The sequence below is a fragment of the Periplaneta americana genome, chromosome 15, assembly GCF_040183065.1.
Source record: "Periplaneta americana isolate PAMFEO1 chromosome 15, P.americana_PAMFEO1_priV1, whole genome shotgun sequence".
NCBI lineage: Eukaryota > Metazoa > Arthropoda > Insecta > Blattodea > Blattidae > Periplaneta > Periplaneta americana.
Genome location: NC_091131.1, coordinates 67,171,312 through 67,243,400, shown reverse-complemented (window position 1 = coordinate 67,243,400; position 72,089 = coordinate 67,171,312). Strand labels below are relative to the sequence as shown.

At 36.2% G+C, this 72,089-nt stretch overlaps 3 protein-coding genes across 8 annotated transcripts; 1 reads left to right on the top strand and 2 right to left on the bottom strand.

Annotated features, from left to right (window-relative positions):
* Positions 1-28,831: 28,831 nt before the first annotated feature.
* LOC138715077 (uncharacterized) lies at positions 28,832-34,488 on the bottom strand. The gene is made up of 4 exons (XM_069847572.1): positions 34,349-34,488; positions 33,966-34,183; positions 30,034-30,185; positions 28,832-29,954 (listed from the first exon to the last, which is right to left on the bottom strand). The coding sequence occupies exons 2-4, from the start codon at positions 34,181-34,183 to the stop codon at positions 28,900-28,902; spliced, it is 1,425 nt and encodes a 474-aa protein (XP_069703673.1). The 5' UTR covers positions 34,349-34,488; the 3' UTR covers positions 28,832-28,899.
* A 16-nt stretch (positions 34,489-34,504) lies between these two features.
* Positions 34,505-61,434, top strand: LOC138715080 (methionine aminopeptidase 1D, mitochondrial). 3 transcript variants are annotated; one of them, XM_069847580.1, is made up of 6 exons: positions 34,505-34,762; positions 45,862-46,063; positions 46,140-46,331; positions 54,775-54,925; positions 59,516-59,626; positions 60,127-61,143. In XM_069847580.1, exons 1-6 carry the CDS (start codon positions 34,665-34,667, stop codon positions 60,150-60,152), a joined length of 780 nt encoding a protein of 259 aa, XP_069703681.1. In that variant the 5' UTR covers positions 34,505-34,664; the 3' UTR covers positions 60,153-61,143. The 3 variants fall into 3 exon arrangements, with proteins under 3 accessions (XP_069703681.1, XP_069703679.1, XP_069703680.1); XM_069847578.1 differs by having other exon boundaries at positions 34,508-34,762; positions 61,125-61,434; XM_069847579.1 differs by lacking the exon at positions 34,505-34,762 and adding an exon at positions 34,974-35,988 and having other exon boundaries at positions 61,125-61,434.
* A 3,901-nt stretch (positions 61,435-65,335) lies between these two features.
* LOC138715078 (F-box/LRR-repeat protein 20) lies at positions 65,336-71,638 on the bottom strand. 4 transcript variants are annotated; one of them, XM_069847576.1, is made up of 7 exons: positions 71,301-71,637; positions 70,769-71,202; positions 70,569-70,664; positions 70,280-70,347; positions 69,977-70,106; positions 68,445-69,413; positions 65,336-66,480 (listed from the first exon to the last, which is right to left on the bottom strand). In XM_069847576.1, exons 3-7 carry the CDS (start codon positions 70,587-70,589, stop codon positions 66,373-66,375), a joined length of 1,296 nt encoding a protein of 431 aa, XP_069703677.1. In that variant the 5' UTR covers positions 70,590-70,664; positions 70,769-71,202; positions 71,301-71,637; the 3' UTR covers positions 65,336-66,372. The 4 variants fall into 4 exon arrangements, with proteins under 4 accessions (XP_069703677.1, XP_069703678.1, XP_069703675.1 ...); XM_069847577.1 differs by having other exon boundaries at positions 71,035-71,202; XM_069847574.1 differs by lacking the exon at positions 70,769-71,202 and having other exon boundaries at positions 71,301-71,638.
* Between the last annotated feature and the right edge of the window lie 451 nt (positions 71,639-72,089).

The window sequence follows — 72,089 nt, the reverse complement described above, 5'->3', positions numbered from 1 at the left end:
CCTTATGCAAAATATTCACTTCTTGAATAAATCCAGACTGTGTCGATAAATTTCTGATGTGTTGGTGTAGATACGTGTGGCAGACGTATTAAGTTCTCAAGAAATAAAAGAGCCTTTTTAAATTTAATATAAAAAGCAATCTTTCTGTAATAACTTGCATGACAGTCTTTGACAATTTTTACTGTTATTAATAATGACAGAAAGTGATTGACTATTCTTGTAGACATTAAATATTTTATAAGCTGCATTTTTATAGTCTTACTTGTGGTTTGTAGTCCGGCAGAAAAGTTGTTCAAGGGAGAGTTGTAGGATCTCGCCTGCTGTGTATCAATAAAGTCGCTCAGCTGAATTTCTTTGCAAATACCTATTTTCTGTTCCCACCAGAAGTTCAGTAGTTCTGTTGAAGACTCACAATACCTGCTGTTTGTCACAACCATTTGTAGTTTGTAGATGTATATAACTGTGTTGATTTCCAAAGCTTGTTTATTTTTCTTTGTAATTAGTTATAAAAGTGTTTTCTTTTCACTTCGTATTTACAAGATTAAAGTTCGCTCAGTTTAGGCTAATTGGAACATATTTAGTAGATAATAATTTGTTATGTTACATATATTAAAGATATGTTTCTGCACTTTTTCGTAGACCTTTATACTCATTGCCCTAACTGTATTTGCATCCTTATATCTTGTTATATGTCGATAGTTTCCTTTGTTTGTAATTTTTTATGTTTTTTTGCATAGTTTACATTTTTAACTTGTTTCCTGGAGTTATTTAAGATTATATTAGAAAAAGTTGACCACAAATAATTCAGAACATTAACGTTATGGTGACAGTGGCCAGGTTCAAACCAAACACCATTGAAACAGGTGAAACACCATTAAGTCGCAAAACATTGTCAATTTGCTAGCCACAAATTTGTTAACTGAATGGAACTTAAGAATACTGCGTAGGAACTTACGTCTTTATTGCATTATTGATTTTATTATTTTCGATGCAAGGAATATCTTTTTTATTTATTTATTTACCTTCGTACTATCAATAAAAACATGTTTTTTTTGTAATTATTTTAAGTGGCAGCCTTTGTATGTAAGTAGCCTACTTACGCCGTATTCTGAACTATAGCTAATTGATTGCAATAAAGCACTATTTTCGAACCCGTAATAATTTACATCAATACTCTGAATCTTGATCTTACCTTTGTGCATGAAGTAATATTGAAAAAATACGCGTTACGTATAACGAAAGCAATGAGCAAACACAATATCACTCTAAAATCTCCCGCCTCCACTCTGCGTTGCCAAACCTACCCATGCCCCGGCTTGTAACTAAAGAAGGCTCTGGCTATTCACTGACTACTAAGGCCGGGTGCAAACAGAATCAGACGCGACGCGACGCGGCGCGGCGCGACGCTACGTTTTGCTTTACAACGCCTCGCGACAGCTTAAAACTGTCTGCTCGCGACAACTGATTTGTTGGCTGTGTGGGTTTTGAAAACTGGCCTAGGCTAGAAAATGGCGTCAATAATAGAGGACTATCTATATGAAAAATTCTATTGTAGTTGCTTATTATTTCCTAAGGACGCAAGCTCCTAAAAATCTATACGATTGAAAGAGTCTTAAAATTAAAACGTCATTTTTTATGTTATGACCAGACATCGGATTCTAGGGCAAAAATAATTATTAATATTTGTGTTTCATGGTAATTGAAAGGTATTCAAAGAGTTTTATAGTGCCCTAAAATGCCCTAAAACGGTTATTAGAGCCTAATTTGTTAATATTCGCCTAAAAATGCCTAACTCACTGTAAAGTTTCGCATTTTACTCTTACTTTTTATAATTTATACATGCATTCACTGCGAAATTTAAGGCATTTAAAAAGTGGAAAGTTTGCTTCACACCGGCCATGAAACCATTGATAAAGGAAACAAAATGTTTTGAATCTCACGACACTCGCAATAGATTTCACCGAATTTAACATGTTTGGAGGCATAAATGCCGACAAAGAATCAACCTTAGTTTTGAAGCAGGCAACAATCATAACATGTGCTGCTACCGATTCAGAGATATACTATACTATAAAAATGACTGTTTTCGGTCTGAAACCGATTAGCCCTTCAGAGTGTCATAAAATCACAATTTTTGGAGAAAGAGTGTTTTTGAAATATTTATGAAAAGTCGTAAAACTGCGAATTAGTAGGGTAAACCGTTACAAAATATTTAAAAGAATGGCCCTCCTAGTGTTAACACTACCAGGAAATGCAACAATAAGTGGAACTTTGTATTTTTGTCCAATTGAATCTCAATAACAACGGTTCATTTGAATGCTCGTTAACAGTTGCTCTTTCCCTCACCTTATTTGTGTTGAGAAGTTTTGAGCGGTAGGACGTTTTCCTGTGAAGTTTAACGCGATAATGCCGAAAAATATAAGTGCAAAATCTACATTGATCCGGCAATGGCTAACAGAATATTCAGAATTCACTTATGATGGAAAAATAATATTCTGCAAGATTTGTAGCAAACAGGTATGTAACAATAGTTGAAATATATAAATTCTATTAATTTTAATGAGTAGGCCTATAATATTTATACATTGACTGATCTATCCTGAGGTATAATTCTTTTTAAGACCACTACACTTTAACCTTTTAAATTCCGATAGTTAAAGTATTTGCAGGTCATTAAAATTTTGATTGTTCGAACCCACTAACTTTGTGATAGAAATACGGCAATACAACAATTAGGATTTTATTTTAATTCAGTTTACTTTACATTTTTAGATTTCGCAAGAAAAGAAGTGCCACCTAAAGCAGCATGTGCAAGGAGCGGCTCATAAGGCTAAAGCTCAGCAGAAAAATCAACTGCAGCAAACTTTACTAACACAGCCTACTTCATCCAATCTCAGCAGCAATTTCTATGCTGATTTAACCAGAGCGTTTGTTGCTGCTAACATTCCCTGGAATGTATTGAAAATCCGGTTTTAAGACAGTTTTTACAAAAATACTGCAAACAAAATATCCCATCTGAGTCGACCCTAAGAAAAAATTACTTAGACAGAATATACAATGAAACTTTAGCTTCCATTCGGGAGGATATAGGTGATTCTTACATATGGGTCTCTGTGGATGAAACCTCAGATCCTATGAATAGGTATATAGCAAATATGGTAGTAGGAAAACTTAGTCCTGATGGACCTTCGATTCCACACCTCGTATGTGTTAAGGAATTTTCGAAAGTGAATAGCCAAGCCATTGCTTATTTTGTAAATAAAGGCCTACAGTCTTTATACTCAGGTAATATAGACGATTCTAAAGTTCTGTTGTTTTGTACTGATGCTGCCTCATACATGGTTGCTGCAGCTCCACTTCTTAAAACATTTTATCCTAACCTCACGCATGTAACCTGTATAGCACATGGCCTTCACAGGGTTTCTGAAACAATCCGGAATGAATTTCCTCTTGTCAATTCGTTTATTTCTAACACAAAAAAATGTTTTTGTAAAGCCCCATCCAGGATTTCAATATTCAGAGAGAACTTTCCAGATATCCCAGTCCCACCTCAGCCGATTGTTACACGTTGGGGAACCTGGATTCAGTCAGTGGTGTATTATTCTAAGTATTTTAAAGAAGTGGTCACAGTTATTGATAAATTACCTGAAACTGATAGTGCAGCGTGTGTGAAAGCAGTGAAAGATTGTCTGAATGACTCACGAGTGAAAAACGATATTGCCTACATAACATCAAACTTTTCTTTCATACCTGCAAGCATTGAACAATTAGAACGTGAAAAACAATCTCTTTGTAGCCAAATAGCAATAGTAAAGGAAGCTCAAGTGAACATACATTCTGCTTTGGGCGAAACTGGGAAAAAAAGTTAAAAATAAGTGGGACAACGTATTAAATAAGAACGTAGGATTTTCATTGTTGGAAAAAGTATCAAGAGTGATATCGGGAAAGTGTAAATGTTCCAGTAAGTATTGATGTTTCTATTGTACCTAATTTAAAATTTGCGCCTCTCACATCAGTTTCGGTTGAAAGAAGTTTTTCTGCTTTCAAAATGATTCTCAGTGACAAAAGGCAAAGGTTAACTGTCGAGAATTTAGAAAAAATTCTGGTGGTGTACTGTGCAGATAATTATTATAAAGTCTGAGCATGGAACTGAATTTCAATAACTTAAAATAAGTAATCTTGATATCAATAATCGGTTCGATTCCCGGTCGGGGCAAGTTACCTGGTTGAGGTTTTTTCCGGGGTTTTCCCTCAACCCAATGCGAGCAAATGCTGGGTAACTTTAGGTGCTGGACCCCGGATTCATTTCACTGGCATTATCACCTTCATCTCATTCAGACGCTAAATAACCAAGATGTTGATACAGCGTCGTAAAATAATCCAATAAAATAAAAAATAAAATGATATCAATAATTATTATTTCATTAGTTTCAATATATTAAATTTGAGCAGCTCTGTTTATAAATATAATATAGTATTCTTTTTTAATGTTTAAACATACTTTTTTGTGCGTATTTTAGTGTATAACTAAAAATTTCAGTGAAAGAAATAAGTATGATATCTTGATGTGCCTAAAATGCCTATTTTCATTAAAATAGAGCCTAATTTTACAAATTTTGAGCTTATTTTAGGCGCCTAAAACTGCAATTTTTAGTGCCTAAAAATCCGATGTCTAGTTATGACTACTTCACGACTCACAATAAAGAAAAATAATATATTAAATCAATAATGAGTGATAGTTTAGAGCAGAGAATTAGGCTTACAACAAATTACACTGGTCGTCAGTCATTTTGCGCCAGACATAAAACTAACAAATTCTTAACAATTTAGACCTCCTGAATTAAAAAATAACAAGCAAAATGTTCCATCACTTCGGGTTTTCGAGATGCACAATATAATTAAATTTTTATGCATTTAATTTAAAATCACCGTATTTCGTGTGTAACTATTTTGTTTTACAAATGTGAAGACCCATTATGTGAAAACAAATTTAGTATATATAGGGCACCATGATAGAAGTACTTGTAGAAAGGGAAATTATTTTATTGCCCTTCTACGAGTCTATTTGGAGGGAGTGAAACAGGTTCGCGGTATAAATTCACTTGAGTTTACCTGATTTTACTTGAGATGTGCATTTCTTACGCAGTGAGCTTAATTACATTACTGTAGTTTACATCTTGCAATATATCACCATGTCAAATCCACTTCTAGAAGCGGAAATTGTTTTATTGTCCTTTTCGGTTCCATTTGGAGGGGGAAGAAACAGGTTCGCCGTATGAAAACGCTTCAGTTTACCAGGATATTTCTGTGGTGTTAGTATTCTGTGTAGGACGTGTAGGCTATTTCTTTAAAGTGTGCTTTAATGATAATATTCAAAGTATGAATGGTTTATATGTGCAGATTTGAAGGTTGTAGCAATGCTTTTTGGAATGCAATTAGGCTACACAAAATTTTGCTGCTTTCTGTACGAATTGGACAGTCGCGCTCCATATATTTTATTTTTATTTTATTTTATTGGGTTATTTTACGACGCTTTTTCACCATCTAGGTTATTTAGCGTCCGAATGAAATGAAGGTGATAATGCCGGTGAAATGAGCCCGGGGTCCAGCACCGAAAGTTACCCAGCATATTCTCGTATTGGGTTGAGGGAAAACCCGGGAAAAAACCTCAACCAGGTAACTTTCCCCAACCGGGATTCGAACCGGGCCACCTGGTTTCGCAGTCAGACGCGCTGACCGTTACTCCACAGGTGTGGACTCGCGCTCGAGATATGCATTATAAAATAAAACGACAATCACTAGAGCCAGGGAAGAAAAATGTTATACATCAACCCCTTGTACCTCAAAGCGAAGTAATTTTACCCCTTTTACACAATAAGTTAGGGTTAATGAAGAATTTTGTTAAAGGGATAAATTATAAAACTGAAGCATTAAAAAATATCCAGGAAAAATTTCCTGCTATTAATAATCCGTGGCGCTACACCCCGTGAAGAGCCCAGACCGACCAGCCGGCTGCTGGCCTCACGTCCACATGCCAAAACAGAGGTGGACGATCATCTAACTACAATGGAGGTATTGTGTGGTTAGCACGATGATCCCCCCCAGTCCTTATATCTGGCTTTCGCAACCGGCTTTCGCTACCTATCGTAGCTCCCCAAGTGCATCACGATGCTAGGTGGGCACCGGTCCCATACATTGGCCGAAATTTCATGAGAAAATTTCTTCCCCCATGAGGACTCGGACCAGCGCGCATTCCTCAACATTTCCTGCTATTAGTGGTTCAAAAATAAAAGAGGGAGTTCTCAATGGACCACAAATTAGAGAAATAATGGACAATCACTTCGAATCTTTGCTGGAAGGAAAAGAGACAGCCGTCTGGATTGCATTCAAGGAGGTTGAATTAATTTTCTGGATAACTGTAGAAGTGAGAACTATGAAGAACTAGTGAAAAATTTACTGTTGGCGTATTAAACTAGGGGTTGTAAAATTTCCCTGAAAATTCACTTCCTTCACTCACATCTTGACTTTTTTTTCCCGAGAATTGTGCGATTTCAGTGATGAGCATGATGAGCGCTTCCATCAAGAAATTTCAACTATGGAAAAAAGATACCAAGGACAGTGGAGTACCAATATGCTAGCAGACTATTGTTGGACTTTAGCTCATGATGTACCTGATGCCCAGTGTAAAAGAAAATGGAGGAAAAGAAAGCTGTAATCTTCTGAACAGTGAATATTTAGCCTTATTGTCATTATATAAAACAATATTTTGAATAGATATAAATTCCAAAATTTCTCAAAAACCGTAACCAACAACTGTTTTTATTGTCATATTCGTATTCAGGAGGCTCAAATTATGTAGAAAACATATATCACATGTTTAGCGCAAAAAAAAAGTTAACATTTGTTACGCAGTGTTATTATTATAAATTATGATTCACCTGGTGCTTTCATCTCATTTGCAATTTTTCACATATTTTCAGAAACCACATTATTCTCGTGATATTGTTTCAAAGATTGTACAGAATATATCTTTCCTGTACTAAATCAACTAATTTACCCGCATCGAGCTCCATTATGAATAATGTGCACTACACAACAATAGTATTTTTGTAGATAATGAAAGCGTGCAATCATAGCCACTACTAACGCATGCGCAGTACACTGCCGCTATCAGACTGTCTCCTCGCGACGAACTTCTAGCAGTCATTCGAAGCTGTCTCTTCGTGTCGCCTTGTGTCTCCTCGCGACCGTCGCGCCGCGTCTGATTCTGTGTGCACCGCACCATAAGAAATCAATGGGAGACAAGTACCACGAGACAAAATGTCGCGTCGCGCCGCGTCTGATTCTGTGTGCACCCGGCCTAATAGTTTAAATAAATTCAATACTAACTACTACTTTGCGCTGTATTTTACAGAATGTTTACTTTAACCCTCATGACCCATTTTTGACTTACACCACTTCTGCTCCGAAAATAAAATTAGGCCTACATTTTCTGAGTTAATTGAAGTTACAATTTTTTTCAACAAAGTTGTGTATTCATTTGTTCTCACCTACGTCATAATAACAGTAAGTGCATGTAAATTACGTATTATATAGGTAAAAAAAGGTAAGGGTATCCCCGTAACATGCCATGAAGGCACTTGGGGGGCATGGAGGTAGAGCCCCATGCTTTCCATGACCTCGGCACTAGAATGAGGTCGTATGGTCGGCACCACGCTCTGACCGCCTTTTACCCCCGGGAAAGACCCGGTACTCAATTTTATAGGAGGCTGAGTGAACCTCGGGGCCGTTCTGAAAGTTTGGCAACAAGAAAAAATCCCGTCAGCGCCTGGGATCGAACCCCGGACCTTCCAATCCGTAGCCAGCTGCTCTACCAACTGAGCTACCCGGCCGCCATTATATAGGTAGGGTAAGTTAAAATTAAGCTTATTTGTGAAAACTGGAAATGTAATGTAAAATGCGGTAAACTTTCCATAACAATTTTAAACCATAATATCAGCACTAATAGCGACTCAAAATAATAATAAAAAACATGAAAAAATAATGAACTTCATAAATCAATGTCTGTCAAATTAAGGTTTAAATCTTCCCCTTTTTTATTTTTAAGTTTACCTCAGCGGCCGAGTTTACCCCAATTTGCGGTATGGAAAATAGTTAATTTCTTAGGAAATAGGGAGAGGAGTTCACCACGCGATGTACCCTACGAGATATGCCCTACAATTTTGACTCTTCTCACAGGAAATATAGAGTTCCAATGGTTTATAAATATATTTAGGAATGAATTGAATTAACCGTCCACGTACAAACAATTATATTATTTCAAACCATGATACGTGATCAGGGCCATGATTCAGTTGTAAGGAGCAGAAAGAATTACGTTTATTCCCAGCTTCTGAAACTTGTAGATTAACTGCGTGTGAAATTCTTCCAGGATTCTAAGGTAGAATTAGTAAGAACCATATACACTTATTGTATAGTATAAAAATATAAAATAAATTACGCAAAACCCGTTTTCTGATGTGTTATCATATATCGTGTGCACACTTTTAACTTGCCTGCCGCTAGAGGGCTACTGTCGCGCCAGCTGTCAAATGTTGGCATATTTTATACGTATGAGTTGCGTGACTGTATCTATTAGACTGTGGTATTACAAACTCTTTGGCTGGATCCCAGTTTGGAAGTTGGAGATGCTGGCGCGGTACGATTTGTAAACATAAAATATGGGAGCTGTATGTGAAGCTGTACGAAGAAGACGTTTGCTAGCTTTGAACGCTGAGGAGACGGATCAAATTAAAAAGAGTAGAATGTGTAGCCGAAAATGGTTACTGCGTAGAAATACGGGCCAAGATGTCTCAACAATGCTGTTTGTATAGCATATAAACATTTTTCTTCTCTGTACGCCTCAATTAAAGTTCTGACTTGATCTTTGGTCCAACCGTAGGAATTCATAGTCAAAATTTTCGACTTGCTCTCTTAAGGGGAGAGGATGGTATTTTTCAAAACTTTTTTCCTATTTGGTGTAAATTATTAATTTTCTGTATGTAGAGAGCTCATAGCTGTGGCAACTCAACCAAATAAAAATATTTGAAAAAAAAAAAATTATTTGGGGGCCCAAATTTGAAAAAAATATACCCAATGCAGGATTGTACTAAAACCGATATATCTAAACCGTTTTTAAAGATAGATTCAAACAGTTTTTGCAATGTATTTGCAAAAGTATGTTCTACAAACTGTCTGTAACAGAATTTTGATATTAGTCCCTACGTTGGTAAAATAAACAATTAAAATTTAATAACAATTTTCTGATTTCCTTTCTTGCAAACAAACGGACGTATTTTTAAAATGAAATCAATGAACAAAATTCTGTTACAGAGAAAAGTTTCCTAATAGTCTAAAGAATGTGTGTTCTAAATTTCATGCGTGTATCTTTAATAGCTCAGAAATTACATCCATATTTGTCTGGCAATGTAGCAAAAAAAAATGAAGTTACTGGAAACCAATAAAAGCGGGCGTGTGATTTAAAAATCCATAGCGCAGGAAGTTTAAAAATGACGTCTCAACATCCGATAAAGGCACAAATACCCACAAAATGTTATGCAATGTATTCCACACATATCAAAGGGTATTTTAAAGAAAAAACAATTTTTTGAAAATTGAATTTACCGGAAACAACAATAAAAGTGGGCGAATGATTTAAAAATCCATAATGCAGGAAGTTTAAAAATGGCGATCCACACAATATATCACAGAGTATTTTAAAGAATTTTTTTTTTTTTTTGAAAATTTAGTAATTTTTCATCAAAAGTACCATCCTCTCCCCTTAAAATAGTAGCTTCTGCAACCTTCCCGAGGTATATCCACACTGTTGTTTTCTCGCTCCCAAGGTCCCAGAACAGTCTAGATAACACTCATGATAAATAAGAAACTAACCATAAGTGGAAAACAACTAAAATTCTACATTAACAATAGTAAATGTTGCAACAAAGCAATTAAACAAGAAGTTTAAAACAACTAAAGTTCTATATTTGATTATTCTGTCCTTAAAAACTAAGAAATACATTTAAAAAAAAAGATTTAGTTGGAGAACAACTATTTTGGTAACACTGAACCAGCACAGAAGCACGCAGGAAAAATAGCAAGGAACCTACCCTCGAAATCCAGCAAGCTAGCCATCCACGGAGCCACCAGAGCGCATTAGTTCCGGTGAGTGACCACGCAGACGACCCATCCGCGTAGCCACCTTGGAATCCATCACAGAAACACGCACCGTCTGAACCGGGCTTTAATTAGCATTTTTTTTTTCATGCATAAATATGTAACAACGCCCGGCATAAACAAAATAGATGGTTCACTGGTAATGTACTTATACTAAATACGGATAAAACCACTACAATTCAGTCTCAGACCCAGTGAAAAACAAATAGCAATACAATATTAAAATTGTATTTCGACACCGGCATCCTTTATTTCTGCTCCTTCTGTCCTTACATGCTTATAGAAGAGGACGATTAGCTGTAGCAGAGCCTTCTGGCTGTAGCTTATAAAAAGTAGCCCTATTTCGAAGACAAACGATTAATCAAATAAATGGTTCACTAGTAATAAAGTTAAACTAAATACGGATAAAACCGCTACAATTCCGTTTCAAACCCAGTAATAGCAATCAAATATTAAAATTGTATTTCGATACTCGCATCCAAAACTCTGGGGTAGGTCGTATTGTTGTTAGTATTTTGACTGGAAGGACATGAAAGAACATAATTGAGCACCCACGTGTAATAATGGGGTAAGTATGAATATATTTCGTAACTACCTACACCATTATTGTACGTGGGTGCTCAATTATACACTAATAATTATCTGTGGTGCCACAGCCCTTGAAAGGCTCAGACAGACCAGTCGGCTGTTGGCCTCACGTTCACATTTCGATAACAATTATATCTACTGTAACAAAAAAAAACTGAAAGCGTGTTTGATCATGTTTTGCCCACGTTACAAGCTTGGAGGTAAAGGTTGTTCACTACAGTTAGGGCCTACTTTCATTTATAGGACTTCTTGTCATACTACATGACAATTTTGCTTAGGTTATTCTTTTAAGCATTCCTTCTAGGAATAGCTCAAGTGTTTTAAATTTACGTACATAAGTTTAGATTAAGTTCCTAGCACGTATTTGACGAAATACTAGGTTTTTCCACTTCAGTTTAACTGATTTATGCAAACGAAATTTTGACAGCGGACGATTCTAATGCCACTTATCGCCACACCCACTTTGTTTTGGGCGCATAAGTTCATGGCGGACGGTCGTTCAATTTTCTTCAAACATGGCGGCGCAATGACCACTCTATATCTTTCTCTTTCTAACTCGTTGGTTGCTAGCCTTTCGTACTGACCTAGATCATATATATATATATATATATATATATATATATATATATATATATATATATCAACGAGTTAGATACTATAGAGAGGCTAAAGACCTCTGATAAGCGCTCCCTGCGGAGGCCAACAGTACTATGGATCGTTCCCTAAAAAACATGGCGTCTATAGTACCGCCAGCCTCCGCAAGGAGTGCTTATCAAAGGCACACTGTAACGAGTTGGTACATGTATTATATTTTTCAGATACATCAATATTTAATTTAAACATTTCGCTATAGGTTTTGTAAAAAGCTGATTTATAAATGAAAAAGTAATAATTAAGACTTTAAAATTTCCAAAAATGTCTCATTCCCTCGGATTTAAATTAAATGTACCGTAAATCATAATATTTGTTGCTGGATAATTAAACCCTCTCAATACAGGTACCATTGCCGCAGAGAATTATAAGATAAGACGGACTGAGCATAAGAGAAATATCTGTATTAATAAGTTTGTACCATGAAGAGTTTAGTATTTATTGTGTTTATAGGGCCTACTCCAACTTTATTTTTATTAATGCGTTAGGGCTCTTTTTGTTACCAAAGAGGAAAGATAGCACTTGCATCACACACAATTTGTCATTATTGTTCAAAATAATGTAAGAACAGTTTTATTCTGCAAAAGCCTCTGCTTAGTTGCGAGACACGTGTGAGATCAATGCTTGTTTCAAATTATATTAGACTACACGATGTCTCCATCACGCGACAATATTTGTTTCAAACTATATTAGACTACATGATGTCTCCATCACGCGAAAAGAAGTGTACCTAGCTGTGGCTCCTGTTGTTTCTGATAACAATGTTAATCGTAAGTATCTTATCGTTTCAATAAATGTGGTGAGTTATGATCATGAGTAACTTTCTATTAGTGCCATTCTTTAATTATTATGTTGCATGCTAAGAGATTATTTGTAGCTTTAATAATTTCAGTTTTCAAAAGTTCTCTGTGTTAATTCCAATTTCAAATGAATTTTTCTCAATAACTTAATTACTGGATATTTTTTTTAATTTTCGCCACTACCTTTCCTATATTTTACTCCTATTAGTTACATACGTCGTCTCTCTTGAAATCACCTGGTGAGCACTGAATTACATGATTTCATATTAGGTTAGACTAGCTGTAAGGTAATTAAATTTGTGACGAAGTCAAAAAATGAATTATTTTTCTTCTGCCGATTAAATTCATCCGTCTTTAGGTGCTTTGCTTTGTTTGCATCGAGTATAGCTTGTCATTTAATATCTGGGCTATATTTAGTGAAACTAATAAAACATAGGCCCACAGCTGTTATAAAACGTAAAGTTTTGTGTGTATTTTACTTTTTATTTATTAACATAGTCTTAATATGTAACTCAATTCACAATAATACTAACTTCATCACAGTCATTTCCTACAACATCCGAGCCACGCCCCTTTGTTTTGACTAACCGAAACATGGCGGACCAATGTTCAATTGTCTTCAACTTTCTGAGATCTCTGTCCTCTCTATAGTATCTAACTCGTTATATATATATATATATATATATATATATATATATATATATATATATATATATATATATATATATATATGATCTAGGGTACTGAATAAAAATCTTTCCTTATTTACTCTCTGGCGTTACGTTCGCCATCTGTGAAGAAAGAGTGCAATGCTTAATGCATCAAGTCTAGTACCGGTATATACAGTCACGAAGCTTGAGTTGTTGAGGGTACTAAGGAACAATAGACTATTCGTGCGGTTTTTTTTTAAAGCGCTTCATGCCTTTGCTCCTAGATCATATATAAAACAGATTGACCAAGCTTATATTAAATTCAGACGCAACTGGAAAATAACGGACACTATGCGTCGCTAGTGTCGAGAAATGAGCTTGCAATAACAAACACTAGATGGCAGAGTACCTGAACAGTACATAGAGTAATACGACTGTGGGATGACTTTTTTACGTCATGCCACCTCCAAATTTCTTTCTCATTGTAATGTGAGGTTATGTTACAATAAGACTTTGATGTGTCGCTAAATTGTAGTATACAGAAGCTTGTTTTACCCAAATTCATCAACACACATAGATGACATTTTGGTACATGGCTGATATAATGTTGTTTGCGTTCAATATATAATCTGTCATCATTTGATGTACGAAATCTAATTGTTTTTAATTTTCAGTATACAATACCTCCCTAGCAACAATTATCACAAAATACTAAAAAGATCAGATTTGTCTGCGTTTGTTGAATGCACATCATGATGCTCACGAAAAGGCACTAATTTATTTTGTGTGAACAAGATTACAATTTTTGAATATGAAGGAAAAGCAGGTATCCCTCTTCTGAAATTTATCCGAAAGGGGAAGAATTACAACTCCCTCCCCCCAAACTTGTTTCCTCTTTTTCTAGGCCTATATGTTTTCATTTTACAGGTGTATTATATGATGCGATATGGAAGCAGATAAATAATAACTGTACGTTTCTCGTCCACATTAAATTCAACGTGTTCATAACGTAGACCTGATATATTGCTTCATGTAGGCTACACAGCTGGCAGTGTTCTTTTTACGAATAAGCGGTCGTACTAATCATTTTCTTTTCATCTGAATATTGCTAGAATATGCGTTTGTGTTTTTATTTGCTCTTTATGTTGTTAAATAACTACTGAACATCGTCTTTGGTTAACAAATTGTTCTAGTATTCGTTTTATATCAGTCTTACGGTATTGAATTATGTCCATAACGTGGGCGAGATATTATCAGGCTGGAAAATTCGCTCTGAATGCATTTTTTTACACAATTTTCTAATTTTCAGCAGATTTACGATACCCTGTGCGGTTTCTCTGCCAATGCAGAGTTAATTGCAATATACGGTAATTCTATTATTTTCCTGACACTTTTATATCCGTTCTCAAACGTACTGATTTAGATTCTTTACCCTACTGTAGGTATTTTGCTCTCTACAAATCATCGTTAGTCAAATGAAATAGACTATAATAGTTGTTTGCAACGAATTAGTAGACAACCTCAATCCCTCCTGACCGCCTGCCTTACGAATTTCTTTCTCACTTTAATTAAATTTACTTTATACTGGTCCTTAAATTACTGAAACTAGTGCTGAGGTAGTTACGGTGATTTCTGAAGTGAAAATCGTTCAATTTATAAGGGTGAAATCAAAAATAACTTTTGTAGCCTTTCCTTGTCCTTAATTGGAAATTTGAGTAACTTCATATGACGACAATATTTCTTCCTTCTTCTACAGTTAACATAATCGCAGATGGGCATTTATAAATGAAGTTTGTTACACAGAAACCTTTGAGACAATATTGACACTTGAAGTTCTTTATATAGTTCATCTATAAGAGTTAAATTAGCGCTGAGGTAGTTTCCTTCATACTCACCTTATTCACCTTACATAAATGAGTCTGTAACAGGTTAGGTTTGGTCAGTGGTCATGGTAATTTTTTTCTTGGCCATACACCCCACCCCTTGTTTTCTCCCTTGAAATATATTTTACTCTCCTCTCTCTATTTCTCCAATTGTCATTTAATTTTTTTTAATACTAAAGAAGAAGTAAAGAAATTGTTTTGCTTTACAATTTAATTGTACAAGTTTGATTTAAAGAATACACCATGTAGCACCACCATAGATGCACACTTGTCTCGATGAATCTTGGAGTGTATATTTGCAGCACTTCTTGTTTTTCAACCATTATTTTATATAATTCTGGATTCCAGTGCTGAAGAGGTGGATAATTTTTGTTTATGAACATCAAACAAAATAGGCGGTAGGTAGAGTAGGAACAGGAAGAGATGATCTAAGATCTGTATAGATCTGCACGTACAAAACTTAGGCACCCATATGCCGTATGGCTCCTTACAGACAAAATTTTCATTTCCCCATAAGATTAATTAAAAAAAATTGTAGGTTCCATACGATATATGGCCTCGTGTGGCCTCCATGACAGCACTGGGGTCAGTTAGTTTAGGCACTTTTACACCTTGCATGTACAATCAAATGCATCTCCACAAAAAGATTCCTTATAAATTGAACGGTTTTCACTTCAGAAATCACAGGAACTGCTTCACCCAGGTAAGTAGTTAGCAGTTAATCATTTCAAAGCTCTTGTTATATTATGAAATAGCATCACACAATGCTGCCAAAATAAATGTTCCCAGTGTTAAAATTACAGAGTGTAAATTTCGCTTAGGACAGTTTTTGCTCTGGAAAATTAAAGGAAACAAACAGTATATCAAACCAGCAGCTGAGACACAAAGCACCTGAAATTCGAAAGTGGTTAAAAATTTTTATATTTCGTTGTTTCTTATTTACCAGCAACAGAAGTACCGATATCAGATTTTTTGCAGAGCTAATATCAGAGGCCCCTCCTATTAGAGAATGTTTCGAATATTATTATATTCTGGAAAACTACATTGGCACATCAACCTCCCCTCCCCCGCCTGAATTCTGGGCTGAAGCACGAAAATTTCGAAATGTACAAACTACAGATGCGGCAGAATATTACCACAATGGTCATCAGCAAGAATTTTGTAAGACATATCCAAATATCTTCATGGTCATTATATGTATTGAAATAAAACATATACTACATGTGAAGTACCTACTAAAAATGAGAGAAATAGAAATGGGAAGGACAATAAAAAAAGTGGAATGGACAAACACTAAGAAACTATTCATCTTGAATCAGTATGAACAATAGGACACTTTTTTTTGGTGTTAGTGGTATAGAATATGAAATTAAGTTGCATCAATAAGTTTTTCGAGTTTAGCATTACTTTAAGTATTTATTGTCCCCCTGTTGGAAAGATGGAATTACTTTGTTTGAAACTTGATGAAATTTTATTGTACCTTAACTCAATTTATTAAGGTGCAATAAAATTCAAAATAATAACTGCAGGCCATTTTAAAATAAATCTGTTGGATGTAAATTATTTCTTAATTTATTAGGACCATAAAGGTATTTGTTACAAGCGATAGATTGAATCATTTTTATCTTAATAATTTAATGTAGGATGATTATTTCGGGAATTGTTATGCTCTAAATTGTGAGGATATTTTAATACTTTTTTAAAATATAAATTTTGAATATGTTTCCAGTTAGTAAAGAGTAATTCAGAGAGACAGAGGTCTCAAGCATATTTATTGACACATGCCAGAATTATTAAATATGAAAAAAAGAATTCTTGCACTAACATACTGTTTATAAAGTAACCAAATCTTAAGAAATACAGTATATGTACTGGTATTCTATATAAAGGAATAGGAGTGAATATAAATCTGTTTTAAGGAATTCCTATTTAATATTCCTGCTATAGGAACATGACAAAATAAATACAACGCAGCATGGAAGCTAATTCAACTCCTATCGAGTATTGTTGATGAGATGTGTTATGAAGGTAGACCGAATCATTCAATATAAATGTATAAATAGGACGAATAATAATAGATTAATTTCAGTGTATGTAGTATCAAAACTGAAAGCGGTAACTAGTCTATGAATGATGTCTTAACAAGTATAAATAAAATGGACTCTTGACAAGAGACACACATTTGGCTTCAGTAATAACTAGGACTTCAAGGAATTTATGGTAGCTCACCTGTCAGGCAAAACTTTGAATAGTCAGCATTGTCGAACTATAGAAGCGCGATTAAAAAGTATTTTTTTCCCCACCCATTACATATGATTGCTTTTTTCAAGTCCCGGTAATAACATTATTAAATTAATTATCCCACATATTTGGGTGGTGCCTTTCTTTGTTTCTGACATAATTTATGAGAGTTTCTCTTTTACACTTCAATAGAGAAATACAACTTTCAGTGGACAATGATCGTGTAACTCTAATGGAACTCTAAGAACCACAGCATTAATGTTTTCTTCTTTTCTTTCATGCCCTTTAGTTTTTGTTGCAGATAATATCATGCTATTGGATAATTATACATGCACCTTTCTAATAAAATTGGCATATATTTCACTGGTCTCAGAAGTAAAATTAAATGTATAATAGCTTCTCGGTGCAAAATATTTACTGAAAATTATTGTAGGATTTGACTAGAAATGTCTCTTCTCAGGCAAGGTTATTCGTGGATGACTGTATAATATACAGAAAAAATTAGTGATAAATCTTATATCACCGCCTTGCAAAACTAGCTTGACGTTATTGAAAACTGGACTACAACAAATAAAATTGAAATCAATGTGAGCAAAAGTAAATCAATATGTATCCTTCTGTAAAACACAAAATTAAATTCGTCTCATATACCAATTAAATGGATCACCAGTGTCACAAGTAAACACTTAGGTACTGTATATATTTTAGTAACAAACTGGTTGAAATAAGTGACTAATATTACAAGGATAGCCTGGAAAACACTACATTACTCTACGGCTAAGGTTTCCAGTTTCAAGGAGTGAATTTAATTTACTTTTACGGAAGAGTTCCGAGAGATAATCTATGTTTATGTCACTACAGATCACAAATTCCATATGAGATTTCTAAAGTCTTTTCTTCACAAATTCAATGTTGGCTATAAATATTAATAAGTAATCTAAGAAATATGAATGATTGTAGTTAGAAGTCTGATTTACATTATAAAAAACAAAAAGTTACATTCCTCCGCAAACTCGAACTTTCGGTGATGGTTTTGTCGTCCAACGCACAACCACGGACCTATTCGATGCTTATGTTAATAACCTACAATTTAGCTGTAGCAATGTGATGTCATAACTTGGGGTTTGTTTACTTAATGTAATTAGATTTAATTTGATTATTTTCGCAACAATTGGACTTCCTATTATTTAGTTATTTAATTTAGGGTTGATTTATTAACTCTTACTATGCAAGATGCCTGTTATTTCAATAATTCTATATCACGTTAAATAGTCATTGTCTACACTAAAGTATTATCGTCATCTCTCATTTCTCATCGTAATGGCGAACCGACGTGACATGAGACAGCGAGTTATAGCTCTAGTTGAGGCTGGATATGGGGCTAGATCTGCTGGCCGCTTGGTCGGTATTCCTGGAAGTACAGCCGCGAGGTGGGTTCATCGTTACCAAAATTTAGGGGAGGTCGAAAATCGCCCTATTCCTGGGCGTTCGCGGATTTCTTCATTGGAAGAGGATGCTCTCTTATTCGAGACAGTTCGACAGGACCCCTTTCTGACTGCTAACGAAATAAGAGCAGCATCTAACTTTCCCGGCTCTTCACAGACTGTGATCAGCAGGTTGAGGAACCGCAGTATTAGGAGCCGGAGGGCTGCGCAAATGGAAATATTGGGGGAAGCACAAGCTGTCGACCATCTTGCCTTCGCTACCAATCGAGTGGATTTCGATTGGAGAAATGTAATTTTCTCCGACGAAACAACCATCCCGAGTGATTACGAAGGTTCTGTCCGTGTCTATCGTGAGGATGGTCTCCGACATGATCAGCGCTATGTGCACCGACGTGAAAGATCGGGGCGCTTTAGCATATCGTGTTGGGGGTGGATGTCTTACGATGGACCTGGCGTTATAGAACGCATCGGTGGCCGGTTTAATGCGGAAACTTACGAGCACATTCTGGAAAATATATTCCTTCCCTCCGCCCGAGAACGTTTTCCCGAAGGAACATTGCTGTTCCAGCAGGATAACCATCCCGTGCACTATGCTGCAAGCATTCAAAGATGGTTTCAAAGGAGACCCGAGATCGAAATCATTAATTGGCCTCCGAAGTCACCTGATTTGAATGTCATCGAAAATTTATGGGCGGAATTGCAAAAGAGAAGGATAGCCACCTATGCCCACCGACACCCTCGAAATCGAGACGAATTGTGGGATCAAGTTGTTGACACCTGGGAAGATCTCGCCGGGGATCAGAACTTATTCCACAATCTCGTGACATCCATGCCGGATCGACTTAGAGCTGTAATAGAAGCTGATGGCATGTGGACAAGATTTTAAGTTAACAGGTCTCTTTTTGTTTCTTATGATTTTTGTTTGAGGAAGAATACTCTTAACTTCCAAGTAAGATTTTTTTTTGACGAGGTTCGGCCCACTTGTAAGACCCAGAAATTGGGCATAAATTATTCCATATTTTTCGACAAATTAGACAGTCGAGGAATTCTGAACAAATTAATTATACCTCAATAAAAAAAAAGTTTTACCCGGGATCGAACACGAGACGTTTCGGTTATATAGTGTAACCGACACGCTACTATGTGAGCTAACGAGACAAGACAGTGACAGCAGCAGTCCAGAATGTAGATCCCTTAGCAGGCATTTGCCATTCGGTACAGTGAAGCAATGATATTTTGTGACTCGAGCTATGTTGTGAAATCCTGGCCTTAAATGGCAGTCTTCTTCGTGATCCTTATTCTGGTCCTTGTCCTTGTTGTGGTCCTTGTAACAATTCTTGTACTATTTGTCATGTTATGTATCGTTACGTCGATATCGAGTGAACCGCGCTGTAGAACTTCAACTTCCGACGACCAAGAATCGTCTCATTCTTTTTCAGGGTAACTGTACATAACCCATGTTCGGTCCACTGCTGTGGAGTAATGGTAGGCACATCTGACCGTGAAATGAGTGGGCCTGGGTTCAAATCCTGATTGGGACAAGTTACCTGGTTGAGGTTTTTCCGAGGTTTTCCCAATTGTAAGGCGAATGTCATGTAATCGATGGCGAATCCTCAACCTCATCTCGCCAAATATCATTTCACTATCATCAATTCCATCGAGGCTAAATAACCTAGTAGTTGATACAACATCGTTAAATAATCAATTTAAAAAAAGACGTCAGATAAGCAGAGGAAGTTACAAAAGCTTGTAGTGGCGAAGAATTTAAAGCGTCTGTGTTGTTAAAAAAAGGGAAGTACTACAAATGGCAGAAAAAGTGGATAGCTTATATTGATGTATTTGTTACGTGACATTACACGGGAGATATCACCACATATAGTTGTAAACAACCGTGGATATTTTAAATCTGAAAGTGTACTTTAGTGTAATTTTTTTTATTGGGTTATTTTACGACGCTGTATCAACATCTAAATTATTTAGCGTCTGAATGATATGAAGGTGATAATGCCGGTGAAATGAGTCCGGGGTCCAGCACCGAAAGTTACCCAGCATTTGCTCGTATTGGGTTGAGGGAAAACCCCGGAAAAAACCTCAACCAGGTAACTTGCCCTGACTGGGATTCGAACCCGGGCCACCTGGTTTCGCAGTCAGGTGTGGACACTTTAGTGTAATCAAGTGTTGCTTTGTATAATAAGAACTGTAGGCACAGTGTATACGGTAAATCTCTATATGCATTTGAAAAGATTAGTAATCAACTTGACAGAAATGTTCGTGTGTCACAATATAATTTGTAATATTTTATTTGTTAATGGCACTGTTATTTTTATTAAAGTATGCGATTTAGCAGTTACATGTACTTCACAAATGTCTTAATTGTTTCAAAAACAACTAAATGCATTTATGGCATTTGGCACAGTAATATGAACATTTTCCATTTTGGTAATAAATTAAGTGGCAAGAAAATGTTCATGTGTCACACCATATACTATTTAATATTTTTTACATTATTAATTATTCCTTTTCATTATGATTTTCTATTTATATTTTGGAATGCTTACGTTAAAAAACAGTGATGTGTCTTTCATGAACTCCTAAGTATTTGATTAAGTATCCTGTGAAGATCATAGTTACTTCGAAAATGTTACGTGTGTGACTATGGAATGACCCATCAGTATTGTTAGTATTGTTACAAATTACAAAACCTGAAACTGTTAGAATGGGATCAGGAGTAGTGACAAAAAATGTAATGTTGTAGGCCTACATCAACATGACTATTTTAATCCAGTTTCTAATAGTTTTTAAGGTTTGAAAGCCTTTTGAGGTAAACAGTATTGAACATGTGAGGGAAGGGCTATTTCTTGGTAATGGATTAGGCCTGTATATTTTATAATATTATTAACTATATATTGTTAAAGTACCTAGTAAATATCGTAATATGTATATTATATAATACTGTAAACGAGACAATATCACAGGCTGCAAACTAGATTATTCTTGTTTTTGTATAATTATACGAACATGTCTGAAATAAACAAGACTACCATTGGTTAGGTTAGGATAGGATTACTTATATATTGTAATCAGGCTATATGCACAAATTTTCCAATATACTACTATCATAACTAAATAGGTAATGTTAACATTAATTTTCATAAGTTTTTGTGGTGCAAATTAAAATAATTCAAAGTAAAGTATAACAAAACCCCGACAACATTATAATTATGAACGTCAAATTCTCTTATTTTATTTATTTTTCAGTGTTTAGTCCCTTATTTCCCATTGTTCTTTGGATTTATCATTAGTGAAATATCAATTAACGGATAAATTATGTTATATATTCAGTTGATAATATAAATAATATTCACGACAAATATATAAAAACAGAAGAGATAACGAATCATAATTTAGCCCACCGATAACTTTATAACATGGTCTAAAAATTCTAGGTAGATTGGCTTTGCACGAGACTCTGCATTGTATTCTATTCAATACAAAGGCGTACTTTATCTTATCTCTCCGCTTCGCCCACGTGACAACTATAATTAGAACTCCCTCGTTCCGAACTTGCCTAGGTCATATAGGCCAATAATATTTATCCATGATCATCAATTGTCGACAGTACCGTTGCTTACGAGAATATCTCGTAAGCAAGAAATAATCGATTTAGACCGACCAGACCGGTTCAGAGTTCGTGTCTCGTGATGGTGTTGGTCATTGTGCCATCTGTTGACGATTATTGAACTACATCAAGCCGGCCTCGACTGCAAACCCTAAAGCCTATATAAAAGAGCTATCTGTTAGTATCAACGAGTTAGATACTATAGAGAGGCTAAAGACCTCTGATAAGCGCTCCCTGCGGAGGCCAACAGTACTATGGATCGTTCCCTAAAAAACATGGCGGTCTATAGTACCGCCAGCCTCCGCAAGGAGTGCTTATCAAAGGTAACGAGTTGGTACATGTATTATATTTTTCAGATACATCGATATCTAATTTAAACATTTCGCTATAGGTTTTGTAAAAAGCTGATTCATAAATGAAAAAGTAATAATTTAGACATTAAAATCCCCAAAAATGTCTCATTCCCTCGGATTTAAATGAAATGTACCGTAAATCATAATATTCGTTGCTGGATAATTAAACCCTCTCAATAGAGGTACCATTGCCGCAGAGAATTATAAGATAAGACGGACTGAGCATAAGCGAAGTATCTGTATTAATAAGTTTGTACCATCAAGAGTTTAGTACGGTATTTATTGTGTTTATAGGGCCTACTCCAATTTTATTTTTATTAATGCGTAGGACTCTTTTTGTTACCAAAGAGGAAAGTTAGCACTTGCATCACACACAATTTGTCATAATTATTCGAAATAATGTAAGAACAGTTTTATTCTGCAAAAGCCTCTGCTTAGTTGCGAGACACGTTTGAGATCAATGCTTGTTTCAAATTATATTAGACTACACGATGTCTCCATCACGCGACAATATTTGTTTCAAACTATATTAGACTACATGATGTCTCCATCACGCGAAAAGAAGTGTACCTAGCTGTGGCTCCTGTTGTTTCTGATAACAATGTTAATCGGAAGTATCTTATCGTTTCAATAAATGTGGTGAGTTATGATCATGAGTAACTTTCTATTAGTGCCATTCTTTAATTATTATGTTGCATGCTAAGAGATTATTTGTAGTTTTAATAATTTCAGTTTTCAAAAGTTCTCTGTGTTAATTCCAATTTGAAATGAATTTTTCTCAATAACTTAATTACTGGATATTTTTTTTTTTTAATTTTCGCCACTACCTTTCCTATATTTTACTCCTATTAGTTACATACGTCGTCTCTCTTGATATCACCTGGTGAGCACTGAATTACATAATTTCATATTAGGTTAGATTGGCTGTAAGGTAATTAAATTTGTGACGAAGTCAAGAAATTATTTATTTTTCTTCTGCCGATTAAATTCATCGTCTTTAGGTGCTTTGCTTTGGTTGCATCGAGTATAGCTTGTCATTTAATATCTGGGCTATATTTAGTGAAACTAATAAAACATAGGCCTACAGCTGTTATAAAACGTAAAGTTTTGTGTGTATTTTACTTTTTACTTATTAACATAGTCTTAATATGTAACTCAATTCACAATAATACTAACTTCATCAGTCATTTCCTACAACATCCGAGCCACGCCCCTTTGTTCTGACTAACCGAAACATGGCGGACCAATGTTCAATTGTCTTCAACTTTCTGAGGTCTTTGTCCTCTCTATAGTATCTAACTCGTTGGTTAGTATATATGATCTAGGCTTTGCTGCAACAAAATGAGGGTCGAAAAAAAACGTAAGTAGGTCAAATGACTGCAAAATAGTGGACAATTAATACTGGCTTCTATATCTGCCGTAATACATTTAACCCTAAAAGAACCAAACATGTTAAATAATTTCGACTTCCATGATAATGACATGGAATTATTATTACTAGACGATTTTGACAATAATAAACGTTGCAAAAGACCAAAACACACATTCCGCCATGATGGATCGTGCAGCAAACTCGTAAAGCGAAGTTTTGATTTGCTGCACGCTTGCTACAGCGCTGCTGCAGCGACGGTGAAGCAAATGTAATAAAAGAACGGTCTTGCTGCAGCGCTTTACGTCTTGCTTTATAAAAAAAACCGCACGGTATGCAGATATTATTTCGCATTGTCAGTGATGTGGCGATAGTAGCGATCCTAGTGGTTAGCAACTACCTTGGATGCATATTTCCTACGTATTGAGCTTCTTGACTGTATATACTAGACTGTGATTATACGTAGTATAAATTTGTAACAACCGGGAAGTTTGAAATGTGAAGAAAATATTTACCGTTCATTGTCAGAATTTCAACCATTCTTTATACTACTCCACTATATAAACTGGCACCAGATATCTTGATAGAGTCTTCAATTGAGACAAATTTATTTTTGGTGCTGACTTACGGCACCCAATCCAGAAATTTGATATTTCGGAATATGTATTATATGACTTTCTTATGTTAAATTCTATCATACCTGGTTTACATTTACATGTTTCGACCTATTATGGGTCATCCTCGCTGTTGGTCTTGGTGCCTCTTGTTTTGTTTCCTGTGAGGGTGTGTTCGTGTGGTGTAATGTGGAGTCAAAGAGAGTGATATTACTGTCAACACAGAGTCAGCCGCCTTTCCTTAATAGATAGCATATCCACTTTGCAACTAAGTGGTCCCTGGCTCGATTCCTAGTGTGCTGAACCCATGAACAAGGAGATGTACAATGTGTGTCTTCCTTATGCTGCATCAGCTTGTAAGTCGGTACCAAAGGAAGAGATAAAACAAGACAAGGAAAAAAAAATAGACCATGAAATATTTACAATTAAATTACTCCCTGAAGAACATTCAACCACAGCAACTTCATCTGTATAATCCACAACATGCTCATGTTATAGGTTCTGATGATTTTTTATTCAGGCTGAATTTCTCCCAGTGGACATTATATTGTCATGCTGTAGATCCTGATTTCCACATGTTACGTTTTGTTTATAGTAACAAGGCCTGTTTCACAAGAGTGAGCATTTACAACTGCAGGAACAGCCAAGTGTGAAACAAAGAAAATCCCTAAGTAATTTCCTTCAGCTACAATCAGCGATGGTTTCATGTTAATATCTGTGCAGGAATTATGAACGAACACCTGATTAGGCTCAATTTTTGCCACCACATCTTAATGAGCATTCTGTAAGAATGCAGTTTACAGAATGCAGTTATTTTCTGAACTCTTGAAGGACATCACAATGTCTACCCACCAACACAAGTACCGGCAGCAAAATGGTACATTCGCCCACTGTCACTATTTAATACAATATCTGACGTCACTTTTCACAATAAAAGATACCAACGAGCAATGAAAGTGAAGCCACTGAAGTATAAAACAACAAATAAATTCCTGCTGGAATGTAAGGAATAATCCTGACAGCCACTACAATCAAAATATTTCATTTCATTGGCCTTCCTGTGGGAGTATATTAAAAACCTTATTTTCTAAACACCAATGGACACATCAACGGTATTGCTAGCAAGGAGAATGGCGACCTTTACAAGTTAAAAAACTACAGTCATTTTCATAAGAATCAAGATTTCCATCGTATGCTCTGCAATGTCTGCAATGACGTTGGAGATCATCCTTGGAACAGCTGCTCTACTATCTTCCTGCTACCACGAAGGAAAAAACATATTGTTATATGCTGTAATGTTACAATCTGCTTACAAATTCTTTCTCCCTAGATACACATTGTTACATTACACATAGTCCACTGGATTAGTTCAGGGGTAATGAGGACGACTCTTGTTACAGAGACTGCAATCAAGCATGTATTTGAATTTCACTTTGACTGGTTACAGGTTGAGTTTTCTCCGAGGTTTTCCCAAGTGTAAGGTGACTGTCAGGAAATTTCATGGCAAGAGGTCTATATCATCATTGTTCCTGCAATAACTGCTATGTGACATATTTATCGATCTTCAGATTTTCGTTCTATTAAATAACTTAAATAGTGATACAGCAAATAATAAAAACTCCTATATGTAATTATATTTCTTTGTTTCGAAAAAGTAAGAATTCACAGTCTCCTATGTACAGCTGCCGTAGGATGAATAAATATGTTTTTCTTCCTATTGAAAAATTTTATATTTTACACATAGGAGTTATTGCAGGAACAACGACGATATATTTGGTTGAATACTGCGACTCTCTGACCTACTACTAGCTATTCAAAAACAATTATCAAAACCTTCATTAGCATGCTGACTACTGGCTGGAGGGGACAAGTATTTATTCAACGAACTGTGAACTCATTGCGTCAATTGCCAATATCGACAGACAATTCCTGGAACTCAAGTGGCAATTACATTCCAACTCCCCTGTATTCAGAGTAACTGAGCTTCTGCACATATAGTATCTCAGCTTTAATATCCTTCTACGAGGAATGAGGCTTCACCAACTATTCATTCCCTATTTAAAAATATTTTCGTTGGCATTACCTACGTTGTAATAAAATATTTTAGTGCTATTCTCAATCACCTTGTGAATGCAGCAGATATGAAATTACTGCGACCACTGGACATAAAAAAATTTAAGATATATAGGATCAAGTTAAATATTATAGTAATGATTACAGAATAACGACTGAAACAGCATGAATAAGTATATAAATTGAAAATAATGCCATATGAAATTGAATTTCAAATTAAAAAAAATGACGACAAAAGATATTATGACTATTAGTCTGAACTTTTTAATGACAGGAAAGGCAAAAAAAACCCAAGTTGCGTAATTTTGCTGTTATTATTATTATTATTTGCGGATTGCTGATTAGCTATAACAGAGAAGTACAAATCAACTTACTCCCACAATCTAGTAATATAGTCACGAAGCTCAATGCAAGTAAATATGCATCCATAGATAGTTGCTAACCACTAGGATTGCTAATATCGCCTCATTACAGACAATGTGAAATAGTACCGGCAAAGACTATTGTTCCTAGCACCCTCACAACTCAAGCTTCGTGGCACCATTTTAAATTTGCAACTCTCTGTTCTACAGACGTTAGCCTTCTACTAGCACTTTTAATATACTATATTCTTAACTTCTACTGATAATTTATGGATTTTACAATCTTTACGTAGTCTGTCTTGATTTGTTGTCATTGTTGTTGTTGTTGTTATTATTATTATTATTATTATTATTATTATTATTATCATCATCATCATCATTATTAAATATAAATTGAAAACAGAAAATGTATTGAATTTCGACAAGGTTCTTCCTGGAAGGTACTACATCACTAAAAATAGAGGCAACAGAAAATGGAGTTGTATCTCACGAAATAAGAAAAACAGTACAAGTTTATCAGACAGATGTTGTTTAGTCAACTGTCCGTAAGACAGGTTTGAACCTCACAAGTGATACCAACAAGGCACCACTTACGAGGCAACTAGGCCAGGAGATAATGGAGCAGGGTTCCCAGTTCCTTTTCCTGATAAAAACAAATCTAACACATGAAACATTTCAAATCTTGCACCAGATCTTGGCATACAATCCAAGAATAAACTTGCATGACAAAAATAACATTAGCTTCACCATGTACCTCATCAACCCTGTATTAGTCACTGGGATCAGCTCAGCATTCTGTAAATTAGGAACCTGATATAATTGCTTAGTGAAAATAAAAATGTAGTAAATAATTTATTAAATGGCGACCTTACTCGTGTTAATTATGTAAGCATGTGCAGCTTACAGCTGTTTCGGTGCTACTTGACACCATCCTCAGAGCCTTCTGTGTCTCGGCACCATCTCAACTTCGCTGCCTGTTGTGTGGGTACGTTAGTGTGATGAAGAATTGTGTCAAATAGCGTGTGTGTTCTGAAATTGATCTGTGTGTTGAGAATTTGATTAGGGTGTGTTTTAGTGTGTTGAGTTTTTGGTTTTTGGGTTGTATGTGTAGGATTTCCATGTCTGTATTTATGTTATTGTATGTGTGGTTAGCATTAGTTATACACATACAACCCAAAAACCAAAAACTCAACACACTAAAACAATATGAAATATACAGACACACTAAAACACACCCTACTCAAATTCTCAACACACAGATCAACTTCAGAACAGACACACTATTTCACACAACTCTTCATCACACGAATGCACCCACACAACAGGCAGCAAAGTTGAGATGGCGCTGAGACACAGAAGGCTCTGAGGATGGTGTCAGGTAGCACCGAAACAGCTGTAAGCCTCACATGCTTACATAATTAACAGGAGTAAGATCGCCATTTAATCAATTATTTATATTCAAGTGTTACAAGTAGTGTATGAAAGATTCAACATGGAAAACTGTAGTATCAGAAACGTATAAACACAATGGGGCAACCTAACTTCACCAGACATAAGTTAGTCCAGATTAACCAGATCTGTTACCAATTTTTGCCAGGAAACTATAAGTAAAAAAGGAAACATTATTAAAGTAGTAAGTACATTAAGTGGCTATAATTGTTATGAATAATATTATAAGAAAATTTTAATGACTGTGAAAGATCATCCAGCCAATCTCCCAATCCCCCCAATCTTTATAATAGTGTCGCTGAATAATACTAATTGTCTGACCACTGATAACAGAACTGAGTTCCTACTCAGAACCAAATTTACTCTAAATTTGTTATAGATGGACTCAAATTCTCGAGTCCACTGAGATTATAACTTCGAAAAAATGATCTTCATTTTTAAATATAAAGGGCGAAATATGTAAATCAGTAGCAGAAAAACTCATTACATATTCACAGCAATATTACAGGAAATGGATAATCTGATGAGACATGCAGTTTTTTTATTAATACAATAAAATACACATATAACTAAAAACAAATCAAGGTTTAGTCCCAACTCTCCCCTTCAGGCAGGGGTGGAGGTGCAACATTGATAGCAGCATCAGGTGGTGGTTCTGCCTTCACTACCTCATTTTTATCAACACTCTGCTGCGGTCTCGGACCACCTTTCTTGTCCTTCATCCTTGGTCTCGTTGATCCCTCCCCCCTATGCGCCTGCTTGCCATAGAAATCATCATCCTTATCAAAGCGGTCGTCATGCTCCCAGAGTTCTTTCTTCTCCCCTCGCGAGGAACCCCATATGTCGTCGTTCTGATCTCCAGCTTGTCTCCTGTTTCCCCATCCCTTCTTATCTGGCTTCCTTCCTACACCACCTCCACGACCACTGCCAGGTTTAGTGTCAGCTATTCCAATCCTGTCAGCTGCTCCAATTCTGTCAGCTGTTCCAATCCTGTCAGCTGTTCCAATCCTGTCAGCTGTTCCAATTCTGTCAGCTATTCCAATCCTGTCAGCTGTTCCAATCCTGTCAGCTGTTCCAATCCTGCCAGCCTTATCATTTGGACTACTTACTGGCAGCATACCATTCTCTGTTGTCCTACACTTTAGGATACCATGGCCATCACTCACACCTACAGGCTCAGAAGCGTGAGTGCTCGTCGTCGTGTCCACCTTTAGGCACAGCTGTAATCGCTGCAATTGCTGTACAGCAATCGCCCCTAAGTGCATCTGATAAAAGGACTGCAACTGGCCTGACAGTGGAGCATAGCGGTTAGCAGCAAGATCGAGGGAGAGCAGTAGCCAGCAGCGACATTGACCACTCAGATTGCGCGACATGAGTGTGGTGCGCACTCGCAGCATCAGTTCCTCCAGTTTAGCAGCCTGGCAGTCATACAACTTGCGTCCATTAACAGCCAGCTGTGTTGTGAATAATTCTAGTTCATGTTCCTCACCACCCAGTAGCATATCCTGGTATTGCAATACAGCACCTGCCAATACATTGATAGGTGACCCATCAGGCAGACGGACACAGTGGAAGATCTCGCCCAGCAGAGCAATAGCATTCAGAAACTTGGAAGTGCAGGATGTCTGCAACAGTGCACGGTCTGCACAAGAGCAAAATCTCAGTAGTGACTAGTAGTGAACCATGCATAAAACCTGTACCCATAAGCTGCAGCAACTCACCCTCAAAGTCTTTTTGGACTGCCAGGAGCAGAACGTTACGCAGTTTGACACCTCCCACCTCCAATGATGCCACAGACCCATATGCTGCTGCTGCCTTCATACCAAACTGCCGGTCTTCGAGGCTGCGATCATGCAGACGCTGTACAATCAATCTGCAGGAATGAGATGAGCAGTTTAGGTAAAAGGAGAAGCTTTTGCTATAATATAGTAGTAATATCTGTATCTACCGTATTTTCTGGCATATAAGACGCACTTCTTTTCCTTTGAAAATAAGTCTGAAAAACAGGGTGCGTCTTATATGCCAATTCTGAGTTTCTGAATGGGTCACAGCTTCATGCAGTGCTGTGAAAATTGAGACAATGATTAAATTATTTAAGCACTTTGGCATTAGTAGAGCCCGACTGCAAACTCGTGGCACCTGGACAAAAGACGAATTGGCATCCACTTACATAGACTTTCCCAAGAGTTTTGCTGGGGGAGTGTTTGAACAGTACACTCTATGAGTAAGCAGTCACCCGCACACACAGAACTCCCCACTCCGAAGCCTCAGAATAAAGCTCGCGCATGTTGGTGCCACGAGATTGCAATCGGGCTCTAATGCACTGGATGTTACAGAGAACAGTATATTTGTTGTACGAGGACTCAGATTTTGATTTATAAGAGATTTCAAGTGACTCATTTAGCTCTAGAGATGAATTTCTAGGTTTTGACAAAGAAGATTAAAATGCATTCTTTTCCAGTGAGATTAGGTATTTGATAAAAGTAGACATTACATATCACTTTATATTTGAAATACCGTAGGCTACTGTAAATTCATTATAATATTCAGTGAAAAAGTTTTTTCCCTTAATAATATGTAGCCTACAAAACAAGGGAGTGCGTCCTATATGCTGGTATGTCTTATACCAGTACAGTAATTCTTAACCTTTAGATAACTTATTTTGCTTCACGATGTTACATAGTTTGCTGATTAGTTTCCTTCATTTAAACATCTTGCATGTCATAAGATACATTATAATTACAGACTTGTCATTTGTACAGATGATACATGTTAGAAAAGAATAAGTTTCATAATCATTGTAAATGAGCTGTCATGCAGTTGTAGTCTCTTATAGGCTAAGTGGGAACTTTTCCACCATTTTTTATTAATTTGGTATGGATGCTTTAGTCCTTCAGAACAGATTTCCGGCTTTCGTTTTCACGACTTTACATTGTTGAGTTTAACAATTAGCTAATTACTGTTGAAAATTCCTTTTAGCTACGGTACTGTATTAATGTTGTGGTCGTTGTGGATTGAAATTATATTGGAAAGGATGTTCGCCGAATTTCTGTTTCCTTCTTTGCTAGCATATTTGCTATTTCATTTCCACAATTCTACAGTATGTATGTGGAAAGCCAATGTAATAATTTTATTCTTTTTGTAGCCCAACAATGAACAAGCATCACAAGTGTGTCATTTCCAACAGATTTGTGTTTGTAATATTATATCCGGTCACACAACTTTCATTTCATCATATGTTTGTATTTTCCAATTCTTTTCTAAATTTCTTTACTTAATTCGTACAAAAAGAAGACTGAAATTTTTAATTTAAACTTGCTATTTTATAATCAATATAACACACACTTATTGGACCAAATAAAAAAATAATAAAAATAAATTTATTGTTTCTTGTTCACGTTAACACTTGTTTAAAACTTGAAACTATGTTAGTTGAACTGCTAAAAGTGTTATAACAATATGAAAAACTTATTAGATTACCGGGAAACAATTGGCATTCATACAGTCCTCTCTGTAGATTGAAAACTCAAAAAAGTTTCATATCCATTGTTCAAATATCAGAAAATCAATATCCCGAATTTAAAAGAAAACCTACAAATTAAACCAAACCCTTTAACTCTATTAAATATGGAATATAATCTAAATTTAACAGAAGAAATACTGAAATCAGAAGTAAACACTGAAATATTAAAACAATTGTCTTTAGAGACAATTAATATTAGATACCCTCCACAAAACTGGCCTCATTTATACACTGACAGATCCTTGATCTCCAGAGAACAAGGTGCCGGTGCAGGTGTTACATGCTGTCTCTTCTCACTTTATAGATCTCTTGGGTATGGAACAACAAGTTTTGATGGAGAAATCATTGCAATAAGTGAAAGTCTCAGGAATCTTCTATGCCACATCAGTAAATTTAAAAATGCAGTTATATTGTCAGACTCCGAAGCAGCTATTCTATCAATAGTCTCTAAACACACACCTTCATCTCAAACATCAGAAATAACTAAAATGCTCTCTCAATTAACATCGCTCAATAAAAGAATTGTATTCCAATGGATACCATCCCATTGTGGAATCCTGGGAAACGAGAATGCGGATGCTTTAGCAAAGAAGGGTAGCACTGCTACTTACAGACCTGTTACTAAATCTACGTATTACTCTGTGAAAAGATTTATTAAATCTACATAGTTAGACTTCAACAAACAAAATTTGATAACACAATCCCAAGGGAAAAAATGGAACTCTCTGCATCATAGTCCACAGTTAATTCTCGATTTACCACGAAAATCGTCTGTAGCTGCATTTAGATTGGCAACAGGCCATGATTGTTTGGCCAAACACCTGCATAGAATTGGAATATATCAGTCCCCTAACTGTCCATTGTGCAACTCAAACCAAGAAATGGATTCGGAACACCTCAAAATCTGTGCTTCAGTGGCTGGTCATGATAATATCTTTGAAAAATATTGGAGTACAAGAGGTCAAATGACTTTAGTATCAAACGCCTGGCATTAGAAAACAACAACAACAACAGTTCAACTAATATAGTTTCAAGTTTCAAATAAAATAACGTTCAAATTATGATTGTAACAAACATACTACATAGCATATTAAAAAGAAAATAATAAAATATCGTAGTTGCAATATAGATTACACAAGTCTACAGACAAAATTGGTAGGTAGGCCTACTATTCTATACCTATTGCAAGTTCGTAAGGTAATGAAACATGACTTACTTTTAGGTAGACCTACACACATAGGCCTAACATAAATTAACTGACTGAAAAATAAGATATAACAATAGTATAATGAAACAAGTTTATAATGTTATACCGGTAGGCCTACTTTATTGTATGAGTCAATGTTGTGAAAACGAACAAAGCGAGTTTCCTAATTCTGACGAGTACAATAACTGCATAACATTATAAACGCGTTTCATACGTTATGTTTTTGTACATCATTATAAAACAATAAAGATACAATAACTGCATAACATTATAAACGCATTTCATACGTTATGTTTTTGTACATCATTATAAAACAATAAAGAAATAACATCAAGTTTGTACTAATGGATAGTTTGGTGAAGAAAGGGGTTGCTATGACAACAATGATGTATTAAATACTATCGCATGGAAAATCGTTAACTTTATGGCACAAGTTATGCCGTCATAATAGAAGTCAACGTTTCACTTGGCATGATAATATTTTACGGCACTGGTATGCACTATTTTCACTAATGATACACAAGGATAAAGACCTTTATAATATTGGAGTACAAAAAAATCTTCTTTGATGATTTTGTATTGTAATTAGGTTAATGAAAAAATCAAAGACATATAAGTCCAGTAGGCCTACTAAGTGAAAAAGGAATACATTAGCTGAATATCATTTATTTACTAAGGAGTGTTCAACAGAGTGGCCTATCTAGTTAAGACACTCACATATAAAAATGACACCATCTACATTACTGTATAATCAGGGAAAACATTTAGGCCTAATAAGAAACAATTCTTTTTATTGCAAAGTATTTATGAAAACTCTGAGAAAAGCTTCGACTTTTATTACTAAAATCGCTGGACACACTGAAAATTGTAGAACACTACCATAATAGAAACAGATTTCTTTTGAAAAAAGGAAGGTCGTGGACCTGAGTTTATCCTCGGTTTGACAGCTACTTTTGAGCAGTTCTTCCACGCTCCTCAGCATGGCCACTGACTCTGCTGGTTCCTGCAGATTGATACTCTGAATGGCAGCTATTAAACTCTCCATCTCTATGTCAGCAGGTATCATCGTCTCTCCAGGTCGACGAAGAGGCACTTTGTCTTGGTTGCTTCCCCATCCTCTGCCTCGACCCACTGTAGTCATCTGCAAAGGTTAGGTTATGTCGCTTATTCTTATCTCACATTTGCATTACATTTTCTCATAATCTATTGTACTAAAAGCATTACTCAGGTATTCGGAATGTGCAGAAATGTAAAGCGATGTTATAATTTGTTACATATATGAGAACAACGTTTGTTTTGTACCTACCGTCTTCGTGTACAGTATGTGTCTACGATTATGACGCTATTATTCGATCCAAGAATGTTTCTCCTTTCTCCGCCAATGCAATGTCGGAAGTATGGTAGAGCGAATTATTTATAAAGGTAATATCATGTCCTTGAAAGGAGACATGGCGTTCAAGTGGGATATTTTGAGGTTATGAACTTCGATATACCGTTTATAAGACAATTAATTTATTATACTTAATATATTGAGTTTGGAAATAAACAACAGTAAAGTACATTATACGGTTTTGTATCATATTGCATGATATTCGGAGAGTTGACAATTTGTTACATTGTTAATGAAGATGAAGCTGCTACTCAGTATTTTGAACATGCGGACTTGCGGTCAAAGAAGACATTATAATATAAACGATTTCTGGAAGAGGCCATGGAAAAGGTACTTCGTTGTGTGTGCGTTTGGGTAATGGAAGAAGACGTTGTAGTTAGGCCAGACCGTGGCTACGTAGCACGTTATTGATCATGACAGTAACAAGAAAAGCCACGTGAAATTCAGAACAGTGGAAACTTAAAGTTGTTCAAGAAGGGTTAATGGTAAAATTTCGATCCCGCTACGCACCACGTACGGAAAAAAAAAGAAAAAGAATTATTGAAAATTACCTCAAAATTGTTACACAACACTCGGACACAATTTTATCTCTTAGAAATAACCAAAAGACGGAGGCCTATATGTAAGACATACCAAAGAAAAAAACGAAACCTAACTGCTATTCGCCCTAGGCCTTACGAAAACTCGCTTATCAAAAAGCATATATGCAAGCCACATCAAAAGCGTGAACAAACCTAACCTAACCTGTCACTGACCCTCAACCTTACGAAAACTCACTTAGTTCTCCAGGGTCACTTTTTTTACAATTGGGTTACCAAAGAAAGGTAGCATGTATTTACATACTTACTTGGCTTATAGTCGAGTCATACGTACTATAAAAAAAAAAATAATGAGCGGCTACGCCAATTTCGCACCGGAATAAGGGTGAAAAGTTGCTGTAAAAGTGGTGATCGGCAGAGAGGCAGTTTTTTTATAGGCACATAAGAGTAGATAGATATAGAGTTTTCGTAAGGTCGAATACCAGTGATAGGTTAGGTTTAGTTAGTTCAGGTGTTTGATATACCATGCATGTACGCATTTTAGACGGTAGGTGGATATCGATAGATATAGTCCGACCATCGAATCTGTGCCCCCGTAAGATATGCGAACTGAACCTTAATTCCTTTTCAGCCTCGGCAATTCATTTCTCTCCCTGTATTCCTATTTCTCTCTTTTCTACCCCTCTCTCTTTCTCTCCCCCACTACTCATAATTTTGAGCCTTCTTGCGGGACAGTTTATTTGCACTTGCAGTCCAGTGTTGTCAACTCAACATGAATACTGTAGCACGGAGTGGTGAAAGAAATATTATTAAGCAAGTAATAGCATTTTGCATAAGTCAATCAGCGTCATTAGACCTGCTTAAATTAAATTATGACTAAGTAATAATTAACCTTACAGTATTATAAGCAATATTCAAGAGACATGACAATGTTTGACGGAAGTTTGGCAACATCCCTATTCGGCAAGGTTCGTGGCCTGCTGTTTGACGTAGTGGGAGAGAAACGGGCGGAATGGGGTGAGTAGAGGCGTTAACTTTTCCAAGAACGACGACAGCGCTGAAGGGGCAAAGATCCGATGGTCCGACAATATTTGCCTTCCTTTGGTAACGCAATCGTAAAGAATTACCCAGACTAACTATATTTGTAAAGTTGCTGGTATATCATTTCTCAGTTTTATTTCATCATAAATCAGATGTCAGTAATGTGTGTGGTGCGTAGCGAGATAGAAGTTTCAATAAGGTGAATTTAGGTAGTTCCCAGGCAGATTTTGCTGGACGCGTCCTGCTTTTTATGTTGACCTGCATCCAGCCAGGTATTATATATATAAAATTGCCTTGCTTTTCTTTCTCGTCAATTCTTGGTGAGCCAAAGAGAGGAACCGCGTATGTCTGGAGTCTGTTAGAGGAATTATGTTTTGAAAAAATGAATTTAAGACATCTAAGTATCTTCTGTGTATATTCACTAGTATTTACCGAGTAACAAATTATTCCTTGCTCAGATAAATTGAGTCTACAGAGAAGTACCAAAAAACAGAAAATTAAACAATGTACAAGCTTCTTTATAATCTGTGCACTTAAATAGGTAATAAGTAGCAGGCCAGGATTTAAAAGTTCTGACGCCCTGGGTTATATAGATTTTGCCATCCTTTGTAAAAAAAAAAAAAGTTAATTACAAGATAAGTAGGTCCTACATACTGGAGACATTTTTATTCTACAATTTTTACACTTTTTCTTAGACATTGAAAACTAACAAATAACATTAATTAGTGACCCATTATTAACAAGACTTTCAAACTTTTAGAGTACCTATTTATGGATTTGAGTTAATTAACAATGAAATATACAATTAACCTATTACTGTAACTCATTTACAGTTGAATGATTTATCACATAGGCAACAATAGCTTAAATAAGCTTCTTCCATGAATGATAGTGCAATAGAATCTACCAGATCATCATAGTCAACTGTTCTTATTATACATCTTGATTACATAACTTTTAACACTATATCACTTCGGAATATGTAATATGTTCTTATTAGTTTTGATTCTTTCGTGAGCATAGCCAACCAGTTAAGGCGATTGTGTAACTTGGTGGACTTCATGTGATTGTTTACTCTTCCCATCACTGAAAACTAGGACAAACTTCTTTTAAGCCTCCTGCATAGATCATATGGCTCAACTCTGAAATTGTGGTGGAAACTTCTTTTAAGCATTTAGTATATATGAAGAAATGACATTTATTCTTAAATGACTTTGGGCCTTTGCATACATCACAAAATCTTACAGCATTTTCAATTATTTCATTACGGTTCATAACAATTACTTTGGTAAAGGAACCAAACTGCGTATTGAACTCATCATACAACTTTTCTCGACATTGTAGCTCTATAATTAAATTGTCAATTATGACAAGATAAGTATTGATTAGAAAGTCAATTAGTCCACTAAATTTTATTTCACCATGCCTTGTTTCACTGCAAGAAGTTCTCTTTTTCTTTTCATTGTGGTCCTCCTATTCGGAGATGGACGACTTTCCTATAGCAGCTTTGTCATAAAGTGGAAATTATTCCTAACATTTATTATGTAGTGAATCATACATTGGAGCCATGACAGAAAGATCAACATCAACTGCTAGGAGCTCTTTGCTAGTAGCATTGAATATTTCCAACAGATTACCCAACAGTGTAGATAAAATAGCAGCTTTTCGAGTCTCTGCACTTTGTGAAGGAGCTTGAAGCTTTACTGAACACCAGGGTGTATCGAAAAAAAAAATCCGAAATTCGAAACGTAAGGGTGTACAGACCCAGAAACAAAATTTGGGCCATCTGAATTTTTCAAGTTTTAGTTATAACATACTACACATGCTCATTGTTTACTAAGTATGCGCAGTATGTTATAGCTGGAACTTTGAAAATTCAGGTGGGCGAAATTTTGTTTCTGGGTCTATACAAAAGCTATCTTGTAGTCTCTACTATAAGCAGTAAAAAACTCTTCTCTGATTACATTTTTCACTGAGCCGCAGGAGGTCTAAAGATTAGAGTATAAAGTAAAATTTTTATTTTATTTTTTTTATTTTCATAATTTTTTGATGCATGGTCATTGGGGCTTAAGTCACTTCTATTTTACAATTTTTAGTTTCTGATAAGCTATTAAAAAGAAGAACTTCAGTTTTCATTTGGTATTACGGACTTGTGTTTGGATGGAATATAAGTCATAATACAATAAAATGATCAATTTGCCTTAAATAAATACAGATAAACACAAAATACAAATTAAATAAAAAAAATAATACACGTAAGAAAAAACTGAGCATATAAGCTTAATAATGTTTAATAAATTTGAGGACCAAATAAGCAGTAAGAACTCATATCTTGTTTTTCCTTTCTTATAACATTAATTACACCAGAACCTCCGTTATTTAAGTATTGAAGATTTGCAGAGTATGGTGTATGATCAGGAATTTGCTGAAAAAACACATTCTTCGTTTCCCATGCCACACACAATCAGTTGAGAGATTGGCGAAGACAGTCACCAATGCTTGGGCTAGTTTGTGGTGAAAAAGGGAGCTACTATTATCAGGTCCACACTGGATACAAGATAGTTACTTCAATCCTGTGAGAAGAAGGCAGATTACTTTTCTGGAGACCAAAATGAAAATAAGAATGGAATAAACAAATAGTAGTTAGAATTTATTATTTAGTTATTTATAAAACAGTTATATTACCGGTTCTTCTGTATGGTTGTGAAACTTGGACTCTCACTCTGAGAGAGGAACATAGGTTAAGGGTGTTTGAGAATAAGGTGCTTAGGAAAATATTTGGGGCTAATGGGGATGAAGTTACAGGAGTATGGAGAAAGTTACACAACGCAGAACTGCACGCATTGTATTCTTCACCTGACATAATTAGGAACATTAAATCCAGACGTTTGAGATGGGCAGGGCATGTAGCATGTATGGGCGAATCCAGAAATGCATATAGAGTGTTAGTTGGGAGACCGGAGGGAAAAAGACCTTTAGGGAGGCCGAGACGTAGATGGGAGGATAATATTACAATGGATTTGAGGGAGGTGGGGTATGATGATAGAGACTGGATTGGTCTTGCACAGGATAGGGACCGATGGCGGGCTTATGTGAGGGCGGCAATGAATGTTCGGGTTCCTTAAAAGCCATTTGTAAGTAAGTAAGTATTACCGGTTGTTCTATATGGTTGTGAAGCTTGAACTCTACTTTGAGAGAGGAACAGAGATTAAGGGTGTTTGAGAATAAGGTTCTTAGGAAAATATCTGGGGCTAAGAGGGATGAAGTTATAGGAGAATGGAGAAAGTTACAGAACGCAGAGCTGCACGCATTGTATTCTTCACCTGCATAATTAGAAACATTAAATCCAGACGCTTGAGATGGGCAGGGCATGTAGCACGTATGGGCGAATCCAGAAATGCATATAGAGTGTTAGTTGGGAGGCCGGTGGGAAAAAGAACTTTGGGGATGCCGAGACGTAGATGGGAAGATAATATTAAAATGGATTTGAGGGATGTGGGATATGATGGTAGAGACTGGATTAATCTTGCTCAGGATAGGGATCAATGGCGGGCTTATGTGAGGGCGGCAATGAACCTCCGGGTTCCTTAAAAGCCAATAAGTAAGTAAGTATAAACAAATAGTAGTCGATATGTGGGTGCATGGAATTCATTGTCAGCCATCTCTCTGTGTAAGTTTTGGGTTGATGCAGCCTGAAACATATTTGTACCTTTTATTTTGCTTTCCTGTCATCTCTTAAAAATAAAAAATAGTACTCCTTTTATTTTATCTCTCAGTAATAACAAATTGTAGCAGTCTGCATCAAGTGAAGACCTGCAAATATGCTTATGTTAAAAAAAAAAAAAAAAAGATAATCGAAAAGAGCCTCTGTGCGGCTGAGTTAAAAGTGCTTCTTGGAGGTCCAAATTTGTTGTGCAAAACATTGGCATCATTATGCAACTTTTGCGAAGCCTTAAAATTTTGTTCGGCCTTTGTTCGATATGCCATATTCTGTACATATACAATATTTCTCTGATTCATCTTTTACAATAAACACAAGTAATTCCATAATTTTTTTTCAGTGTCTATTGAGACTTGTATATGCATCATTATGGACTGACTTTCGAGTCTGTGATGAGCTTTTTAGAGTTTGATTTTCTGGCTTTGTTAAATGTTTTTGTAGTACACCCAATCAGTTAGCAGAAATAAAAAAAATACACAAACATTTCGAAGAATCATGAAAAAGTGGCTACTTTCTTCACAGCAACTTGCTGCATAATGTCCTCACTAAATTCAGGGAATATGCAGAGTAGGGTATCTATTGAGCTGTTGGAGAAACGGCTTTCATTCTGGTTTTAAATCTGGTGTAAGCTGTGACCATGTTGGGAGCATTGTCATATGGCTGTCCTCTACAGTTTGTCTTATCAGGATCATAACACTAGCACATCTGAAACAGCATTGAAAAGTTCTTCTGATTTGTGATCTCCACGAGGAAGGAAACAAAAAATCTCTCTATAGGGTGCCCATTTTCTTGCACATACATGTTAATTGTAGCAAGCTGATCGACATGTGATGTATCAGAGCTAGAGTCGAATATCAATGAATAGTATTTAGCCCACTGAACTTCATGAATTATCTATTTGCCGTACTTCCAGTTGCCAAACCCTGTTTGACACTTTTTCCACCTTAAGTTCAAGGAACTGTTCATATTATGTGAAAGAAGATAAGTATGAGGTGTTACTGGATTATCAAATTTCGCTCTATATTCAACCAGAAAAGGATCAAGTCCAGCAAAGAGTCTAAGGCGCATAATAAAGTTACCAATATTTTTATTTTTGGAGGAATTAAATTTTTCTATGTCTCCTCTGAAAAGTAAACCATTAGATGTCAGTAACCCTACCACTACCACAACCTGTTTCAAAACCGTACTTTTTCTCCTTGTCGATTTCAAGTGAAAAGTTTGTGTCAATTCTTCAAGAATAGGCATTTCCATTTTCATTGCTCCAACACAGGACTTTTATACATTTTGATTACACAACTTTTACCACAATATCACTTAGAAATAAGTATAATATATGTTATGGTGATTACTTGCACGTGTTAATATTGAACTAAGTTAATAAATACCTAAATTTATAAACTTAGTTCAATATTAACACGTGAAAGTAATCACCATATTATATTCATAACAGGACTTTCGTTCGGAAGAATTTTCATGTTTGACTGAAGCATTGTTGCCATACTTCCAGTCGTCAAACCCTACCTTCGCTATTTTCATAGTCCCAGCAAATAACTGGCAAGGTACACAGACAAGTGAGCCAGCACTACTCTCAGAGTACATTATGTATGTTTTGTTTATCTTTTCGCTATTGACAAGTTGAGTTGCAAACAAAGATTTACTTGAATATCGAAAGTGTTCACCAGAAAGTCTCTTTGACCGAGAAAAGTTTAGGTTTTCACCATCCTGATTTATTCTATTCTGTGAGACATAGTCATGTACAGCAATACTAACTTCTCATAAGGCTGGATCTTAAATTAGCAGTATGCTTAACCAAAGAAACAAATGGTCGGTATACTTGACTTCGGGTTTTGTAAAACTGTCTTTAATTACCACTGTTCTTAACACTGTCTTCATTTTGAAGTGGTTTTGGAATCTCTTCAAAATTTCCGTTTGCACTGCTACTCCTGGACTTCACAAAGAAACTATCAATTCCAAAAGTCTTCGCTATTACATTATGCTATTTCTCTGCTGTTCCAAAGCCTGCTTTCTGTACCTGGCTCCATTTAGCCATTACCATCCATGACTCATTTTAGATTAGCACTGTACTGTTTATTCATCTCCACATGAAATTCACTGCGTATAAATTAGGTAAACTGCCAAATAAATGTCCGTTTCTACACAAAAACTTTTAATCCGACATATAGAACCACTAATCAGCACGAATACAACACTGCCAACAGTTAAAGGTATTTGGTTAAAGTGCCCAGCTGGAGAAACCAGCGTATATATTCACTGGAGAAACGACATTGTCAACAATGAATATAAGATATCCTAGCCATGGACGAGTGGGAATGTTGTTGCTGTCAGTGGAGTGTGAAATTTAGCTGCCCTGAGCTATAGTCCATTTAGCCCATATTATATAGTATTTATTAACAGTTTTGTATCAGTTTTATTGTGTAGGCTACTAAGACTAACAAATTGCATTATTTTATATAACCTTGAAAATAAACATCACGTTACGTCATATTGTCATGTCTTCTTCTTCTTCTTTTTTTAAATTCTGCTTTTTCAGATAGAATGTCCTTTTTTTTTATATAATCCTATCTCGGGATAAATTCTTATGTGTTGATAAGTGGGTCCTTTTCATTCTACAGCCAACCTGTTATAACATATATCTCATACTAACAAAAAATAAAATCATTTACCTTGATGTGAAAATAGGTACCGGTACCAATATAGTAACATGTCTGAATTTACAGGAATGGACGATTTTTTTTGGTTTGTTTCTGTTTGCCATATTTTTTCAGTGTGAAGGTGGTGATTGAACAAACAATCAGCTAATTTAGATTTGCATTTAAATTTAAAGTTGTACATTGTTGTGATTCGTTGTGTCTAAGGAGGAAAAGCTTACACTTTTATTGGTATCTCCACTAAATTTCAATCAGTTTAGGTAAGTAAAATCCTTATTTCTCGTACGTATGCAAAGCCCTCTTGTACATATGGTTTTAAAGCAAAGGAAAATATGCTACATCTGTTCCAAGAAACCAGTGCAAGAAACATAACAAAGTTCGCAGATCACTGAGTACTATAATCACAGTCTAGTGGTATAATGTTGTAACTTGGTAAAATGAGGTTATGTTCATTTTCTACTTATAAATATTTTCAAATGATTTTACAAATTTTATTTAATGTTAAAAAAAAGTGTAACGGATGTGACACATGAAAATGTAATGGATATAACAAGGAATAGAAAACAGTATTTTTATCCCAGTTTCTAAATTGAAAAACATAACACCTCTTTTCTCTCAGGTGGTCTCTCCCAAAAACATAATGGCCAAATGTAGAAAAGAGAAAAAGAATAATGCAGAAAAATGTAAGGAATAGGCTAGCTAGAAAAAGACAAAATTCAAAATAGGGCTGATAGGGCGAAACAGAAACAAGAACTGCAGTCCAGTCAAAGTTTACTGATAGAAAAAACATTGAAAGATATGTTTAAATTCAAAAAGGAATGAATTCTGGTATGTAGTGGTTTGTGAAAACAATGTGAGGAGGAATGGAGAAGTAGATGTTGTGTTCATGAAAATGTAGGCTAAAGGTACCGTAACAAATTATTTAGAATCATTGAGGGAGATGAAATTATTGTACCTGCTGAAGATATTCTACAAGTCCTGAATGGACCACAAATTAAAACTCTGGCGACAGAGTTGTGTATGAATTTCCAAAGGCAATTGTTGATGTTTCTGAACAATAAAGAATGTTATATGATCATATTATATGCCTAATTAATGAAATCTTTCTCTGCAATTTTTAAGTCTCATGAATTCCTGATAGAGAAACTTATGCCACTTATTACATTAGTAGACCTACCTAATAATTTACTTACTTATGGCTTTTAAGGAACCCAAATGTTCATTGCCGTCCTCACATAAGCCTGCCATCGGTCCCTACCTGAGCAAGATTAATCCAATCTTTACCATCATATCCCACCTCCCTCAAATCCATTTTAATATTATACTCCCATCTACGTCTCGGCCTCCCAAAAGGTCTTATTCCCTCCTCCGACCTCCCAACTAACACTATGCATTTCTGAATTTGCCCATATGTGTTACATACCCTGCCCATCTGAAACGTCTGGATTTAATATTCCTAATTATGTCAGGTGAAGAATAAAATGCATGCAGTTCTGCGTTGTGTAATTTTCTCCATTCTCCTGTAACTTCATCCCTCTTAGCCCCAAATATTTTCCTAAGCACCTTATTCTCAAACACCCTTAACCTCTGCTCCTCTCTCAAAGTGAGAGTCCACGTTTCACAATCATACAGAAGAACTGATAATATAATTCTTTAGAAATTTTAACTTTCTGCTTTTTGAGAGCAGATTGGATGATAAAAGCTTCTCAACCGAAGGTTAAACGAGCGTTGAGCGGATTCTGCCGATTTTGGAATAGACACCGACGCACTTAGGTTAGGTTAGTTTAGGCTTTTATCATCCCATCAAGATGAAGGTGAAAGCGATTGAGTGTGATTTTTTGTTTCTATGTTGGCAGTTCAAGTACGTCGGTGTCTATTCCAAAATCGGCGGAATCCGCTCAACGCTCGTTTCACCCAACCGAATAATAACGCGCATTTCCCATATTTATTCTGCATTTGATTTCCTCTTGAGTGTCATTTATATTTGTTACTGTTGCTCCAAGATAGCCTATTTGAATTTTTTCACCTCTTCAAAGGATACATTTCGTACAATATTCTGCTCACGAGACATTATCATATATTTTGTCATTTCAGGATTTACTTCCAAACCTATCTCTTTACTTGCTTCAAGTAAAATTCCTGTGTTTTCCCTATAGTTTGTGGATTTTCTCCTAACATAGTCACATCATCCACATAAACAAGGAGCTAGCTGTTGTTAACCCGTTCAATTGCAAACTCTCTCTTTTATCCTGGACTTTTCTAATAGCATATTCTAGAACAGCGGTTCCCAAAGTGTGGGTCGCGACCCCCAGGGACTATGAATGAATGAGTAATTCATTAATCTCACAATTTATTAATGTGTGCTCGCCTAGGTAGTGGATCGTTCCTTTTCATATTCATAATCACTCCTTTCCTTTTTCCTTATTTCTTTCAGCTTGTGACAGAGAAAACAAATGTGCACCTTTTTTAGTTCTCTGTAAACAGTTTGAAACACAACAGCATGGCATTTTTTCGCATTTAAATAACGTTTGTTTCCTGTATGACTGTATACTGCATAGTGTGCGCTGGAATAACAATGGCCGATTTGTCGGCATTTACCTGTGCAAAGGATTACGGTATTCTGGATTAAGGAAGAGTGAAGAGCCATCTATTAGCTACAATTTTCAACATTCTATTGTCCTGCCATCTGCAATTACGTTTGTTTCTCCCCTCCTTAACCCCCTCATTCCCATCACCCGAATACTTTTTGCATTGGGAGAACATGGACAGGCATCTTGACGGTGGTTCAGTTAGTTGGGAAAATTACCCCTATTTTAGTCTGAATGTTGTTATTGTTTCTTTTTTTTTTAATGTGTATAACGTGGTTTTCGTATCTTATGCTGATACCTACTGTTTCCCTATGCTCTCCTAAGTTGATTACATTTTCATTCACTTAAATTGATAGATCTATTATGAATCATATTGTGGAGTCTAATTAATGTAACCTGTTTATTTTTAGAGTTTATTTAATGTAACCTGTTTATTTTTATCATGTTAAAATTTCTTCTATTGTTCTGAATTGTGATTTTAAATTTGATGTTATTGTAATGGCAGAGAACAGCTACAGTAAGCCACAGTATTGTGTACTTTAACCATTTTACAACAAATTTGGTCCCATTTTTTCTGAAAATATGTGATCTACTGTATGTAGCAACTGAATAACAAAATTGTACTGCTTTCATTTTGGCTTTAGAGTTGAATTACCGTAACTTTGTATTACTGTTATATAGTTTGGAAATCCTGCAGTGGACACCTTCACTAGGTTCTTTCTTTTTAATGACAGGGATATGTGCAGTCTTGTGGGGACTGGGGAGTTGGAGAGGGTACCCCCATAGGATAGCTCTATTTGGTTTTTCTAACAGTTTATCATTTTATTTTACTTCTAAGTATAAACGTAAAATGTTTACTCCATTATTACAGGAGTAATTTTGGCTCTTACAACATTGTGCAGCCAGGTGTTGTCAGTGGAGAGCGAGCTGTATTTCCCCACATTACTCGTCCATCATACTTGGCACCAGGCCCCAGTGAACCAGAAATAAAGACTGCATCGCAGATCAAGCAAATGAGGAACAGTTGCAAATTAGCACGGTTCATACTGGACTCAGTCGGTAAATACATTCAGGCAAGTTGATGAGTATGAATAGTATGAGTCTTGCCGCCATGTTGCTGAGTCATGACATGACGGGTGCATCTTACAGGTGGGTCTCACCACGGACGAGATAGACGGCATAGTGCACCATCTCACCATGCAACACAATGCCTACCCATCGCCTCTTCACTATAAAGGCTTTCCCAAGTCAGTGTGTACATCAATCAACAATGTGGCATGTCATGGAATTCCAGATGACCGCCCACTCGAGAGTGGAGACATCATCAATGTGGACGTGACTGTGAGCAGCATTATTAACATTAATTAACAAACTTCCTTAAAATTGATTTGGAATTAGCAATTGTACTTGACTGTGCATGTTATGTAAAGGTTCATCGAAAAATAAAAATGCTGGGATTATAAAGAAAACTAATACTCAGAAGCTGTTAAACATATCGAAATGATGTGTTAAAATATTAAGAAATGTGTGAAGTTTCTGTTTTGGTATGTGCTCAAAAGACATGAAGACATCACTCGATCTTGTGCCAAGTCTGCTGACTTATGTCTGGAGTTACTATTACGATCCTATCCTGTAGGTGCTGGAAATACAGAATCTTTTCACCATACACAATGTCCTTGGAGCATCCCCACAAAAAAAAATCCGTCAGGGTAAAATTTGGGCTTCTGAGAGGCCAGGACCAGGTCTGCATCTCGCAATCCAGGTATTGGGTAACTTCTCATTCAAAGCTTTGCACAAAGGAAGACTAAAATGGAGAGGTATCCCATCTGGTTCCAAGTTTTTCTCTCCAAGTCTTCAGTTTGTGGCAAAACATAATGTTGCAGCAAGTCCAGTAATGGTGCTCTCCATAAAAAAGAAAGGGCCTACAATATGATAACAGAGCGGCTCACACCAAAAAACTCACTTTCGCAGAACCACTAGCAAACCTACTTATGAATTCATTAGCTACAAGTAGCTCTGATTCCAAATTCGTAAATTAGGCTGTAACCACATGAAAAGTTTCCTCGTCTGTGAAACAAACCTGGCATATAAAATTTTCTTCGTCTTCAATTTTGTTCAGCATGAAATTGACAAATTCATAACATTTGGGCTAGTCATCTGATTTCATGGTTCTGCTGAATCTTGCAGACTTGAAAGTGTAAATGTTTGAGAAGGACGTTTTGAATCGTTTTTGGAATTCCTGATGTCAAATTCCAATGAAGAATTAACTTTTTAGGGCTTCTTACACAGGACTGTCATGTGCTCCATATTTTCTTCCATTGATTTTGATCGGCGTGGACATTTCTGTTTTGCAACACTTTCCATTTCTTTGAACTGTTTTTATCATTGGGTGTATTTTCTCATGGATGTAACTTTCGCCACTTACTGTGAACGGCATACCATAAAACTAACTGAGCCTTCTGTTACAGGATCCACATAATGACTGACACTTACTAGCACTGGAGACCGTTGACTGTGTGTTTTGTGACTGCATATCTCAAGCTTGCTCGTTTCCCTCACCACCGACTAAGCATGTCTGAAATTTATGTTCTTTCGCCATATTTTAACACTTGAATCATTTTTATATATTTAATAGTTTTTGAGGTTTTATAAACCCTGCATTCCTTTTTGTTGACCCTGTACTATTCTGCAAGGTACCAACGTCTTTATTTAATATGCTGTTGTTGGTCTCCCTTTACTTACCATCTGTTTGGAGCAAGCAAGAAGAGAGAAACAATCCAAAATAAGCCCATTTCTTTCAACTTGTCTGGAAGAAAGTGCTTATGGACAAATTATTTGGAATTTTCGCGTTCAATATAAACTTTTTTAAAAATTACAGCATGATGTATATAATGTATGTGTGTTTTATCAACATCGTCATCATCATCGTCATCTTCTTCTTTTTCTCCTCCATCACCACAACCACTTCATCCTTTTCCATTTTTAGGCCTTGTAACTTGTTTTTTACAGTTCCAATCAATTGTTTATTCTGTGTCCAAAACTTCTCTTCCTTTTAGGTTGATAGTGTAGAAGCTGCTTGGGATGTTAATTGCCCATTCTCCATCGGTGCATTGTTAACATCATTAACTGATTGATAAACATGTTTCTGAGACTTGGTTGTAATTAAGTTTCCCCAGGACAAGTTACAGCAGTGGTAGTTCTAGGGAAAATTTTGGGTGACCACGAACTTAAAGAAGCTTGCATCTTCATCTACAAATTCAAAATATAATAATATTCAGTTTTATAAATATTTTCAAGTTATTGGCAATGCTTAACAGGTTTTAACTTTTTTAAAACATCTACTTTTTACATAATACAGAAAGGGAAGAGAAGTTTGGGATAACAGAATAAACGACTGATTAAGATCATAACAGGCCACAAGGCCTAAAACTGGAAAAGAAGATGATGATTATGATGACAAAAGTGTAATATGAATACTAGGTTGAATTATCAAAAGTAAGTATTGGATAACAGCAGCTTTTTTGTGAAGTTGGAACTGGTTAGTAGACTAAAGCATGCATGCATGGTTTTTTATTTGGTTATTTAACAACGCTGTATCAACTACTGAGTTATTTAGCGTCAATGAAATTGCTGATAGCAATGAAGCCGAGGAATCGCCATAGATTATTTATCTAACATTCGCCTTACAGTTGGGAAAAACCTTGGAAAAAACCCAACCAGATAATCAGCCCAAGCAGGAATCTAACTCACGCCCAAGCACAACAAATCAGCAGGCAAATATGCTACCGCCTGAGCTATGCTGGTGGCTGCAGTCTGTTATGATAATGGCGATGAAGAAAAATAAGAAGAAGAAGAGGAAGGATAACACTTACATATTACATGCTATAAGATGGATTCAAGATGGCATGCTTTTTGAGAAGCAAATTGTCAATGATGACTTATGGTTTTCCTTCTCATTTGAGTTAAGGGCTAGATTAGTGAGGCTCTCTCTGGTTATAGATGCTCTGAGGTATAGTTTGATTAGTTTCATTGTTGAAAAACTTCACTCTGCTATGGCTGCAATCACTGAAAGAACCAGTGCAATTTTAAAGATATCATTCATCTCTTTCAAACTCTCTAAACTACCATTATTTTTATTGCTTTTTTTAACTGAAGTTGCTTTTTCACAATTGTTATGCATAGTTTTTACAACTTAACATTGATTGTTAAAAGAGTAATGGCTTAATCATCTCGTATGTTTTAGCAAAGTTACAGACAGTCTTCGATTTCATAAATAAGTCTGAGGAAGGATCACAGACAGAGTGCGAAGTAGCCTGTCTGGATTTTTAGAGAATCTCTTTTCACTTTCCTGCAAAATATTGTCTATTATCTAAAAAAATGTAGCCTTCAATCTATTTTCACTTCTTGCGAACTTCTTAATGATGGCCCGAACATAATTAAACAAACATAAAAACTGTGTGAATTTTTTTTATTAAAACACATCACACAATACAAATAATAGCCTATGCTAAGTTTAGGTTCGAATATTCACTGGAAATGAAAATTCGTGCGAATTTCTTAATGTGGCATAACTGACGGCCCAGACTGTGGCAATGTGGCAGATTTAAACATTCTTTTTTTTGGCCCAGCCAAAAGTGCTGTTCTGGTATTGCCGGTTACGAGAGATTTTACTGTAAATTAATTACTGGTCATGATTGCCTCAGTAAACACCTCCATCGTATTGGAGTACTGAATTCACCTAAATGCTTACTGTGCACCAGAGAAGAGGACATGGAGATGGAGCACCTGGCTAATTGTGAAACTCTTAGGACATTTGTGGACCTTCCATCAAAATATTGGGAAGCAAGAAGGATGATGACTTCATTGTTAAATCCAGAGCATTAGATACACACACACACACACACACTGTAAATTAATATTATAATGTTAATCAATGAATATAAATAAAAATAAAAACAATCTTAAATTGTGAATTTTTCTCTAATCGATAATATATTATGCTATAAGAGTACTATAAATGTTACAAAGAAAATTAAAGATAATTTTACAAGAATAAAAAAAATGATCTGTCATTGACAAGAGCAAACTAAGTCTATACATTGAAAGGATCGAATTCACAGCCATGCATGTTGGCATTTTAATGCATCTGAGAGATTGGTGAAAGAAATTTTGATTTTATATTATAGGAAAGTTTGTGAGCTATCTTTAGTGGAGTGAATTTCATTTTTATTTTCTTGTTAGATTACATTCTATGCAGATCCTTTTATCATATAATAATAACTGCCATTAATAATTTATATGCTGGGTAACTTTCGGATCCTGGACTCATTTCACCGGCATTATCACCTTCATATCATTCTGGTGCTAGATAACCACAGCAGTTGATAAAGCATCGTAAAATAACTCACTAAAAATAATAATTTATATAATTTTATTTATTTACTTTTTCCTTGGATTTCAGAATATTTTGATACTATTTAAAATTTGTTTTGATGTCTTGCCAGTTTTTTCTTCAGTTCCTGTACAGTACAGTAAAATCCTTCGTATCTGGCACCCATATAACTGGCAATACCAAAACAACGGCACTTTTGATTAGGCCAAAAAAATTGTCATTCATGAGAAAGGAAAGAGTCGGACAAAGATGTGAGTGGTTTTTGTGGATCGCATATATTGTGTTTACTCTATACATTGTTCACGCATGAAAACTTACACAGAAAATTCCATTATGTCCCTGGAGTAGATCCGGTAGCATCGGAAAGTTGTCACTTGGGCCTTACAAACAATGCGCAGAGACGATATCTTTAAATTTACCACTTGAACTCTCCCCCTTCTCTAAGGGGCGTTGGATGAGTGTAAATAGGAAAGTGTGAAATTCTCTGTTATGCTGTAGCGCGTAAAATTTTTATTCGAGTAATAGGTAGTATAAGCAGACATTAGAGATATATTAAAGGAGCAGTCCGCGATAAAATTCGAAATTTTGATTATATTATAGGATGTTTACCTAAGTAATCCTTAGATTAACGGCGTTTGTCTCATCTCTCTACGCCTTTTAGTTTGTGAAATATTAAAGGTCTTACTGCAAGCTCTGACGTCATAACCACCGATCGCTTCATAAGACTGCATTTTAGTTCTGTTTGACATACAGTGGTGTAGAACGAGTAAATACATATTCATATGTTACAGTCAGTTATTATTAACTCACTTAGGACCTATCACATGCATATACTGTAATAAGTAATAATAATAATAATAATAATAATAATAATAGTAATAACTTACCCAAACTCTATCCCACTTTAAACAATGCATTCTGTTCCATTCTATGATTAGAACGACTTGGGTCTGATAAGGGTTCAAACTGAAAATTTTAATATTTTGATCAATTATAACCTAAGTCAACGTCTTCACTGAGTGAGTGAATGTATGTGAGATGTGAAATATTCGTTATGTGGGGACTACAGATACGTGTTTATCTCACGTCAGCAATAAATTAGTACATGGTTTATATTATTCTATTGCACCATAATTGTTGAGTCACACGGTTTAGGCACCGGGGCTATGTTTGAGAAAACCTCTAAAACATGTGCATCATCGAATTGCAGTAGTTGATAACCACGAGCTACTTCCAACACGTTTCTCTGTATATCTTCTCTCCATGCTTTTTTCTTCCAGTTGTATGTTTTCTTTTCCACCAATCGTTTAGTGGCTTTAGAGTACTGGAGTCTGGAGCCAGTTACATCTATTTTCACGTTGTAATTATGGTCCATTATCGCAATCATAGTTCTTGTTACTATTCCATCATATGGAAAGTGTTTTCTCTTAGGAGTGTAAACCAATCTCTCGTTATGATATGATTCAAGTTTGCTGGTGTGACAAAACTGATTAGTCTGCTTTAAGTCTTTTAAAGGACAGGGTTGCATACAACATTTTTCAGAGCATTGTTGGTTCGGATCCAGGTTCGGTCCATTCCCTCTCGCTATTGTATGGGTGAATGTGTGCACATTTTTTATGTCTCTGTTCGTGTATATTACAAATATGATTTCATACAGAAATGAATCTGTCTTCTAAGTCGTCAGAATCACCTTCACATGTAGCACATAACCACCACGAGTGATTTATGATGCTGTCTTTCCACATTTGTATTTTCTCATATGTTTTTGCGGCGGCTTTAAGGTTTGTAGATAAGCTTTTTGCAATGTGCCAAATGTCAAATGATGGTCCACCATTCATATTTGGTCCTCATGAATTTCCTAATTCTTCTATTGTGGTCCGACAGAGAAAGGGTAATGTTCATTTTTTTCTTTTAGGCGATCTAGAACTTTTTCGCATGCTGCTTTTTCAAGATTGCCTACAATTAGACCCTTTTGCAGAACTACGAAGTCTATAAGATTATCTGAATCGAGGTCCATTACACTGTAAGTCACATATTTTGCACTGTAACCAGGTGAGTCAAATTGGTCATCACCGCGATTCGCACGTTTTTATCTTTTACAGAATTGATAAGTTGTTCATGAATCTGAAAATAACTACAATTACTGTTGGTTCTACGAATTTTGAAATTATTTTATAAAATGTTGTCTTGCCGATGAAATATAGTTGTAAAGTTTTTGAAAAATTTTCAAATAATTTGTACCTTATACCTGATGAATTAGAATTTGAAGTTTCTCCTTGTATTTTAAAAGATCTGTCTAAGACAGTTTATGGCTCACTCACATCTGATTCAACACATACATTTCTTAGCGTCTCGCACCCTATCTCACACTGCACAGCTTTGTTTATATTACGTTTCTGTGAATTTTCAGCCTCATCGAGAACTACACATACGTGAATATTTTCAGCTATAGGTGCATCACTGCAACTTGCTATTACTTTTTCGACGACCTTTTTTTCATTTATAAGCAGAGGAGCGCTTAGTATTAGAACTGTCTTGGGGAGATTCTCCTTTCAAAAATAAGGGACAGCAGTTTTCTTCATTTTCATAGGAGTTCTATTGTCTTTCATTAAACGTCTTTTTAATAGGGACAATTCCTTAAAATTAATTTCATGGAAATGATTAGAACACACAACAGCAGCTTTCGATGGTGTAAAAGCTTTTCTGTTGATTTTCTTCACCCATGTTTTAAATACTGTATTTGCGGTGACTTTTCTTTGCTCGGCAATACATGAAATGATACCCCTTCTCCATGTTCTGCTTTTGTTGTTCCCTCTGAACACGAAAAATCACACTACCACGGCATTTTAAACTGTATTACGATACAATTTTTTCTGTTTAGTCTACTGTAGTTCAAAGTCATTCATATAAAAGAAAATAGCCCTACATAAAACCACAACATTGGTATGTGCTGTTTTATGATTAAATGAAAAGCAAAAAAATATGACTTCACTCAATCACAACTAAGTCCGAAATTCTGTTCACATTTACTACGGCACGAGAAGATTATTTAATACAAAGCGCTGCACTCGGGAAGTTCTCGGCTTACTACGCAATCACACCAGTTCAGTGGCTGTGACGTCATAAGCATTTGTGCGGAGTCAGTAACTCAACCATGCCTCGCATTGAAATGCGGTAAATTGCATTCTACTTAGATTGAAAAACATGTTTGATTAAAGCCAACTTAATTTTATCGCGGACTGCTTCTTTAAAGAGGTTTAAATCATCGAGCGCTACATCATTGTCTTCATAGTTGCGACGTTGGCTACACTGCTCTTCATGTCACATGACCACCATTTAAAATTGTCATAAGGTTACGAAAACTTTTAGTATTTTTTACGCTATTTTGTATTACTGTAATTATGAACTGATGAATGTACATTACCGTATTAACATTGTACATATTTCAAAACTTTATTTTTAGATATCTACGAAAATTACTAAATTTCAACGTGGAAAAAAAATGTTTGTGCAGTACAGTATGTCTTTACATAATCTATAAAAATATTTTCCAATTACCCAGCAAAATCAGTTATTCGCCACTCGTTTGTCCCACAGTTGCCAGATACGAGGAATTCTACTGTATTTGTAAAATAGGAAGTACATCAACCAAAGTACCTAAAAGTGATGATTAGATTATTTTACATATATTTATTACCAGTAAGTATTGTTTTAATATGAAAGATCGAATGGAATGCCATTGTCTTAGTTTTATTAATTAAATCTTCAGATTGTAATTTTTAGATGATATGCATAATTTTTTCCTCTCATTGAGATTCTGGCTGATATGTACATCTATTATCAGGCACTACATCTCACTTGATATGTGTCAGAGGAAGAACAACTTACTGTTTGTATGCATCTGAAGTCTGACTAGTGTAATATGTATAGGCATCCAACAAGGAAAACTCAGTGCGCAGAAACCAGCAGGCGTGACTGTCTCGCGCAGATGATGTATGCTCCCATTCCCAGCATGCTCTCAAGCCAATTGCGGGGGGGGGGGGGGGGGGAAGAGGGATGTAGCATGCGCGATGCGAGGAGTTTGAGCTGAGTTTTGCTTGTAGGATACCTATAGCTAGTCAACGATATATGCAATGGAGGGGGAAAGGAATTGGCCACTCTACCCTATTATCTCTGGCCTAGTTGCCTCATAAGTGATGCCTTCTTGGTATCACTTGCGAGGTTTAGACCTGTTTCCGAACAATTGACTAAACAACATGAATCATTTATATGTGACAATATAAAATAATATTAAAAATCATTTTATTACAGTATACCTTTTTTTAAAGTATGAAGACCTGTTGTGTGAACATAGAGTATCTGTGAGCACTATCACGTATTTTGTTGGCATAGGTTTACTTGAATGGCTACCATGGAGACTGTTCAGCCATGTTCCTTGTAGGTGAAGTAGATGCCGAAGGGCAGGCCCTTGTAAAGACGACAGAGCTAGCCCTGCAAGAAGCAATTTCCATCTGCCGCCCTGGGGAATTTTTCTGTAACATTGGTACGTATAACTCCAGGTTTCATATTCCAAGAAGTACTATTCTGAAATGGGGGATTACAGTTACTTGTTCACATGTGAATTATTAAATTCTTTTTCTTCTTGATTTAAATTGGCTGAAGATAACCAAGGAGGTGAAAACTAGTTATAGAAGATAATATATGTATTCCATTCGCCTGATTGAGTTATGAGAGCAATATTACTAATTGCAGTTCATACAAATTCTATTCTAATTAGTTGATGTAAGGATTCTAATCTCACAGTCACCATTTTGTTTAACTCCTTTTTTTAATATTTTACTTACTATAATTTAATTGAAAATTACTTAAGACCTCATTTACTGACTGTAGCCTTAAAAATACCGTTGAGATTCAACTATGGTATCAACTTAAAAGAATAGAAGAGAAAATAAAGGAAAAGTATATGATAAAATATGTTGTTGTTCAAATGCCTAGACCTTTGGCAAAGAAGCCATTAGTCCTCTTGCATTCCAGTATTTATCTTTTTATAGATTTCTATGTCTTCCTAAATGTTCTAAGGTCATGGGTTCATTTAAGCTATGGCCAGTAATTAATTGGTACATTGCAACTGCAGATTTTCGTGGTAAGTGAGGAACAATTCCTGGATTAGATATAAGAATTTGTCACTGCTTGCCTTCAGCATTGTTTTTGCAGTTTTTTAGGTACATTGATTGAAATTTTTTCTTGATTAGCAGTTTTACAGAATGGTAGGATGAATTTCGTTGAGTTTTTTTTTTTTTTTGTAGAATTTCTGTGCCTTCCTTAGCCAAAAAGTCTGCGGATTCATATCATGTTTCTCCATTTGTGTATTTGTTGTGATTTTGTTGAGTAAAGACTCGCAGTGGCTACAATAGCTGCTTGAGAATCTGACAGTATAACAGCATCCTGAAATTTGTTTATTCTATATTGAAGGTTCGTTAAGGATGTATGAATTGCTGTTATTTCGCCATCAAAATTTGTAGTATTAGGTTCCAGATTGGAATAAAATGAGAAAAGTGGACAAGTTCCTCCTGCTCCTGCAGTTATTTCTTTTTCATTTGACTTGAGGAAACCATCTATATGCAGGGTGGAAGTGAAATAGCCTTGCAGATTTCCAGAGCTCATGTTCTATGTAACAAAAAACTATAATATAGACATATTGGTGGAAAGTTCATAGTTAAAAAAATGTTAACAATCTCTTATTCGGTAACTATAGTGAGTAGGATCGTGATTTTTGTCCATATCAATAGGAAATCTCATAAAGAATAATTTATCCCTCTGGCATATATCATAGCATGCACGGTTTTCGTGTAAATTTAATTTAAAAAACCCCTAAATTCAAACCATTGCATGAAGCGAATGTGTGGCAACTTGGCAGCTTACGTACGGAGACTCACTGTGTTCGTTGACCTCTTACATCTGTATACAAGTAGTGTGTTAGCTACAATGTTGCTGGACTGCCGAAACTTCAAACTTAATTTTCTAATTAACCGTGCATTTAATCACAAAACATAATATAGGTTTTCTATTCATTTACATGTACCCTATCACCTCTTTTAATCTGCAAGGTTATTTCACTTCCATCCTGTGTATATGAAGCTATTTATTATGGTGGTATCTTGTTTCTATAGTTTCTAAGGCCAAAAGTTTCATTTTCTCAATATTTGTTTCTTATTTCTTAAATTTTTCGACTAGTTGTAAATTGTAATCTATTTGGAATATTTGAAGGGGTTTCTCTTTTTGTAATAAATATTCCTTTGTGTGTGGAATCCGTAGTTTTTCTTTAATACCTTGTATTAAGTTTATAAAACTTCTTTGTGTTTTTAGTTTGTCTTCAAATTCTGCCATTATTATTTGGTAGTCCTATTAATTTCTTACACTGAATTAATGCTTGTTCTTGCAATTCTTCTTGTATATTTTTACTTTGAGTTAGGATTTGTATGACACTGATTGGTGTTGTAAATGACTGTTACTTTTTCTTCAACTCAACTCCATCCTTACACGCATATCTTCAGATGTTTGTTCTGTTATAACACATCTCATATGATGTTTCGTCTTGTCGAGAATTAGGGCTGTAGGTCTTGAACTAAATTTTATTTTTTTTGACATTGGAAACAGTTCAATAAACACCAGGTATAAAATTATTAATTTAATATTTATCTACTAATCATCATTAGTACAATACTGAAATGGTGAAACATTAAATATTTTAAATGTCATGTGAAAGGATTGAAGCGAAACTTTATGAACCTAAAATAGCTGTAGTTTTCTTTTCGTCTCAGTGCACTTACATTATGTTCTTTAGTTACTGTAATCAACGATCATCCAGTACAATGTGGTGTCGCATTACAAGGTTAGGAACAATTTTAGGGGTTGCCCGCAGCACAGCTAGAGGTTGCTCAGCAATTCCTGGAATACGGCCCTGTTGAGAATGGAACCTGTTTCTTGCCACTTATTAAACTTACATAAACACAACTGACACGACTTCTTCTTCAGTAGATACTTTTCAAGGAGGAAAATGTTTTGCTGTACTGTGTATCTATCTTTAAAAATACCAGAATTTTGTCATCAGCTTAATGCAACAACTTATAAGGAAAACTTGCGCATTGTATCCTTTGCTGGGCTTAAAGCAAGAGATCGAGAAATCCCAGTGCACTGCCCATCAATATGCAACCTCTTGGCTCGCTAAGAATGTCAGTAACTTAAGTTTGACTCGTTCTGTATAGAATCACCAGACATCGGGATTTCAGTGGACATGTCCTGTCTTTAGATGTGTGTCCTGTGTCTGGTCAAGCATTGTAGAAAATTAGAAATTGTCCTTTTTTTCTCGTCAATTTCCAGTGGAGCAAAGAAAGAAACCGTCTATGTCTGGTGTTCATTAGAGGAATTATGTTTGTAAAGTTTAATTAAAGACATCTGTCTTGTGTGGATTTCCACAAGTGTTTATTGGGTGACAAACAACATTCCTTACTGAAACAAGTTGAGTCATCAGAGAAGTACGAATAGTCAGGAAAGTGAACAAGTTATAAGCTTATTTATAATCTTTACACTTAAATAGTTAATTTAATTAATGATTGTTAACAGATGTGTATCAATTTTATTGTATACTAAGACTAACAATTTACCATATTATATAAAACATTGGGGAAAAAACATCACGTCACATATCACTAGGGACCGGATTTTTATGTAATTACATATTATATTTCTTTCCACCTAACCATATATAAATAGCAAATCTTTGCGAATCTTGTAATTACCGTTAATATATTAAAATTTGATACTACATATTTTTACAGATTTGTCCCACATTACATATTATGGCTTGGTATTACATAAATCTACGTATTTAGGGGTTTTATTCATTTTTACATCTCTAAAAGGAAAAAAAAAAACTTCTGCTGGGGAAGTTTACAGTTTGAAATACACAGATTTAAAAAGCCTCTTTACCTATGCAAGAAAGGACATATTTCGGGATGAAATATAACATTCTTAGTTCCAGGAAGTAAAAGAGGCACTCACCCCATACCGCCCACTATAAATATGAGTGAACAAAAGACAACCTTTCTCATACAGCTACCTTGTATTGCAAAAATCCCTCAGAAAGTAGCGTTGCCTTCATGCAGTGAAGTGGGATGAGGACGACATGATTTGTCTCCAACTATAATTGTTCTGCACACGTCTTAACAAGCCGTTCCCATGCAATTTGCAATCTTACCCACCCTCTTCCTAACCCTTCCAGGGAAAACCTGTGTCAAGTCTGGCATGAGCCGCAATAAAGTAGCCGACTTTTGAAAAGAAGCTGAAGTAAAGGAACAAACTGGAAAGATGTTGAAAGATTAAAATAAATAGCTTTTCAGGTTATTGCTTGACCTCTTTACTTTAAATTTAGTAGATCTATACGGAAATGGGATTTTCCGAGCAATTATTAAGTATAGTTCTCGGCTGGAATAATCCTACCCTTCTGAGTGAGACAGGAATGTCACTTTTCAAACAATAGTTTGTAAATGCCTATAGTTTGAGATTTTAGTAGGTACTTTGTTTCTTACAGGGAGCAGCTAAAATGCATATGTCCCTCATCTAGTTTTAGTAATTACAATATAAAGTGCAAGTGAGTTTATCTACTGCTTTTAACTAACTAAATTGGCCCCTGTATTTTCAACCCTAATGACAAAAATAAAATCATGGATTGTGATGGACGGAGATTTCACTACGGATGGAAAAATAGTAATGTGTCAAGTGTACGGTAAAAAAGTCGGGTGCTGTCTGAAATCACAACTGGAGAGTTTTACCTAGACTATATCTGCCAGATATTGATATTAAATATATTTATGATTTTACATATTTTGGTACATATTCAGCGTATTTTTCTTACATAAATATGTACATATTTCACACCTTTATATTACATAAAAATCCGGTTCCTACACATCACGTTATATCCTGTTTTTTTTGTGGAAAATCCTGCTTTTACAGGTAAAAATAAGTCCTGCTTCTCATTTTTTAATCTGGTACTTCCTGATAATTAAATATGGAAGTACAGACGTGCTGTGTAATCCATAACCTGTGTCATTGCGTTATTATATTGTTGCAGGAAATGAAATTGAGTCGGTGGCACGGAAGGCTGGATTCTGTGTTGTGCCCTGTTTCACAGGCCATGGTATTGGCAGCTATTTCCACGGACCACCTGACATATATCACTGCTGTAAGTGTATATATAGAGCATTCCACGTTAAGAAAAAACCATTGGTTTTATGGGCCTTGCCTAGTACATTGTAGAAGATAATACGTGATATTGGGTTGGTGCATAAGTTCATAGCGTTTTTCATTGCTATGGTAGCTGTGTCACTATAGTAGGCCCCTACTATTAAATGAATGAAAGTACAGAAAAACGCTACGAACTTATGCACCAACCTAATTATGTAGGCGTTTCTATGGTAACTGGTCATTTGAGGGAATGGCCCCATATGCTCAATGTTATTTATACAGCTACTCAAATATTTCAAAGGCCTTTTTCTCAAAACTTCAATTTTTGGGTTATGCCCGTTTTCCATTCAACTCTTCATTTACAGAATTAAAGTTCACTGAGTTTAGGCTAATTGGTAAATACTTAATATGTAATGGTGTGTTATGTTACATATTATGTTAAAAGTATTTTTCTGCACTTTTTCATTGATCTTTATATTTGGCCTTACTGAAGGACAGGCTGTAAAGAAATGCAACATTCCTGATGGGATCACAAAATAAGTGTTTACAAGAATCATCACCTTGAAAATGAGCTGAGTGACTTTATTCATACATATACCAGGCGGATCCTACAACTTGGCTGGAACAACATTTCTACTGGACCACAAATCATAAGTAAGACTATAAAAATGTGGTTTATGAAATATACCGCCATGGTGGTCTAGTGGCTAGAGCACTGCACTTATAATACTGTGGACTCAGGTTTGATTCCCACTGTACCGATTTATAACTTGTGTTGGACAAGCCTGTGGCCCACTTAACACAGAGGCTTTATCCAGGAAGGCTCCGGTTCCCCTGTGGCATCCCAACAAATCTCCATCCTCTTATCTTACGGCAAGTGTAGTGTAGACCAGCCTCCTATGGCACACCCTGGGAAACGATTCTTCAGTAAATTGATCTACACAACTGGCTTCATATGGATGAATGGCAGTCAAGTACTCGCCATTAGTTAAAAAACTATAAAAAATGAAATAGAAATAACAGTTTATAAAATATTACTACTCATTTTGTCATCTAACCTTCAAAATTGCCACACTGCAGCCATTTTATTTTCATTTAGTGTTTTGTTTTTATCGCCACTACATAGGTAGTTTATATTATATGAATGTTTGGTACAACTGCAAACATATTTCATCGACACATACTTATGCTATAAAACAGTCATTTACATTGAAAATAGATATTAAGACAAACACGTGCTTCTCTATTGTGTGCCTCTGGTTGACAGTTCTTTACAGTTTTACTCTTGAAAACTCTGGCTTTTAAATGTAGGTGGCTCTAGTTGTTGGCATAAGCGAGAACTCTTATCAGTAAGTATTAGACTTAATATGATTTAAATGGCTCCAGTAAGAATTAAATATAAAATTAAATTAAAATACTCAAATTAGATTGCAAGAATATATTTTCTTGATACCATGACAATTGTTAATACTGAAATTCTCCTTCACTTGGCACAGATAATGATTATCCAGGGAAGATGGAAGCTGGCATGACCTTTACAATAGAACCTGTCCTCGCCCAAGGGTCGCACGAGATCGTGATTCTGGAGGATGGGTGGACAGCTGTGACATTGGACAATGGACGGGCAGCACAATGTGAGCACACAGTGCTTATCACAGACACAGGCGTCGAAGTTCTGACACATAGTAATGAATATATGAAAGTGTAGCATTAAAACTTAAGATATTTATTTTGAAGAGACTTTTTATCTGAATTTGACGTATTTATTTTTTAATTGTTAATAAAGTGGAGACATTGTTTTGCAGATATCAAAATATTGGTCATTACAAACATTTTGAGAGCTAGAATAATGCTTACAGCAATGGTTTAACTATCCCATCTTATTCTGGTACTCTCCTTATCACTCTGTACACAGCTACATCTTTCTGAATCTGTTACATCCATACCACTAGTTGTCCAGCACTGCATCAATTCCTTCTAGATGTCATATGGTCCAGGTCAGTACTGCAGTCGTGATATGCCATATATTTTATTGGTGTACTCTCGAGAAATATGACATGCTTTTATTTTGTAGTGTGGGTAAAAGCATTTTGATAATGGAATAAAAATCTCCTCAGTCCAGTCCTTGGTCGACTTCTATTGAGCATCCTTGATAGGCATACCTCAGCATACTACTTTACAGTCTGATTTTCAACCACAGCAGTGCTCACCTGACCACATATTTAGGAAAAAAAAAATGGCCGCCATTTTCTTCCCCACACTTTTCGGTCTCTTGATCAAGTACAAGTTCATTATCAGGGAAGATTCAGACCACTGACTGATACTTAGCTTCAGGGTCAAACTAGTTAATCCAAGTTCTGTCACTGGTTACAATGTTAGAAGAATCACACCATGGTCAAGCTTATATCCCAAAAACTATATAACTTGGAGCTAAATGACATTGACTATAGTGTAGAGGACATAATTATACACGAGATAACATAACAATTACATCTGCCAATATCATCACAGCACGAGGAAAAACAAAATTGTGCCAATTGCAGCACCAGAGGACATTGAGATGCTCAACGTTGTAGACAGTATAGGGCATGCCTTAAAGCCGAACATCAGAAAAGACAAGACTCGCAGGGTGAGAGGGAGTGCAGTGTTTCTGCGTCTGTTGTGCTTGATATCGACATTAAAGGCATTGTCAATGCTGACGTTTACCTTAACAGCAATTCTATCAGAGACGTATTCATGAATAAAATTTGTGACTGTCTCCGATAGAGCCTACTCTGATTTTTCTCTCTCTAATGTGTTTCAGTAATATATATATATATATATATTCTTCTACTGATCTTGAAATCTTCTTTCTGCTGACTTTGTTGTATCTTTTATCACGTGTTTTAATTGTCCAAAATTCACTTCTATAAAATACACTACTGTTTGTGGAAAGTGCAACATCCAGAAAGAATGGCTCGAACGACTTCAAACTCGGGAGATGTATAGAACAGTGTACTACCAATAATTGATTGGTGTACACATAGGTCCAATAATGACGTCTCTTGTGTCACCAGCAAGGTCAGTGTTATGCCTTCTCAGTCAGTGCAGAGCTTCCAAACGAAGTGGAAACGTAAAAGCTAGTGCAGGTATACCTAGTCGATGTGGAAGGCCACAATATCAGCACGTGAGTTCGAATGGGGCAGAATGGTTGGCTTCCAGAAAGCAGGTTTGTCATACTGTGACATTTCGGCTTGTACAGGGCATCCTGCTATGACAGTGATGCTTGTGTGGAACCAGTGGATAGAAGAGGGTTGTATGCAGAGACGAGCGAGTACTGGACCACATAATATGACCACAGCATGGGATGACCACTATCTTGTCTGCATGGCTGTGACAGACCGTACAGCTTCATCCACAATGTTGAGTCGACATTGGAGTACTGCAATGGGTGTAAACCTGTCTGCGTCAACAGTTTGTCGCCATCTTTTGAGGGCTGGACTAGTGTCTCGCATGCCGTTGTGTCGGCTTCCATTGTCCAGAAACCACCAATGTCTGACTCCAGTGGGCACGTGAACGCCGTCACTGGTATGCTGAATGGCAAAATGTAGTGTTTTCGGACGAGTCCTGCTTCAACTTGTCCTACAATGATGGCCGCATATGTGTTAGGCGCTACTGTGGTGAACTCAATTTGAGAACCTGCATTGTTGAGCGGCATAGCAGACAAACACCTAGTGAGATGGTTTGGGGTGCCATTGGATACAATATGCAATCTCGCCTCCTACGTATTCAGGGTAATCTGAACAGCAACCACTACATTAGGGAAGTTTTAGAGCCCGAGGTACTACCCCTCCTTTAGGCAACTCCACATGCCATATTTCAGCAGGACAATGCCCGGCCACATGTGATGAGGATTGTGCAAGCCTTTTTCGAAGAACGATGGGTATCACTGCTTCCCTGGCCTGCATGTTCGCCAGACATGTCTGGGATATGGTTGGTAGGGAACTTGTTCGTCATAGTCCTCTAGTACCCACTCTTGATGCTTTGTGGACTCGCATACAACTGCGTGGAGGGAGATTCCCCAGGAACAGATCCAGGCCCCCTTTGATTCCATGCCACGACGCTTAGAAGCTCTGATTGCAGCGCATGGAGGCTTCACACCATACTGAAATCTCACAGTCACAAATCCGGTACAGTTCTGTAATTCTAATCATTTGTGTAATGTCATGTACCTAATCTGTGGTATCAATTTTATTTCAGTCACATGTATCATTCTTGATGTTACAATTTCCACAAACATTAGTTTATATTGGAAAGAAGTATAGTTCTGTAACATTGATCTCTATTTCTCTACTATTCTTCTATATAAATGTTTTTCCAATAAACCACTGATTATTATTTAATTTTCTTTCTGAATGGAGAAAGCAATGGTGAATTATTCAGACCTTATTCATTTCTTACAATAAATACAGGAATTCACGACATTTCGAAGGTTGCTCTACCTCCGTATTCAGGTGGAAAAAAAGGGAAAAGCAAGGAAGATATATTTTTACTTCCCTCCTCCCCTCCCCCTTTTTTCTCATCTGAAGAGGAAGCGAGAACCAACATCTGATATGTCGTGAGGTTTCTAGGTTCATGATCAGCAATGGAAAAAGTTCAAACATCACCACTTCTAAATTAGTTCTGCTTATCATTCACTTAATCTCTTGCAAGTGTTTTATATTGATTTTATTTTAAATGTAGTTAACATATTGTCATAATCAAGCTGTCTATTGCAAATACATGTTCCCAGGGAAAGCTTAAAGAAAAACTTTCTGTTACTGAATTAGAAACATTTAAAGTCTTTATTAACAAAACAGATTTAAAGGACATATTAGCATGATAACAGAGAACTGATGGGGACTAACTGCAACATTGTAGCACATCCTTAGAAGCATTTCTATATATATATATTATATATAAACTCTTCCATAACATCAATACAAAATACACAGGTCTCAGTCTTCCAAGTCAATGCAGCCTCAGACACAACAACAATTATAATTATGATGATGAGATGATGCTGATGATAATAATAATAATAATAATAATGGACACACACACACACATTGAAGCAATGCATATGCAAAACTACATGATGTCGCTGTCCTGCACGTCGCACTTCTCATCGGGACAAAAATATCTTCCTATATCTTGCATGCAGTATTTTTAAACTATTTTATAATTACTTTTAAATGCAATAATTTTTCTCTATTATAATAGTTTTTCTGTCTAAATTATTACAGTATATATAGTTATTGTATCACAGGCTTATTGAGGCAAAACTTTTTTTTTTTGTTTTCTTCCTAAAAAATTTCTAGCAGCTTCTTCATGAACGGGAAGATAAGGGGGTTAGGTAAGGACATGTCAAGCATCACTAGCGCCACACATGGTGCAGCGCTCAAGTACACTTGGTGATATATCGACCAGCGCCAACGTCCTGGAATGTCATGTTGTGTGGTGAGGAATGCTTGCAATAGCACCAAGATTGTAGGCCTTGGAAAGGCTTCACACGACATGCCCAGAGCAACTTGTTAGGAAATGGCTGAAAGGTCTGTATGAAAATGAATTTCCCCCTACTGTGGTTTCCAGTCATGTAAATTTTATCAAGTTAAGCATACTTCTTCCTACGTCAAATGCTGCTAGTTTTATTTTGAAAGAACATCGTAATATTAAGAAAACCCCAATATTTAGTTTTTTTTTTTTTAAACTGTGGCAGATAGTTTTGGAAATCTTGTCGAAATATATGGAGGCATGATTTAAAAATATGTTGTGTAATCATGTGATAATTATAAGAGGCTTCCACTGAGGTTTATTTGTGGGTATCTGAATCTTGCTAGGTAACCATGGGTGTAACAATTATATTACTTTCACATGTATTCTCAATCAGAAGTTAACAGGAAAACATACATACACACACACACACACACACACACACACACACACACACACACACACACACACACACACACACACACACACACACACACACACACACACACACACACACACACACACACACACACACACATATGCAGACATACACACACTACATGGCAAGCCGACAAATTATATGAAAATATGTGCTCTTACGCTACACAACTACTAGGTTAGTTTGTAACCAATATACAATGAAAGTAAATGCATTACTTTCAATGCTCATGGCTCTATCAGGATATGGGAGGCAACACATTGAACAGACTCTTTCAGCCAGATCAAGATGTCTTGAACAGGAGAGCAGGCCTATGTACAGTTTGTTCACTGAAACTGCACACGTAGTGTAATGGCATTTAAGAGTTCCTTGTGCGAACAACACAATTATGTAACAAGGCTAATCACCCAATTCGAAATTCATGCTGAGACTCATTATGAAACTGAACCTTATACACTTCCAACAATGAAGTCACTTCAACCTGTGCAATATGATGCAGCACTCGCGAAGTTTGATGAACAACAGAAAAAACTGTACTTTGCACTACTAAGTGTCAAAACAAAGTGGAGAGAGAAATTTCTCCACATGTTCCAATATTTCCTCTTCACTTCTATCAGCTTACTGAAGTCCTGTAATTAATTTGTACAGTGACCCTGGGCATGTCCTGTGGCGCTGGTGATGCACGATCCATTCTCTTCTCAAGTTATCACATTCGCCTTGTTCACTCACTAAGGCGGGGGCACACTTATGTACATACAACATAAATCGTCAGTCACTCCACACTTGGTTTTTGTTCACAAGATGACGCAGCAACGACAGTAGCGTTGTCTTGACCCGCCAGCCGTGGGAGGAGGTGTCACAGGAGCAAAGTATGCATGCACCTTAATATTCGGTAGGTGATTCTGCAAAGAAATATCAATAGACTGAAGGTCATGTCCTGACATAATTGACTGCTTCAAAAGAGTATGTTGTTCTATAATAATCAATTTTATAATTTTATTAACTTTGTTACATCTCTACGGTACCAGAATATGCAGCTATATGTAATTTTAACTTGAAGACAGTCAGTTGGTTATTAGTAACTCAAGACATGGCTTTTCAAGTATTCATAAACTCTGCCAGGACAAGGGCACAACTACCCCTGTTGATAGAATAATAGTGTAAAATAATGAACTAGATTCTTATATGAGTAAAAAAATAGTAAGAAAATTGTGATTTCAACCCCTGATCACATATATAACAGATTGACTATCCCCATGTTAAAAACGGGGACAAGGTAGAGTATCCACCGACCACTGAACAAATATTGCACACTTTTATCACTGCCAATGTGGTGCTATAAACCAATTTTCAATACTTTTATCACAGCCACAACACATTTCAATTCTTATTGCACTATATATATATATATATATATAATGGAATTATCACTACATTAACACGTTAATTAATATATCACAAAATATACACTGAACGAACTAAATATAATTATTATGAAAGTCTCCATTATGATACACTTCCAATAGATGGCCCCCCGACACGAGTAGCAGGGTTGGCAATACATGCAAATGAAATTATACTAAATGTGAGGAATGTTACTACAGGTGTGTAGTATTATATGACAGGTTAGGTTAGGTTAGGTGTGTATTATTGACAAGTTTGATTAGGTGTGTAGTATTATTACTATGTTAGCACCACCAACCCACTGTCACATTAACGAAATATGGCTGTATTCTTCAGTCACAGTTGTATATAAGTAAGGTACCGGTACATATTTAAGGCGGGTTGGGTGGGCTTATAGCTCTCCCAGTGATCGCATCAATTTCTACTAATCAATACTATAAATCCAAAGCATTTTACAGATATTTTAGCAAGTTCCTATAGTGGCTGGGGCATAAGTAACCTTCACCAGGTAACATGTGGAAAAGAACAACCCACAGGATTGGCACTGTTGATTGAGAATGACTGCTAGATGGAAATACAGTTGCTCCATGCAATTCAAATGAGAGTTATAATGTGACTTCTTATGCAGTAGCTAGATGACAGCATGGTGAAATTGATCAAAGTCCATAAGGCTGAGCAATCTGTTATATATGTGATCAGGGCTTCAACTCACATTCAGAATAGTTTCTTTACGTAAATCTACAACACAGCATTCCCATTTTTATTTCACTCCCAGGGAAAATCATGTGATGCATCTTTACAATTTTTTTAACCCATTACTTATGGCTGGGCTGGGCTTGAACCCGCGAATATGATTAGTGATTACCAATCTACCACTGAGCACCACTTTTAATACCAGGGTCCAGCAGAGGAACAGACGATTACAAATGGTTATTGACTCAAGAATTTATTTTTTCAAAATGACATACGTGAAATCAAAGTATGTAGTCTGCCATTTATTTCTTGAAAAGAACTTCCTTTAAGTGACTACCAATGAGATGGAAATGTGCTTTGTCAGACCCACAAAATGTCAAAGTCTTCATCTTCAGCCATGCAATTTAAAACAAAACTCTGTCTGGGTGAGAATATCGCGATGTTTTAATTGATGTAACACCTGAATTTTGTATGGATGAAAATGTGTTGCATATGCAGATAAGACGGAATCATGTGCCATAAATTAAAATAACGAAATTCACACTTAATAGCCTCAAAACTGTCGTCCTTGTAAAGGCTTTTAATAATTGCAAGAGCATGTTGTGCACTACTCCACTTTTTGATGACTAAATGGCATTGTATTGGCAACAATGTGTCGCTCAACTGCGCTGTGAGGTATATATGCTGTGTAAAATCGCCTATTCTTTGCCGGACCCTATATAAAATTTTAACATAATTATGTAATCTGTGTTAATTGTATGTGTCTCACCCTGAGGCGTCGAATGCCGGCTCGTGTGATGAGCTGACAGTCATAGAGCTCGATGCGCTGCAGGTTGTGGCATGAGATGAGGTGCTCCAGGGATGCATCAGTTATAAGGGGGCAGTTGTCCAGTTCTAGCACAGTCAGGTTCTCGGCAGCACAGGGAGAAGTTCCCAAGTGGCGGATGCCCTCATCAGTGATGAGCTCACAATGTGACAGACTTAACTTCTCAAGACGAGGGCAGCCCATCGCCAGGTGGATTAATGTTGCATCTGTGATGAGCACGCATTCTTCCAAGTCCATTTTTTCCAGAAGTCGGCAGCTCCTGGCAAGAGCCTGAAAACCCGCGTCCGTGAACTGAGAGCAACCAGCTACTTCAATGGTGCTTAGCATGTGGCACTGCTGCGCCAGTACGATGAGGGAGGCATCAGTTAGGTGTGAACAGCCCGACAGGCAGAGGTAATGCAGGCGTGGGCAGTTCTCTGCCAACTGTTGCACGGCCTCATCCTGGATATTGGAGCATCCATGCAGGTTCATTACCTCCAAATTCCGACAGTGGCGTGCCAGGCAGCTCACTGCCTTATCGTTGATCTGCAGGCAGCCCTTTGAGATGAATGACTTGAGCTTGGGACAGCCATGTGCTAAAGCCTCGGCACCATTTTCAGTGATATGGTCGCACCACGATATGTTGATGTGGGTGAGAGATGGGCAGCCATCAGCCAGAGCCTTGAGGGACAGGTCAGAGATTGCTGAGCAAGAGCCTAGATCGAGGCGCTGCAGCTTGGGACAGTGTCGGCTCAGCGACTGACAAGTACTGTCTGTGATCTTCTTGCAGCCATTCAGATTCAAATCCTCCACATTACTGCACAGCTGAGCAAGTGTCTTCATCGAGCCATCAGCTATGGACTGGCAGCCACGCAGACTCAGCTTACGCAGGAACCCACCACAGCGACGTGAGATGTTTTCTATTACAGGACCCTGCACCAACAAACCATAAAAAACTCCGTACCTCGTTGAATGCTATAATATTTCATTCATTTATTTTCTAAATGTTAATAATACAATCAATGAAGTATACACAGTTTCAAAACCAACAGACAACATTAGATTTTCAAGGACTATAAAATCCTTGCATGACTTTCTTTGTAATGACCATTTTTCAATTAAGTCGAAATTGAACTATACCAATCATCTTTTCGCCTACAGTGCTGACAAAATGAATAATAAATTTCGCCTTTTAGAAACTTCACACAAATTAAACTGACACTGACAAACTAGCAAAATTCGGAAAGATTATGTGACCATAGCAACCAAACAAGAAATCACTTCAGAATTTGTCATGTATAATATTCCTATACTGTACTTCTTTTTGGTAAACTTTGCCAAAGCTATAAATAATTACGGTTGCTGCAAGTATTCTTGTAAAAGAAGAGTTATTTTCTCTTGAACAATTATGCAACACCAAAGCTGCCATAATTATTTACCATCTTAGCTAAGACTATCCTTTTTCCTAATCTATGGAATTTATTGGAGTAGCTTACCTCCACATCAGTCTGAAAGTCGAAAAGATCTATCCGCTGCCAATTGCTGCCATCGAGTGCAAGTACATTCCAGGCCTTGGACACCTGCGCACAGCGGCATAGAGACACTACGTCGAGATATGAGAATATCCTGCAATAAATATAAATTAACATAAAGGCATTGTAGGTCATTTATATCGAAATTAACAAATTAGCTATCTTAACCTAAAACTGTTTATGGTAGTATATTTCAGTACATTACTGTAATGGTATTACAAATGTTTTCGCAATTCACATGTGGCCAATACAAGTGGAATTACTCACCTAAGCAGCAACTCTTTGGGCAGCTTTTTGTTAATCTGCGCGTCGTCGTCCGAGAACACTCTTGCAAGCTGCGAACACAATAAGACAGTGTGCATTGCGTCCGTTACCATCGCCGCTATTCAACTCATTTGCCAGCAATGTTGCAGCTTCAAAAATGTGACAATAGCAACACAGTGTCAACCTACAGTGCCATGTCCTCACACACACATACACACACAATGCAAACAAGAAAGCGGGCGTTTGGGTTGTTATAAAGCAGGAAGTGTTAGCAACAGACAGATTTTTGTACCTGCATGTAGCTTTGCTTCATAGTGCACACTGAGAAATTAGATCGCTCTTTCTTGTTGCGGCCTACAGATGGCACCCACCAAGGTCTCACTGCAGCCTGCGCAAAAACAAATAAAACAAAAACAAAAAACACAAGACTAATAAAGTGATAAATTATCAAATCTAATTGTGAAACATTGAACAAAAAAAGTAAAATATTACAGAGAAATTGTTGGAAATGTAACATGTTTTTTTCTTTGTGTGTGCGTAAGTTACAAAATATATGAACTACGCAATTTCAAGTCAATTGAAAGGTGACGGAGATGTGGTCGGAGCGGCATCATCCGTGTGTCTCCCCTATGTGTCATAACAAAGGAGGCCTTATCCTTGACTCCCGAATGTGTCATAACAAAGGAGACGAGAACATGGACTATCAAGGCCACGGCTCGTCCATCACAAAAACTACGAATTCCAAATATTAGCTTTACCTTTTCGAAGCTGCAACACTACTTAAGCGTAACTGATAATCCAGACCTTAACCGTGGCTTATTGTTATCATTTCTACTTGAAATGAAGAAACAATAATCCAGTTCTTTCACAGACGAGGCAACCTTGGCCCAGGCCTCTTCGGCTCAAAATCAGCTGTTTACTCGGCCCTGGGAATGGCGGATATCGGTCGAGTAGAATCAGCACTTTAATGCCCGCACAATACCAAGACAATAATTATGGAACATTAATTTTAACGCCATCTTACCTCTAGCTTATTTCTGTTGGTGTGTATCATATTGAAACCACGCGGTAATTCCTTTATTTATAAATATTCCCCTCCAAACCGAAGGTCAACAAAGAATCGAAATACCAGACGAAATATTTTCCGAGGCTCTATACTTCTAAACGAGTCTCTGATTGGATGATACACAAACAAGAATTTGCCACTTCAACACTCATTTTGGAATATTTTGCGTAAAACTGATGCATTTTAGATAGTATAACGCGACCGAAAACTGTTATATTTAGCTACAGTTGTTTACGAATCTATTTGTTACAGTGTCACGTTTAATAAAGAGCCTTGGTGACAGGGAGGAAATGACAACTGCACTCACAGCCAATACACAACACCGTTTCATCAAGCAATTTCGGGATTGGTGAATACGTTCCAAACAAAAACAAATCCCTCCTATACCAAGCCTTGTTGTGATGACGTCATACACGAGGTCGATGTACAACATGCGATCAATGAGTGGTGAAAACAATAGGCTGTCATAATTAAGCTCGTCACTGTGTCCTAAATTTTTATTAACGAAAATTATTATTATCATTTCATATCATGAGTATCATTTATATACTACTTTAGATATTATTTTGTCATTTTCAAATTTCCAATGGAAGTGGTGCTGACTCATGATTTATAATGGAATTGCTTTCCAAATTTATCATCGTTCATTAAATTTACTATTCTCTTAATTCACGAAATCTGTATGTATGGCGTAATAATGACCAAATAAGTATTAAATTTTTATTTGAACTTAGAAATATATTCACA

Bases quoted from the DNA above. Each gene is read 5' to 3' on its own strand.
- LOC138715077 (XM_069847572.1), bottom strand. From the start codon at position 34,183: ATGACTACAGTGGGTCGAGGCAGAGGATGGGGAAGCAACCAAGACAAA. The intron at 30,186-33,965 runs GTCCACGACCTT...TCATTCCTGCAG, and splicing joins CAAACCGAGGATAAACTCAG to ATTGATTGTACAGCGTCTGC. The intron at 29,955-30,033 runs GTGAGTTGCTGC...GCTCTTGTGCAG, and splicing joins AGTCCAAAAAGACTTTGAGG to ACCGTGCACTGTTGCAGACA.
- LOC138715080 (XM_069847578.1), top strand. From the start codon at position 34,665: ATGAAGATGAAGCTGCTACTCAGTATTTTGAACATGCGGACTTGCGGT. The intron at 46,332-54,774 runs GTGAGCAGCATT...TTGTTGGCATAG, and splicing joins TCATCAATGTGGACGTGACT to GTTTACTTGAATGGCTACCA. The intron at 59,627-61,124 runs GTAAGTGTATAT...CACTTGGCACAG, and splicing joins ACCTGACATATATCACTGCT to ATAATGATTATCCAGGGAAG.
- LOC138715078 (XM_069847574.1), bottom strand. From the start codon at position 71,330: ATGATACACACCAACAGAAATAAGCTAGAG. The intron at 70,348-70,568 runs GTACAAAAATCT...TTGTGTTCGCAG, and splicing joins TGAAGCAAAGCTACATGCAG to CTTGCAAGAGTGTTCTCGGA. The intron at 69,414-69,976 runs GTAAGCTACTCC...TTGTTGGTGCAG, and splicing joins ACTTTCAGACTGATGTGGAG to GGTCCTGTAATAGAAAACAT.